Source organism: Oncorhynchus keta, chromosome 27, assembly GCF_023373465.1.
Source record: "Oncorhynchus keta strain PuntledgeMale-10-30-2019 chromosome 27, Oket_V2, whole genome shotgun sequence".
NCBI lineage: Eukaryota > Metazoa > Chordata > Actinopteri > Salmoniformes > Salmonidae > Oncorhynchus > Oncorhynchus keta.
The window spans coordinates 24,137,045-24,206,972 of record NC_068447.1 but is presented as its reverse complement, the minus strand read 5'-3'; the positions used below and the strand labels follow the sequence as shown (position 1 = coordinate 24,206,972).

The following is a 69,928-nucleotide window of genomic DNA, read 5'->3' as shown; positions in this document are numbered from 1 at the left end:
GTGCTCATTTCTCCTGTCAGGAACTGTTTCTGCTCTTCTCTCTACCTCTCACAGGCTCTCTACTTGCACCGTTGAAGTCTTTGGTTGCCTTCAAAATGGCACCCCATTCCCAACATAGTGCACTACATTTGACCAGAGCCCTAGAGCCCTATGTGGGCCTTGGTCAAAAGCAATGCACTATATAGGGATTTGGAATATTGTGCCTTTTCAGATGCAGCCTCAGTCTGGGAGTGTTAGGAAAAGAGAGAGTCCCTTGACTTTGCAAGGTTCTGCAGTCACATCCATCTGTGTCAAAATGCAGCAGGTCCCTCTTTAATGATATAGTGCAGCAGAGGAAGCACTGTCACCTCCCACTTCGTTGCCAAAACCCTCCAACACTCATCCATTCAACTCTCCAGGATTCATCACAAACTCCAGCTCCATCGAGCAATGATATTTCTTCTTGTTTTCTTTGTTAAAATTAGCCTTTTAACTTTCCTATAACCGCACAAGTAGTACACTGAATATGTGCTCTCGCCAGATCCCATGCTGCTTTGTAGTTTCCCTCTTCAAATTAATCACAAATACTCTTCTGGACTCTCATTCATAAATGCAGTTGCTGTGATTGCATAATTTGTTGGCCAAATTGAATTATGATGGTGTGTTTATCTTTTTATAAATCCCCTGGCGTTGCCTGCTAATATTGTGATGATGGGCAGGCAGTAAAGCCTGGCTGGCTGTTGCTGCTGACAGTAATGATAATCAGTAATGGAGCAGAATCTCAGGGGGATTTTACTAAGACTCACTGATTAGATAAGGAACGCGATTATGAAACATGGACAAAAAACCCACAGCCAACAACTGAGAGAAAGCGTATATTCTACGAGGGAAAGAGCATAGGCTATCCGACACATGACCCTTTTTCACGTGTTGAGATACAACAGATCATGCCCAACTCTGGAGATAGGATACATACTGTTGGAGATGTTATTTTGTCGGGAATGCAAAACCTAAAGAGACCTGAGGAGACCAAGATGCACCTTGAACCTATTCTGTTGTTGACAGTTGCTCATACTCCAGATAACAACAGTGGACTAAGTGACTGCAGGTTACATCATCTGTAGGGTTGAGGGAGCACCTGAACATTAGCTCAGTGGACAGCTGTTTGACAGAGACAAGACACTGGAATGTGACATTCTGGGATTCCTCAACTGGACCAGTAACTCAATTGCAACACACTGTAAAGATGGACTACCAATTCTACAACTTGTATCTACACTGGATGGCTTTTCTTGTGCAGTGTGTGTGCTGGAGCCCTTTAAAAGTGTTTCTACAGGACAAAGACCCAACATCCCCATGTGCAGATGAAAAAGCATGGTTGGTTCAATAGAAAATACATCTAACTTTCATTCTCCTGCTATGTGAAAATCCCAGTTGTCTTTTAAGGCCTATAATTAGGAGGGCGATAAGTCTTAAGGACCCAGTGTAACTTACTTTAAAGTCCTTAGATATTGCCTAAACATGGAACAGGGAACCTAAACAATGTCACTTGGTCTGTAAATCAATATTACTAACGTTAACAGTTAAATAATTTGCCATAACTACAGTTTCACTCATGTTATTACATATTGGTGTATATGTAATAAGATATGAGCATATTGTTACATACACATTTAAGGCATGGCGCTTATCTGTTTTAAAGATCTCTTGAAATTAGATATCTGCCGTGCAAAACCTCGGACGGTTATTAAGATGGAAAATCGAATATTGCATGGGCACATCATAATACGCACAAATGGCAAGGGGTGACGTACCTAAATTGACAAAGCTCATAACCATGTCTGCGTCGTTTAGCAAGTTGTTGTCCTGTAGAGTTGCTATCGGCGGCCCCTGGGTGGTGAAGACGGGTTTGTATGGATAGGAGTACGCGTCCTCTTCCCCCTCCGTGGACATGGCATTGTACAGGTCCATCATGAACATTGGGGCCGCGTTGTGCTTCCCGTGGAGATGCGGTCGCGGCCGGTGTGGGAGCCCGAGTATCGATAGGATTTCCCGCTGCATCTCCCTGCGCTCCTGGCTTTTCAGCCGCCGGTGGATGAAACTCGAGTGGACCTCATTGTCCAGGGTAAAGTTAGAAAATACTGTGTCCGCCAGGACGCAGTAGCCCCATACGAGGAACAAAGCAGGGGCACGTCTATCCACAAATGAAACCATTTTGATGCCGTGCGTAATTGCGCTGAGTGCTCTAACCCAATACTTAAAATAAGGATATTGAACTTCGCAACATGTTTGTTCAATGCCTGAATCATTGACGGTCCCTCATGTTGAGGGAAGAGTTCCCGATTGGAACATAAATTTCACTTCAACGTCCACTCTTATTGGATTGCCTTAAAATCCACTGATCTGTACAATTTTGAATTACGATTATTTTGCCTTTACATCCAGCCACTCCGACCTCTTTCACTAGCCTGTCACTGTCTCACTGGGCCACGCGTAAACTGCAAGGTTGACTAGACGTGTTGCAGCGAGTGTGACGAGCCTAGCTCAGCGATCAGACTTTGAGGAGGTGCTTTGTGCGCTGGGAGGAGCAGAGAGAGAACGCTACAATTGCTGTAGCCCAGTATAGCACTGTGTGTGTGTGTCTGCGCGCTCGCCTGTGTGTGTGCGTGTCCGTGCTTGCATGATTACCCTCCCAAAAGAAGTACAATGTGACAAAAGGCCAACATACCATACCTATGTCTATATTGCTTTGAAAAAGACCTGTCATCAGTATCATGTTCTCTTGCATGTGTTCCATGGAAACGGTTAACACACCGTTTACCTATGACAGGCGCCTGAACTATTTCTCTGTTTTATGGAGGCATTATTTGCTCCTAGGGAAACTGTGTGGGCAATGTTGGCAAATGTGTTCTCTGTGTTGCCTAATTCAGAAGGAGAGATCGTAACATACCATACAATGTGTTCATATTGCAGGTGCACTACTCTACTAGAAAAAGAACAATGATGACTAGATTATTACAACTTTACCATCACAACATTCAGTCAGACAACGTTAACATCCTAACATTTAGTCAGCCAACTTTATGATCACAACATTCAGTCAGCCAACTTTATCATCACAACATTTATTCAGCCAACTTTATCATCACAACATTTAGTCAGCCAACTTTACTATCACAACATTCAATCGGGCAACTTTATCATCACAAAATTTAGTCAGCCGACTTTATCATCACAACATTTAGTCAGCCAACTTTACTATCACAACATTTAGTCAGCCAACTTTACTATCAAAACATTTAGTCAGCCAACTTTACTATCACAACATTTAGTCAGACAACTTTATCATCACAAAATTTAGTCAGCCGACTTTATCATCACAACATTTAGTCAGCCAACTTTACTATCACAACATTTAGTCAGCCAACTTTACTATCACAACATTTAGTCAGCCAACTTTACTATCACAACATTTAGTCAGACAACTTTATCATCACAACATTTAGTCAGCCGACTTTATCATCACAACATTTAGTCAGACAACTTTATCATCACAACATTTAGTCAGACAACTTTATCATCACAACATTCAATCGGGCAACTTTACTATCACAACATTTAGTCAGACAACTTTATCATCACAACATTTAGTCAGACAACTTTATCATCACAACATTTAGTCAGCCAACTTTACTATCACAACATTTAGTCAGACAACTTTATCATCACAACATTTAGTCAGCCAACTTTACTATCACAACATTTAGTCAGACAACTTTATCATCACAACATTTAGTCAGACAACTTTATCATCACAACATTTAGTCAGACAACTTTATCATCACAACACTCAATCGGGCAACTTTACTATCACAACATTTAGTCAGACAACTTTATCATCACAACATTCAATCGGGCAACTTTACTATCACAACATTTAGTCAGACAACTTTATCATCACAACATTTAGTCAGACAACTTTATCATCACAACATTTAGTCAGACAACTTTATCATCACAACATTTAGTCAGACAACTTTATCATCACAACATTTAGTCAGACAACTTTATCATCACAACATTCAATCGGGCAACTTTACTATCACAACATTTAGTCAGACAACTTTATCATCACAACATTCAATCGGGCAACTTTACTATCACAACATTTAGTCAGACAACTTTATCATCACAACATTTAGTCAGACAACTTTATCATCACAACATTTAGTCAGACAACTTTATCATCACAACATTTAGTCAGACAACTTTATCATCACAACATTTAGTCAGCCAACTTTACTATCACAACATTTAGTCAGCCAACTTTACTATCACAACATTTAGTCAGCCAACTTTACTATCACAACATTTAGTCAGACAACTTTATCATCACAACATTTAGTCAGCCAACTTTACTATCACAACATTTAGTCAGCCGACTTTATCATCACAACATTTAGTCAGCCAACTTTATCATCACAACATTTAGTCAGCCAACTTTACTATCACAACATTTAGTCAGCCAACTTTACTATCACAACATTTAGTCAGCCAACTTTACTATCACAACATTTAGTCAGCCAACTTTACTATCACAACATTTAGTCAGACAACTTTATCATCACAACATTTAGTCAGCCAACTTTACTATCACAACATTTAGTCAGCCAACTTTACTATCACAACATTTAGTCAGCCAACTTTACTATCACAACATTTAGTCAGCCAACTTTACTATCACAACATTTAGTCAGACAACTTTATCATCACAACATTTAGTCAGCCGACTTTACTATCACAACATTTAGTCAGACAACTTTACCATCAAAACATTCAGTCAAATTTGATTTGTCACATACACTCGGTTAGCAGATGTTAATGCGAGAGTAGCGAAATGCTTGTGATTCTAGTTCCGACAATGCAGTAATATCCAACGAGTAATCTAACCTAACAATTTCACAACAACTACCTTATACACACAAGTGTAAAGGAACGAATAAGAATATGTACATTAAAAGATATATGAATGAGTGATGCTATAGAACGGCATAGGCAAGATGCTGTGGATGGTATAGAGTACAGTATATACATATGAGATGAGTAATGTAGGGTATGTAAACATATAAAAGTGGCATTGTTTAAGTGGTTAACAGTCTGATGGCCTTGAGATAGAAGCTGTTTTTCAGTCTCTCGGTCCCTGCTTTGATGCACCTGTACTGACCTCGCATTCTGGGTGATAGCAGGGTGAACAGGCAGTGGCTCGGATGGTTGTTGTCCTTGATGATCTTTATGTCCTTCCTGTGACATCTGGTGGTGTAGGTTGCCTGGAGGGCAGGTAGTTTGCCCCCGGTGATGCGTTGTGCAGACCTCACTACCCTCTGGAGAGCCTTACGGTTGTGGGCGGAGCAGTTGCGTTACCAGACGGTGATACAGCCCGACAGGATGCTCTCGATAGTGCATTTGTAGAAGTTTGTGAGTGTTTTTGGTGACAAGCCAAATTTCTTCAGCCTCCTGAGGTTGAAGAGGCGCTCCTGCGCCTTCTTCACAACGCTGTCTGTGTGGGTGGACCAATTCAGTTTGTCTGTGATGTGTACGCCGAGGAACTTAAAACTTTCTACCCCCTCCACTACTGTCCCGTCGATGTGGATAGGGGGGTGCTCCCTCTGCTGTTTCCTGAAGTCCACAATCATCTCCTTAGTTTTGTTGACGTTGAGTGTGAGGTTAGGCAACTATACCATCACAACATTTAGTCAGACAACTGTACCATCACAAGATTCAGTCAGACAACGTTACCATCACAACATTCCGTCAGACAACAGTACCATCACAATATTCAATCAGACAACTTTACCATCACAACACTCAGTCAGACAACATTACCATCACAACACTCAGTCAGACAACATTACCATCACAACACTCAGTCAGACAACATTACCATCACAATATTCAATCAGAAAACTTTACCATCACAATATTCAATCAGACAACATTACCATCACAACACTCAGTCAGACAACATTACCATCACAATATTCAGTCAGACAACATTGCCATCACAATATTCAATCAGAAAACTTTACCATCACAACATTCCGTCAGACAACATTACCATCACAACACTCAGTCAGACAACATTACATTCACAATATTCCATCAGACAACTTTACCATCACAACATATCCCGTCAGCCAACAGTATCATCACAATACTCAGTCAGACAACTTTACCATCACAATATTCCGTCAGACAACTTTACCATCACAACATATCCCGTCAGCCAACAGTATCATCACAATACTCAGTCAGACAACTTTACCATCACAATATTCCGTCAGACAACTTTACCATCACAACATATCCCGTCAGCCAACAGTATCATCATAATACTCAGTCAGACAACTTTACCATCACAACATATCCCGTCAGCCAACAGTATCATCACAATACTCAGTCAGACAACTTTACCATCACAATATTCCGTCAGACAACTTTACCATCACAACATATCCCGTCAGCCAACAGTATCATCATAATACTCAGTCAGACAACTTTACCATCACAACATATCCCGTCAGCCAACAGTATCATCACAATACTCAGTCAGACAACTTTACCATCACAATATTCCGTCAGACAACTTTACCATCACAACATATCCCGTCAGCCAACAGTATCATCACAATACTCAGTCAGACAACTTTACCATCACAATATTCCGTCAGACAACTTTACCATCACAACATATCCCGTCAGCCAACAGTATCATCACAATACTCAGTCAGACAACTTTACCATCACAATATTCCGTCAGACAACTTTACCATCACAACATATCCCGTCAGCCAACAGTATCATCACAATACTCAGTCAGACAACTTTACCATCACAACATATCCCGTCAGCCAACAGTATCATCACAATACTCAGTCAGACAACTTTACCATCACAATATTCCGTCAGACAACTTTACCATCACAACATATCCCGTCAGCCAACAGTATCATCACAATACTCAGTCAGACAACTTTACCATCACAATATTCCGTCAGACAACTTTACCATCACAACATATCCCGTCAGCCAACAGTATCATCACAATACTCAGTCAGACAAATTTACCATCACAACAATCAGTCATACAACTTTACCATCACAACCTTCAGTAAGACAACATTACCGTCACATTATTCAGTCAGAAAACTTTACCATCAAAACATGTCGTCGGACAGATTTGCCGTCACATTATTAAGTCAGGCAACATTACCATCACAACCTTCAGTAAGACAACTTTACCATCACAACCTTCAGTAAGACAACTTTACCATCACAACCTTCAGTAAGACAACTTTACCGTCACATTATTAAGTCAGACAACTTTACCATCACAACCTTCAGTAAGACAACTTTACCATCACAACCTTCAGTAAGACAACTTTACCATCACAACCTTCAGTAAGACAACTTTACCATCACAACCTTCAGTAAGACAACTTTACCATCACAACATTAAATCAGGCAACATTACCATCACAATATTCAGTGAGACTTCTTTACCATCACAACCTTCAGTAATACAACTATACCATCACAACATTACATCAGACAACAGTACCATCACAATATTCAGTCAGACTACGTTATCATCACAACATTCAGTCATACAACTTTACCATCACATTATTCAGTCAGAAAACTTCACCATCACAACATTCAGTCAGACAACATTACCATCACAACATTCAGTCAGACGACATTACCATCACAACATTCTGTCAGACGTCATTACCATCACAACATTTAGTCAGAGAAGTTTACCATCACTTTATTCAGTCAGACAACTTTACTATCACAAGATTCATTCAGTCAGACAGCTTTAATATTACAATATTCAGACAACTTTACAGTCACAACATTCAGGTAGACAATTTTTCCATCACAACCTTCATTCAGTCAGACAACATTACCATCACAATATTCAGTCAGACAACTTACCATCACAATATTCAGTCAGACAACATTACCATCACAACATTCAGTCAGACAACATTACCATCGCAACATTCAGGTAGACAACTTTACCATCACAACATTCATTCAGTCAGACAGATTTACCATCACAATAATCAGTCAGACAATTTTACCATCAAAACATTGAGGTAGACAACCTTACCATCACAACATTCAGTCAGACAACATTACCATCACAACATTCAGTCAGACAACCTTACCATCACAACATTCAGTCAGACAACATTACCATCACAACATTCAGTCAGACAACATTACCATCGCAACATTCAGGTAGATAACTTTACCATCACAACATTCAGTCAGACAACATTACCATTGCAATACTCAGTCAGACAAGTTTACCATCACAATATTCAATCAGACAATTTTACCATTACAACATTCAGTCAGACAAGCTCTGTGAGGTAGGATGAGACAAGTAGAGCAGGGGAAACAAATTACACACACACACACACACACACACACACACACACACACACACACACACACACACACACACACACACACACACACACACACACACACACACACACACACACACACACAAATGCCCATGCCCTCTGAGTGATTGTTTAATTATGAGGCAATATGAGCTCCAGACAAAGAGCAGGCCAGGGTTGGAGGGGACGGGGTGCAGATGTTTGGTAGCTGTTTCACCCCTTCCATATGCCACCCTGGACCCAGCACCTCTTAAACACCACATATTAATGGAACATCCCTGACCCTCTTATGCGCTCCGTTCTGGCCTTGGCAGGGAGAGGGGCTTTCAGATGGCCCCTTCCACCGTTAATGACCACTTCATGTTCAACGGGCTCCTCCTCTGAGTGTAACGGTAAACTTTTAGCTTCACAGAGAGACTCGTTTTAGTGGCTCTGTAAGGTTGAGATGTTTTCGAGTCACAGCTTGCCAGGTAATTTTTTGACAGTCAAATTAGACTTCAATGGCACAGCGAGGTAGAACAGGACATACAGTCTCTGATTCTGAGCTTTAATTGACAGTAAGAAGGAGAAGGACAGGAGAGCGAGAGCATGGCTAGAGGTAGTTACAGGCTGAGCCCACCTCCCTGCCCACTTAATATGCTTTGTCTCCATTTCATTACAGCCCCACTCCCCTTTTTTCGATGACAATGCAGTGCGGTTTGTCTGAGAGCTTGCCCTGTGCTCTGTGCCTGCCACCATTCCTCCATATGTGTATCCACAAGTCAATCTCTTGCGATTTAAATTGTCTTTCAACAGTAGTTTGTACCATATAAACACTGCTAACCGGTCCCTCAGATTCAGCTTATGGCCGCAGGTGTTTACAGTACGGCGGTTTCAGACAGAGGACATGAAAGGGACTTGGTTTCAGTTAGAACCATGCTCTCTGGCTTTATACTGCAAGCTGGGGCCCCCTTGGCCCCCAGGTCCACAGCCCTCCAGCCCCCCTTGTTCCACAGCCGCTCTCGCTTCCCAGCCCTCCAGCTCCCTAGCCTTCCAGACCCTCCTCCTCCTAGCCCTCCAGCTCCCCCTCAGTTCTCTAGCCTCCCAGCCCTGGCCTCAGTCATTGCCCAGAGAGGCGCTGCCACTCTGGGGCAGGACAATCGGAACAGACCCCCCTTTGTTTGGGCCTCTATGGCCCTGGTGACGGTCACAGTAAACAGTGGTCTCAGGCTGAGCCCAGGCTGTGTGAGCTGCACTGAGGGGCTAAAAAATACAAAGAGGGTTTGAGCTTTCTGCCTCTTCACTATCACACACACACACATTATGTATATGTAATATACACACTAAACAATTATCACACACAATCAAACACTGCGTTATCAGACAAGGCACACAATTATGTACACAGACGCGCACACACACACACACAGACACACACACACAGACATTTCAGGCAACACCTGAAATCTTACACAATGCTCTAGTCAATATGACAAGAGGACAGCCTCTTAGTTGTCCTCCTCCCTCTATCCTACCATACAGTCAGTGTGTAGCTGTGTGAAAGCCACTACTGGGAGCAGATACACACACACACACACACACACACACACACACACACACACACACACACACACACACACACACACACACACACACACACACACACACACACACACACACACACACACATACACACACACACTGGGGGCCCTGGTGTAGTAGACCAATCAGTGGCGGAAATGGAGGACGATGTGTCTATCATTAGCACTCTGAACAACTGAGCTGTACTTGAGAAAGAGAAAAAAAACTAAAAACTATGTTCTTATTGCATAGCCATTAAAACCAGTAGATAGTGTTGACGTCATCCACCTATTCTTATGGAAACCCATGAGGCCGGAAATATTTTAATTTGAAGCGTGCCATATTCCTGAATGGGGCTGAATTGCACCAAAAAATTGTCTACGGATCATGGTGAAAGTGTCCGTAACTAGCAAAGGATCCTGGCCGTTGTAGTCGTTTTCATCGTGCCTGAGAGAGTCAACTCAACGCTGCTACATGACATTAGTCAGCCCCTCCATCTCTACTTGACAGGCTTGTTGACTCTATGCTTTATATGTATGTATTTCAGTCCTTGACTAATAATGTTCTGTATTATGTCAAGTTTCATGTGCACCCCAGAAAGAGTAGCTGACGCTTTTGCTGGGGCTAATGGGGATCCTAATAAATACCAAGTAGCACACCACACCCCCTTTAGGTGCATGTGCAAAGAGGGAGCCTCCTCGTAGCCTGCCGGTCTGTGATTGGTCTATGTCAGCACGTGGTCCTGTGTGACGACACAAATTTGTCAGAATGGATCAAATAAATATCTCAATTTGTATCGAACATTAAAATAATTTACTGTGGGGATCGAAGTTAATCATAATAAACACATTTTAAAGCCCAAAACAGCCATCTAAATGTTTGTGTTGATCGGAATTCACTCAGGCTTTCTAGGACAGGCCAGGGCTTTTGGCACCGCTAGGTTGCTACGCACTAGCGACTTCACGCTCCAGACTGGACACTGGGGGCCTTTTTTAATGTACCATACCTACAAGTCCTTTATAGGTTCTGATGCAATTACAGTGAGGAAGTCTGACTTTCAATTTGATTTTGTTTGTCCCACTGTCCCCCACTATATGTTTGTAAACTATATTTCAAACCAGGCTTTTTCTTTTCAATCCGTAATAGGCTAAGATATGTCTCACTCAAAACCTTACCCTCAAGCACAGATCATTTACCAAACAACACAAACACGCACAGGCTCACACAAATATCCAGACATTGAAAAAAAACATCTCCCACTCTGATCTATGCCTGCCTGCACAAACACACAACTCCTGTGTCATGCAGGTTGAAGCCTGACAGCAGCCTCTGGGAGACACTCACACACACACTCATGTTTCTCAAACACACACACACTCTCTCGCACACACACACAGAGATGCTTTCTCTCACATACAAACAAACACACTATGTCTCTCACAAACACACACTCACACCCTCACCCTCACAGCCTCACCCCTCATCTGATCACTCTTCTTTTTTTCGGTGCTGAGAGTCGGTGCTCTCTCCACCCCCCCCCCCCTCACCCCTCTCTCTTTAACAGCGCAGAGGAGAGGTCAAAGGTCAGATTAATATTTATTTTGCGTGTTGCCTCGGAGAGCGCCAGGCGGCACACCTTTGAAGGGGTGGGGTCCAGCCAAGTGGCCCTGTAGAGGGTACAGTAAAACCTGCTTTTGGGGTAAACTGAAAATGTTCTCTTCCGTTTTGGTCCGTCTACATTCTCGGCACAGCCCCACTCTGTGCGCTGCACGGTGCACCAGTCTGTTAAAACACAGCGACCAGGTGGGGCTGTGGGAATGAAATGTGTGTTTTCCATTCCCTTTGTGGTTTCGCTCAGTGTTACCATAACAAAAAAGAGAGTCGAGACAAACATCTCTCCAAATGGCACATGCTCATTTCCTGGTGATGATGATCAGCTCATTTGAAATCCTGCACCTGTGAGTTCTCTTTCCTGTCATTCAGTACCTGCTTTCCCCTGTATCCTGTGTCTCTTCTCACCCCATCTGTGTTTCAGTCTGCAGACAGAGACGCAGGAGACTGGCTCTGATTCATAGCACTCAGCAGCTCTGCATAATCAGTTATGTTTGCTGCTGTTGACAGGCACAGATAGCATTTACTTAAGCTGTGCCCCTAATGCACCCACCACACAGAGTTAAGGCTTATTCACCACAGGATACTATCACCCACCTTCTCTGTCACTCTGTTGTCATCGGTGCATAGAATAGGCCTGCCGATACGCTGTTCTCTCCCCTCTTTACCCCACACTCACCAGTGTTTCCATATCAGGCTGCAAGGGGTTAATAATGGCCCGTTCGGCTCTATGGTGAGTGGGTCCTTGTTATCGTCACTCTGTAAGCCTGTGCTGGGCTGTCAATCAAAGCCCTGGGTGATCAGCGATCAGTCACCTCCTGTTAAGAGGTGCTGGTCTGAGGCCCCATTAGTGGAGCAGCAACTCAGCCAGACTGGTCTCACTGGCCCGGGCCAAAAGCTGATGAGAAACAGGGTTAGAGGAGCAGAGGAGGAGAGGTTAGAGAGAGAGGTGGACGGGGGGATTGAGTGGGGGTGTTGGCTGGTTGTTGGGTCCGTTGAGGCAACTCTGTTTTCTATTTGTGAGGATTAGGCTGACAGATCTGTATTTGGTTTCTTTGGACTAACTTCAGCTAATCCCCCTCACCTGCACTGAGTGCAGCCCCCTCCCTCCCTTGTCTCCCTTTCCTCTAACCTTACAACCCCCCCCCTAATGCTTCCCCCTTCGCCCAATACAAACACTCCTCCTGTGACGAGCACATGACTCACTGCACTCACGGTCTCCTCAGGTTAAGGCCTCACACTCAACACAAATTTCTCACCAAAGGAACCAGTGGGGGTCCCTGCTTCTCTGGACTTGGGGGAAGAAAGAGTACCCCCACATCTTGTAGGCTTTCACAGATTTAGTTTTTTTAGGGCGGGCGGGTGAAGGGTGGTTGCTTGTCACCTAGAGATAGCAATTACTTAGTGATTAAGAGCCAATATTGCGGAAGCAGGTTGTCACAGGCCCTCAGGAGTGAAAGGTAGACCTCTGCTAAAGCAGCACGTTGGGAGACATTCAGGGTCAGAGACCTCTTCCCTTCCTGGCTCCCACATCTAGAACAGATTACCTGCGGTAACAATACAGTGACATGGATTTCATGCCTCTAATTGGTTGCCAGATGAAGGGAATGGCCCTAGGCAAATATTAGCACATTTTAGCTGCAGACAGACCGAGACAGACAGACAGACAGACAGAGAGAGAGAGAGAGACAGACAGACAGACAGACAGACAGACAGACAGACAGACAGACAGACAGAGCGAGAGAGAGAGAGAGAGAGAGAGAGAGAGAGAGAGAGAGAGAGAGAGAGAGAGAAAGTTAGGGGTGTGAGGCTCTCTGTTTAGTGAGAGATTAAAGCTTCCCCCACTCAGCCCTATGGTGTTGTGAGGAAGGAAGGAAGGAATTTGAGGCTCAGGGGGGATTCGCTGTTGGGGTCACAGAGGTACCAAAAAATGTGTGGAGGGTCTTGGTGTGGAGTGCATGCAGTCTGCTGCTGGTGAAGCTATGGCACAGTATAGAGCGACACACACACACACACACACACACACACACACACACACACACACACACACACACACACACACACACACATCCCTTCTAACACACTCCCAATGGAAAGCAGTCACAGAAAATTACAGCCATTTCCTGATCTGTCAGGCACTGCTGTCACTTCGTGTTTCACAGAAAACACACATGTTCACTTACTCCAAGACAGCTGTTTAGAGTGTATGTGCTTCTGCTGCACAGCCTTAACACACACAAAGGCAAGCATAAATAAATTATGGATAACACATGCACAATTTAGAACAAGCATATGCCAAAATCAAAGTCCTCAATTTCTCAATTTCAGTCAGACTAGATTAGCCTATGATTTGCATCTGCCCACACACTGTAATAACACACACACACAGAGAAAGGAAGGATTATTGGTCAATTTGCAGCAGGCCTCATGTCAGGCCCCCATTAAACTCCCAGTTATCAGCTAAATGCAACTGGAGGTGCTAATGAGGTCTAGTGGGGCGCAATGAAGTGCTAAATGGTGCACACACTCACTGGGAAAATGACAAATTAAAATATCATAAATCAACGTACACCTAGGCTACTACAGCAGCTTATTATCGGGGTTGTTCAACATAATATATAATATCAACACCTTCCTAAAATTGAGCCTCAATTCTTCGGGGCATGTACTCTACAAGGTGTCAAAAGTGTTCCACAAGGATGCTGGCCCATGTTGACTCCAATGCTTCCCACAGTTGGCAGGATGTCCTTTGAGTGCTGGACCATTCTTGATACACATGGGAAACTGTTGAGCGTGAAAAACCCAGCAGTGTTGCAGTTCTTGACACACTCAAACCGGTGCACCTGGCATCTACTACCATAACCTGTTCAAAGGCACTAAAATATTTTGTCTTGCCCATTCACCCTGTGAATGGCACACATAAACAATTCATATCTCAATTTTCTCAAGGCCTAAAAATCATTCTCTAACTTGTCTTGTCCCCTTCATCTAAACTGATTGAAGTGGATTTAACAGGTGACATCAATAAAGGATCATAGCTTTCACCTGGATTGAAAACAAGGTGTTCCTAATGTTTGGTATACTCAGTGTACAGTGTATAGAATCATTGTACGATCTAAACAGCTGTGACGAAAAAAATGTAACTTAAGAATGGGAAGCATATAAATAGCGGACATAGAACATATGTAACGCTTCTTGCTTCAATGAGAATGACAGATCTATAACTCACATTTCTATGTGAATTTGGTGGGGTCACCCAAAATGTTACATATTGCAGCTTTAATTAACAAAGAAAGTGTCAACTGTAGCCACTTATTTCCCTTCATAGTTTGTTTCCCCAAGCATGACCATCATCCACATAGGCTACCAATTTTTTTTTACCAAACATAGCTGTTTTGTGTCAGCAATTGGACATTGTTCTGGACATTGTTCCACTTTACCCTACCATAAGAACAAAGGGGTGCATTTAGGTTACTCACTCCACGGAAGGGAAGACTGCTGCTACCTCGTTCGCTCTCCTTGGTCTCCAACCAAGTTGCATGAATAAATTGATGAGCAAAAAGAAGTGAATAGGACATTCAACTCTTGGAGGACAGTGGAAGTTAATGATCATATAAGTGATTCTTTATTTCGAAAAGTAAAACCAAAGCATTTTGGCCCTAGCTTTAGGGTTATACAGAGTAAAAAATGAATAGGAGGCTGGTTTTTAAAAAAAAATCTAAATGATCACTTGACTGCGGGCCATAGCCCGGTGCACCAGCTCCTGGTTCAGTATAATCTTACTCTTAACTGTTGAACATTGTAGGCATACTGAGTACTGACACATTTTACCACACATGCTACGAAAGGGGGTTAGTTATCATGATATTTAGCTACTCTCTGAACATGTCTTGTGTGTTGTCTTTGAGCAGCTCACAGACCCCGCCAATCTTGGGTGCGTTCGTAAATTCGCTCTGTCGAGTGAGGTGTTCTCTCGTTCGTGTCTGGAAGTATCAAGCAAGCTAGCCAACATTAGCCAGTTAGCTTGAGTGCATGACTGTCGTTGTGGTTCAGAACGCTCGGATCAACCCTACTCACTGGCCAGACCGTCCAGTGTGCGCTCGGAACGCCCCGAGAGCGAAACGCTCTGAATTTATGAATGGACAATCTGACAATGCTCTGAATTTACGAACGCCCAGAGCGCACTCCGATCTCACTCTGGCACTCTAGATTGAATTTACGAACACACCCCTTGTGTGTGGATTTGATTTCGCGCCAAACAACATTATTCCACGCGCGAGTTTGCTCTCGGTAAACATATACTTGTACGGACGTCCTATTCATATTAATTTAATTCCGTTGTAAGTCCCTCCACAAGAATGGAATCAAACATGTCTGAACAGTTCGTTGAAATTGACCATTTCGGCCTTGAGTTGTTGGAAAATGTTGATATGATGATGGAACCTCAACACAGCCATGAGGAAGTCAGCAGGTAGGCCTATTTTTCTTTCTACACGGTGTGATTCACAGACAGCCGTTGCGGATGTGTTATCCTTGTCTAGGCTAGGTATATCTACAGCACAGTTTGATAAGGCTGGTGTGGGCCAGAGCCCATAGCCTAGGCTATTAGGTTACATATAAATATCTTATTATAATCTAGACAATATCAAGCCTAGTGGTTAGAACGTTGAGCCAGTAATCAAAAGGTTGCTGGATCGAATCCCCGAGTTGACAAGGTAAAAATCTGTTCTTCTGAACAAGGCAATTAACCCACTGTGGCGTGTTTGTAAATAACAATTTGTTCCTAACTGACTTGCATAACGTTAGTGCTTGTCGTTTTTACTATGCCGTAGTCTTTATTTTCATAATTGAGTTGAAACTTTAAAGGATACATTTTATGCTTATGAAAAAATTGTTTGAATCAGTTTTGAATTTGTGGTCCACCGATTTTCCCATTAGTTACTGGCTACTACTAATTATACCTATCACCAAGGTTTATTTGGTAATTTCTTATGTTCAGCCAGGAAGTTTTAATCCTCATTGAAAAGGTGATTCTAGAGATAGTCACCAGTCTGTCCAAAGATGAAGCTCCAGTTTTGGTCCTACCCAACCGATCCAGCTGGGCCAATGTAAGGTAAGCCACTCACTTTGTTACTATAATGTCTAGCTTTTGGGCCATACTCACTCTGTTTGACCTTTAGCAAGATAAACATGTAAATCTGTACAACAGATGTCTTATTTATGTTATGTAAATACAGTATAACCCAGTAACATTACATTTGAAATAAGTGGTCATGTTGTGTAAACTGAACTTTGCACTCATTTTGATAAATCAGGTCCTGCAACTGGTCTAAATTGCTATTAAATGCATTTGGAGAAAATCCTTTAGTTCTTTGATCTCTCATTCTATCTGAATGTGTAAGAGAGCTAAGAAGTCCAAAGGGATTTGTGGGGTAGAAATTGTGTCAATAGAATCACCTAAAGTTTTGAACCGTAATCCTTGAAGCTGAAATAACTTCCTGACTGAATAGGTGTCAGTTTGATTACATATTTAAAAAGCACCAGCTACACACACAAACACACACACAAATCTGGCAGTTTGTGGAGGTCTTTAATGTGCACAGGCTGTGGAGATTTCATGCTTAGAACAAAGTGAACTGTCTGGTTGAGTCTACATCAAACCTCCTGACAGCTTAAAGCACATTCTGGCTCAGCCCTTTCAAATGTGAGAATCCCACAGATAGGGAGGCAAAGGTTTCACAGAGGAAATGCAGTCGAGGTATGGGGGAGGCCTATCACAGGTAGCCCCCAGGGTTTGGGATTCTTCTAGGAAGGATCATAAAGGTAGCGGGCTCCTTTACAAAGCTGATCAAAGATAGGAGAGCAAATGTTCAGATTTTGTAAATAATTAATCATTTTTTTGTCTTCATTCCCAACTTTGAGTTTTGACAATGCTGTTGGCCTTCAAATGACTTCAGGAAGTTCTGTTACCACAGTTCGGAGCAACTGTTCCTCATCTGTCACTAAATTTGGTGAGAAGAAAGACACACCACTGCCCCCCCTCTCTCTCTCACTTCCCCCTTCCCTCAGCTGAGCACAGAAAAAGTTACATTATTTAAATTCACAAACTTTAAACTACTCTAAGGAATTTAATCAGCCCTACTTCATGTGGCTTTCATTCTTATCCTATCTGGGCTTACATGAACTAATTGCAAAAACTGCAACGACATGGTATGTCTTATGCCGCTGACAGACAGAAATATTATGGTCAGAGAAGCTTTCCTGGATCAGTGTTATTCACTATGGATTTCATTATCCATCCTAAAGAAAATCCTGAATTAACTACTTTGATGATGAAATTACCTATCATCAGATATCATAGGGGATTGATTGAAAGGTTTCCTAGACTGTACTGGTTGGTATATTACAATATACTGGTAGCCTATAATACAGATGTTTAACTGGGTTTTCTATGCAGGGCACATTCTCAAGGTTCTATCCACCATCTACAAACTTGTGCAGAGCAACGTATATGCCACAAAAAGGTAATGTCTTGTCAGATAGCCAACGCATAAAAAAATACTTTCTTGCCTTAACACCAGTACTTTGAGAAGTAGTTCTCTTGTTTCCACAGGGACATCTATTACAACGACACACAGCTTTTTGGTTCACAGAGGACTGTCGATTCCATTGTGGATGACATCTCCTGCATGCTCAAGGTTCCACGCAGAAGACTACATGTGGTGTGTATATAGTATGTGAGTGTGTGTGTGCGTTTGTGAGAGTACAATTTCAGTTCAAGAGGCAACAATGGCCTGATATTGAATAGAATCATACTAAAACTTTTGGAAATACCTTTTGATACGACATGTTATGATTAGTTCAGGGCTAACACATGAAAGCACTCAGTTATTTTCATATTTTTTCTGCCTCGTACAGGAAGCAACTGTATATATTTTCCATGATTTCCATGATCAAAGAGAAATGAAATTCAACTTGACTCAAAAGCATTGTCGTTTGTGTGTGCACGTGTGTGTGAGTTTATTAACGGTCTCCAGCTAGCTACGTCCAAGGGCTTCATCTCTGGTGATCTGTGTTACCTGGAGGAGGACAACACCAAGGTGGACTGCCACTCCAACTCCACTGTAAATCCCACTAACACTAAATACATTCCCCCAACATCTCAGCATCGTCACAGTATGGTCATATGCCTGTTGAATATGCATATAATGTCAGGGAAAGGGGGTTACCTAGTCAGTTGTACAACTGAAATGTGTCTTCCGCATTTAACCTAACCCTTCTGAATCAGAGAGGTGTGGGGGGCTACTTTAATCGACATCCACGCCTTCGGCGCCCGGGGAACAGTGGGTTAACTGCCTTGTTCAGGGGTTAGATACCTATAATGTTACAATATACAGTATCATCATTCGCCATGAATGTTTAACAGTGCTAAACCTCTCCCATTTCAATTACATAACAGAGGTCTCTAGTCTCAGCCAAACTTAATAAATCCTGTGTTCACCTCTTTCTGCCCACAATTTCCAGGTTCAACCAATGAACTAATCACTCGGTTTATAGAATAATTGTTCAGAAAACCAAAAAAACTCACTGTTTACTTGTATTCTATCTACTGTTTGTGGGTTGCATAAATCAACTGACACCCAAACAGCTAGATGCATTTCTCATTATATGTTTTGTTGTTGTTTGAAAGCTAACAGTAATTTGCTATGTTGATAATTGTGTCTCTTAATTTTGTTCTCAGGCTACTCCAGTCTCTTCTAATGTTGGCGGAATCAGGAGTATCCTTTATAATCATGCCAGAACTCATATTTCAGCAATATTGTAAAGAGTTTGTAAGACTTCCTTCCTCTTTCAACTAACTCCTCCCACTCTCATCTATTGGTGAGGAAGAGTCCATCAGTCATGTTTGTGTTCACCTTGACCTGTTCTCCAGACATTGTGTCATCTGCTAAGTTTGTTTTGATAGTGGAGAAGGACGCTACCTTCCAGAAACTGCTCGATTCTGACTTTTGCACCAAGTTATGTCCTTGCATCATGATCACAGTATGTCCTACTTATGGTTTTATTTTGAGCTTTTGCTTTAAATGTAATATGTTACTCATGTGACTTATTGTAAATCTGTTATGTGTTTGTGTCAGGGTAAAGGTGTCCCAGATGTGAACAGCAGGCTGATGGTGAGAAAGCTTTGGGATACCCTGCACATCCCTATATTTGCTCTGGTGGATGCTGACCCTTACGGTAATACTCTCCACTCTTTTATCCTATCAAAAACACAACACACACACACACAGGGGTTGTGTGTCCTGCTTAGCCAACAGGCCTCTGATGTGTCAGGGTGGTTAGAATGGGGATTGTGTTGGCGTGCTCTAGCCCAGTGGAATCATCACACTGGGGCCCCTGGACTCACTGACACTGACTGTCCCTCTCCACACAGCACCTCTCTGCTCCCCTCCGCTCTCCTCACATCACATTGCGAGTCGCATGTGTAACACTTTACTTTGTTCTCTGTCCCCTTATATCTCAGAGGATAATTGCTTCTGGTATGGTGGTGATTGTATCGTGTCTCTTTCTCTCATTTTCCCAGGCATTGAGATCATGTGCATCTACAAGTACGGATCAGTGGTGAGTCCTGCCATGCCTGTGTATTTCTGTACATTATCCAACGTGGCTTGTGCAGTGTCTCGGTGCAAGAAATATGTAATTTTTCTGGTCTTTAAATTGAGAAGGGGGAGCAGTCAACCATATCTGAGCATTTGAAGTGACATGAAGGGTAAAAGTAAAGTGATTGCGTGGGATCTCATTTGTGTGAGGTTTTTGTGTGTGTGTGAGTGCATTTATGATCATGTGAGTTTCTGGTTTATATGATTATACCCCAGGTGGACTTGTGTGTCTGAATGTGTGTGTGATTTTATGTACGATATGCATGTCAGTGGCTTTCAAAAGTATTCACACCCCTTGGCATTTTTCCTATTTTATTGCCTTACAACCTGGAATTAACATGGATGTTTTGGGGTTTGTATCATTTGATTTACACAACATGCCTACCACTTTGAAGATGCAAAATATTTTTTCTTGTGAAACAAACAAGAAATAAGACAAAAAACGGAAAACTTGAGCGTGCATAACTATTCACCCCCCAAAGTCAATTACAGCTGCAAGTCTCTTGGTGTATTTCTCTATAAGCTTGGCACATCTAGCCACTGGGATTTTTGCCCATTCTTCAAGGCAAAACTGCTCCAGCTCCTTCAAGTTGGATGGGTTCCGCTGGTGTACAGCAATCTTTAAGTCATACCACAGACTCTCAATTGGATTAAGGCCTGGTCTTTGACTAGGCCATTCCAAGACATTTAAATGTTTCCTGTTAAACCACTTGAGTGTTGCTTTAGCAGTATGCTTAGCGGCATTGTCCTGCTGGAAGGTGAACCTCCGTCCCAGTCTCAAATCTCTGGAAGACTGAAACAGGTTTCCCTCAAGAATTTCCTTGTATTTAGCGTCATCCATCATTCCTTCAATTCTGACCAGTTCCCAGTCCCTGCTGATAAAAAACATCCCCACAGCATGATTCTGCCACTGTCACGTTCTGACCTTAGTTCCTTTGTTATGTCTTTGTTTTAGGTTGGTCAGGGCGTGAGTTGGGGTGGGTAGTCTATGTTGTATTTCTGTGTTTGGCCTGGTATGGTTCTCAATCAGAGGCAGCTGTCGATCGTTGTCTCTGATTGAGAATCATACTTAGGTAGCCTGTTTTCCCCATTTTGGTAGTGGGTGATTGTTTTCTGTTTAGGTTGTTTTCCCAGACAGGACTGTTTCGTTGTCGTTTCGTTCTTTCACTTTGTTGTTTTGTTATTCAGTGTTCAGTTGATTTATTAAATATTAACATGGACACATACCACGCTGCGCATTGGTCCGATCTTGACTACTCCTTATCAGAGGAGGCTGAATTACAGCCACCACCATGCTTCACTGTGGTGTTCTCGGGGTGATCAGAGGTGTTGGGTTTGCGCCAGACATAGCGTTTTCCTTGCCAAAAAGCTACATTTTAGTCTCATCTGACCAGAGTACCTTCTTCTATATGTTTGGGGAGTCTCCCACATGCCATTTGGCAAACACCAAACGTGTTTGCTAATTTTTTTCTTTAATCAATGGCTTTTTTCTGTCCACTCTTCTGTAAAGCCCAGCTCTGTGGATTGTAAGGCTTAAAGTGGTCCTGTGGACAGATACTCCAATCTCCGCTGTGGAGCTTTGCATCTCCTTCAGGATTATCTTTGGTGTCTTTGTTGCCTCTCTGATTAATGCCCCCTTTGCCTGGTCCGTGAGTTTTGGTGGGCGGCCCGCTCTTGGCAGGTTTGTTGTGGTGCCATATTCTTTCCATTTTTTTTAAATAATGGATTTAATGGTGCTCCGTGGGATGTTCAAAGTTTCTGATATTTTTTTATAACCCAACCCTGATCTGTAGTTCTCCACAACTTTGTTCCTGACCTGTTTGGGGAGCCCCTTGGTCTTCATGGTGCCGCTTGCTTGGTGGTGCCCCTTGCTTAGTGGTGTTGCAGACTCTGGGGCCTTTCAGAACAGGTGTGTCTATATATATATATATATATATATATATATATATATATAAGAGAGATCATGTGATACTTAGATTGCACACAGGTTGACTTTATTTAACTAATTATGTGACTTCTGAAGGTAATTGTTTGCACCAGATCTTATTTAGGGGCTTCATAGCAAAGGGGGTGAATACATATGCACGCACCACTTTCTGTTTTAGTTTTTAAAAATAATTTTTGAAACAAGTATTTTTTTTTATTTCACTTCCAGTTTGAATTATTATGTGTATGTCCATTACATGAAATCCAAATAAAAATCCATTTAAATTACAGGTTGTAATGCAACAAAATAGGAAGAACGACCAAGGGGCATGAATACTTTTGCAAGGCACTGTATATTGTTGTATGTATTCACATAAGTGTGTTTTATGCACAGTTTGTCAACCTGTCGATCTGTCTGGTTGTGTATTGACATGTTTCTGTGTGTATATCTTTCCCCTCAGGCCATGTCATTTGAGGCCCACAGTCTGACCGTCCCCAGCGTTATGTGGCTAGGCCTCCTCCCCTCTGACCTCCAGAGGTTTGGAGACAACCACTCGCTACTTCCTCCTTCCTCCTCCCTACCTCTAATTGGGATTATATTCTGGGGATTTGGAGTTTGTTTTGATTTCTGTTGCTGTTGCCTTTGCTTGTTTCTCTCTCCCTGAGGAGCTGTTTTGGAGTGTATATTGAGTTTTAAGTATATGCCAGCTAGAGCAGTCTTAGCCTGAAAAGGGGGTTTTGACATAAATCAAGTTTAATTGTAGTCTGCAAGCCTGCTCCTCCTAAGACTCTAACTGTACAGTACATAATCAAAAGCATCCACATTTTATACAGTTTGGACAGAAATGGAGAGAGTCGTAACTTTGTGTAAGGATATTTCCTTTTCTTCAGTTGTAGCAACATAATTATTATTTCTATCTTAATATGGTCATTCAGAAGACCATCTATTTACAGTTAAGATATTTTTATATATGTCTAATAATATGACTGTTCATCTCTTTAACTAACTGAATTGAAAACTTACTGATCATAACCCTTCTGTACTTTAGATTGAGAGTACCTGAGGATGCTCTGATCCCCCTCACACAGAGAGACCAGAATAAACTGACCAGCCTGCTGAAGAGACCCTACCTGGCCTGCCAACCTGCCTGGCAGAGAGAGGTCAGAAGGGGAGGGCTACCTTTTATGAGTGGTTTACATACAATACAAATATGGAAAGGGAAAATGTGTGCAGTCAGTCTGTTATTAGAGATAAGGGGGAAGAAAGTTAAAGAAGATAATGTGTGCAGGTAATCAAATTTATTTATAAAGCCCTTCTTACATCAGCTGATGTCACAAAGTGCTGTACCTAAACCCAGCCTAAAACCCCAAACAGCAAGCAATACAGGTGTAGAAGCATGATGGCTAGGCAAAACTCCCTAGAAAGGCTTGAACCTAGGAAGAAACCTAGAGAGGAACCAGGCTATGAGGGGTGGCCAGTCCTCTTCTGGCTGTACCAGGTGGAGATTATAACAGAACATGGCCAAAATGTTCAAATATTCATAGATGACCAGCAGGGTCAAATAATAATAATCACAGTGGTTGTAGAGGGTGAAACAAGTCAGCACCTCGGGAGTAAATTTCAGTTGGCTTTTCATAGCCGATCATTCAGAGTATCTCTACCGCTCCTGCAGTCTCTAGAGAGTTGAAAACAGCAGGTCTGGGACAAGGTAGCATGTTCAGTGAACAGGTCAGGGTTCCATAGCCGCAGGCAGAAGAGTTGAAACTGAAGCAGCAGCACGACTAGGTGGACTGGGGACAGCAAGGCCAGGTTTATTTAGTGCTTTGTCCGTGTACCCGGAAAGTAGAGCATTGCAGTAGCCTAACCTCGAAGTGACAAAAGCATGGATTAATTTTTCTGTAGCATTTTTGGACAAAGTTTCTGATCTTTGCAATGTTTCATAGATGGAAAAAAGCAGTCCTTGAAACAGTCTTGATATGTTCGTCAAAAGAGATCAGGGTCAGTAACGCCGAGGTCCTTCAGGGTTTTTTAGACTGTATAACCAACCATCAAGCTTAATTGTCAGATTCAACAGAAGATCTCTTTGTTTCTTGGGACCTAGAACTATCTTCTCTGTTTTGTCTGAGTTTAAAAGTAGAAAAATTGCCTCCATCCACTTCCTCATGTCTGAAACACAGGCTTCCAGGGAGGGCAATTATGGGGCTTCACCATGTTTCATCAAAATGTACAGCTGGGTGTCATCCGCATAGCAGTGAAAGTTAACATTATGTTTCCGAATGACATCACCAAGAGGTAAAATATATAGTCAAAACAATAGTGGTCTTAAAACGGAGACTTGAGGAACACCGGAATTTACAGTTGATTTGTCAGAGGACAATCCATCTACAGAGACAAACTTATATCTTTCAGACAGATAAGATCTAAACCAGGCCAGAACTTGTCTGTGTAGACCAATTTGGGTTTCCAATCTCTCCAAAAGAATGTGGTGATCGATGGTGTCAAAATCAGTACTAAGGTCTAGGAGCACGAGGACAGATGCAGAGACTGCAGTCAGTCTGTTTTTAGAGATAAGGGAGAAGAAAGTTTTAGAAGATATTTCAGCTTATGAAACATGGGACCAACATTTTACATGTTGTATTTATATTTTTGTTCTGTGGTAGATAAGATCACACCTGGTGGTCCAGGATGAACTCTGTTTGCACATCTTACTCTTGCACATCTCTTAAGACATGTTTTGTTCTTGTTGCAGATGGAAATGATGCAACGGAGCAAGGTGAAAGCTGAGATCCAGTCCCTGGCCTCCATAGCCCCTGATTTCCTCAGCCGTGTCTACCTGCCAAACAAGCTGCGCTACGGGGGCTGGATATGATCACACACTGCCCCTCTGTGGATGGTGGAATGTGGGATTTGATATGCCTGGATTCAAGCGTGTATGGATGTGGAACAGTTGCAGTGTGTCTGTCTGTGCATATGTCAGTTACTCAAGTCTGTCACATAGTGACCTGATACAACATTGTACATCACATGTTTATGTTATTGACTATTTTAGGCCATTATATTATATGACCTAAAAATTTTACTAAATTATTCCAGATTAGAGTATCAGTCCACCTTAAGTGGCCGATTGACTGTGTCCTTGATGGTAATGTATCTGTCGATACTAAAAATGTAAATTTTCTGCCACTTGTTAATCAAGTAAAATAAAATGTTATTTGTCACATGGTTCATAAATAACAGGTGTAGCAGTGAAATGGTTACTTGCATCAACAGTGAAGAGATGACTCGGGGATGCTGGCCATCTAGGCAGAGTTCCTCTGTCCAGTGTCATTCTTCTTCTTCCCCCATTAATCTTTTCTTTTTATTGGCCAGTCTGACATATGGATTTTTCTTTGCAACTCTGCCTAGAAGGCCAGCATCCCGGAGTCACCTTTCACTGTTCACATTGAGACTGGTGTTTTGCGGTTACTATTTAATGAAGCTGCCAGTTGAGGACTTGTGAGGCATCTGTTTCTCAAATTAGACCCTCTAATGTACTCTTGCTCAGTTGTGCACCGAGGCTTCCCAATCCTCTTTCTATTTGGGTTAGAGCCAGTTTGCTCTGTTCTGTGAAGGGAGTAGTACACAGCGTTGTAGATCTTGGCAATTTCTCACATGGAAAAAGCCTTAATTTCTCAGAACAAGAATAGACTGAGTTTCAGAAGAAAGTTATTTGTTTCTGGCCATTTTGAGCCTGTAATCGAACAAACGAATGCTGATGCTCCAGATACTCAACGAGTCTAAAGGCCAGTTAATGCCACTAATCAGAATAACAGTTTTCAGCTGTGCTAACATAATTGCAAAAGGGTTTTCTAATGATCAATTAGCCTTCTAAAATTATAAACTTGGATTAGCTAACACAACGTGCCATTGGAACACAGGAATGATGGTTGCTGATAATGATAATAATTTTTTTAAATCAGCTGTTTCCAGCTACAATAGTCATTTACAACATTAACAATGTCTACACTGTTTTTCTGATCAATTTGATGTTATTTTAATCGACAAAAAAGTGCTTTTCATTCAAAAACAAGGACATTTCTAAGTGACCCCGAACTTTTAAACGGTAGTTTACATATACAGTTGAAGTCGGAAGTTTCCATACACCTTAGCCAAATACATTTAAACTCAGTTTGTCACAATTCATGCCATTTAATCCTAGTAAAAGATCCGGCTTAGGTCAGTTAGGATCACCACTTTATTTTAAGAATGTAAAATGTGAGAATGATTCATTTCAGCTTTTATTTCTTTCATCACATTCCCAGTGGGTCAGAAGTTTACATACACTCAATTAGTATTTGGTAGCATTGCCTTTAAATTGTTTAATTTGGGTCAAACATTTTGGGTAGCCTTCCACAAGCTTCCCACAAGTTGGGTGAATTTTGGCCCATTCCTCCTGACAGAGCTGGTGTAACAGTCAGGTTTGTTGGCCTCCTTGCTCGCACACGCTTATTCAGTTCTGCACACAAATTTTCTATGGAATTGAGGACAAGGCTTTGTGATGGCCACACCAATACCTTAACTTTGTTGTTCTTAAGCCATTTTGCCACAACTTTGGAAGGGAGGCCATTGTCCATTTGGAAGACCCATTTGCGACCAAGCTTTAACTTCCTAACTGATGTCTTGAGATGTTGCTTCAATATATCCATATCATTTTCCAGCCTCATGATGCAATCTATTTTGTGACGTGCACCAGTTCCTCCTGCAGCAAAGCACCCCCACAACATGATGCTGCCACCCCCATGCTTCACTGTTGGGATGGTGTTCTTCGGCTTGCGAACCTCCCCCTTTTTCCTCCAAATATAACGATGGTCATTATAGCCAAACAGTTCTATTTTTGTTTCATCAGACCAGAGGACATTTCTCCAAAAAGTATTATCTTTGTCCCCATGTGCAGTTGCAAACCGTAGTCTGGCTTTTTTCTGGCAGTTTTGGAGCAGTGGCTTCTTCCTTGCTGAGCGGCCTTTCAGGTTATGTCGATATAGGACTCGTTTTACTGTGGAAATAGATACTTTTGTACCGGTTTCCTCCAGCATCTTCACAAGGTCATTTGCTGCTGTTCTGGGATTGATATGCACTTTTCGCACCAAAGTACGTTCATCTCTAGGAGACAGAACGCGTCTCCTTCCTGAGCGGTATAACGGCTGCGTGGTCCCATGGTGTTTATACTTGCGTACTATTGTTTGTACAGATGAACGTGGTACCTTCAGGCATTTGGAAATTGCTCCCAAGGATGAGACAGACTTGTGGAGGTCTACAATTTGTTTTCTGAGGCCTTGACTGATTTCCTTTGATTTTCACATGATGTCAAGCAGAGGCACTGAGTTTGAAGGTAGGCCTTGAAATAATTATACAGCTACACCTACAATTGACTCAAATTATGTCAATTAACTCAATTAGCCTATCAAAAGCTTCTAAAGCCATGACATAATTTTCTGGAATTTTCCAAGCTGAAGGCACAGTCAACTTAGTGTATGTTGACTTCTGACCCACTGGAATTGTGATACAGTCAGTTATAAGTGAAATCATCTGTAAACAATTGTTGGAAAAATACCATGTGTCATGCACAAAGTAGATGTCCTAACCGACTTGCAAAAACTATAGTTCAAGAAATTTGTGGAGTGGTTGAAGAATGAGTTTTAATGACTCCAACCTAAGTGTATGTAGACAGGTTGGGGTGAAGTATTGTCTAAAGTTGTTTTGGTCTCATGGAAGTATTGACTGGTCCAGTTCTAGGGAGGCGTTGCAGACTTTACTTTCCATAGAGGACAATGCTATGACATCATCAAACAAATCCTGTCGGTGTATTTAGGCACTGTGATATACAGACATTAGCTGCTAGTAATTGTGCACCCAGCTTCTTGTGGCCACTAGTCAAAGGTAATGCCTCCACCCGTTTCCTTCTGTGAGTACCATTTTTCTATACCATTTTTGCTATTGTCATGTGGTCATGAAAACGTTTTTAACCAATAATATGTAACACCATATAATGACTAATATGTGCCACCAGATGGAGACAGTGATCATTGGTGCTTATGAAACATCCATTTTCATTATGAAACACTCAACTACAAAGTCAGATTTGCCACAAAGTCAAAATTGCCACCCAAACAAAAAAACGTTTGCTTTTTGGTATTCATTTAAGGTTAGGTATACGGTTGGCAGTGTGGTTAGGGTTAGGTTTAAAATAAAATGTTAAAAAGATAAATTGAAATGTGCGGGGTTTGTGTCTTAATGGCTATAGCAGCTATTGACGACCCTTTGGCAGGCGTGGCTCCTTGCGTGTAAAACAGCGCCGACGTCATCGGACAGAGTGTTGTTGAAACCCAGGCAGAGTGTGAGAACGAGACCAGAGAAACTTCAATTGGTAAACAAACGATATTTGAAAACCAATAACTGCACGGAATGTGCACCGTTTAACTAGGTAGCTAGCTAGCCAGCTTGCTTATGCCAGGTAGTGGCTTCGCTGGACTGTTGTAGCATGCGCATCCTCCATCAGTTATCCACAACTAGCGTTAGCTGGTTAGCTAGCCACAGACAGTCTGGATAATAATCAGACAAGTTTGACCTTGATCTCTTTTCGCTGCTAATCAGAGAGAAAGTAGAGACGTTATCACGTTGTGGACGCTGCCAAATAGAAGGGTATTAGAAGTAGAGCATGGCTCCGATTTGTTTGTGTGTAAATGTTCTATCTGCTCTGAGTATGGTGACGATTGGTTCTAGCTACCTTCTAGTGTTCGATCAGAAAGTTGTCTAACCACAAAATTGCATTGCTTTTTGAAGGAAGCCTCCAAACTGTTGCAGTAAGTATTGTAGAAAGTAAGTAAGCTATAGTTTTGTCAATTAAATCATATCAATGTTGAAGCTCACAGATAATATTTTATCACCGAGTTTGTTTTGACCATTGGTAAATGTTGATTCATGTAGGTATGTCTAAGAGACCTCTATCAAATGTAGATAGGGTAACTAATCCAAAGTGATCATGCCATATAGCACCCAGCTAATTGGCTTATGACCTTTACAGTGACTGCTTATAGCAGTGACTAGGTCTATAGTATAGTTATGATTCCTGCGGGGGGGGGGTAGAGGTACCTCACCTGACTTGTTGCTCGATAGTCAGACCATAGTTACTATTTAACAAAGACTGACAGTGACTGTGCATACAGTGTCAGTGGGTCTTTGCATTACATGAGCTGTGATGCAACATGGACCCACCCTCAGCCCCTGGTTTGATAAAGAGGGAAAATATAGATGGGATGGTAGTCCTAGGTTATATTACAAAGATTCACTTGAACAGACAGATGGTTGTGCTGTCTTTTGTTTGGTAAGTATCCTCTCAGCTGTTGTAGTCTTATGTGTTGTTGTCCATGGTTTCAGGCAGGCTCTTGAGTGGCCCTCCTGTTTTTCCTCATGTCAAGGGCAGCTGACTACAAGCTGAACGATGCCCCGGGCTATGAGCATTTTACATCTACTCTTCTCTGTATGTTGGTTAGCTTAGTATCTGTTCAGTCATGTTTAGAAAGTTATTTTCCTTCTGTTCAGTCAAAGTGGAATGGGATGTTTTCAGGTAAGGAATGTTTGTTTGTTTTTAATGGCTGAGACTATTTGTACTTTTGTGAATTTCAACATCTTGGCATTGATCTTTATGCTCATGATAGGCTATATTTTGGTTGTTCATATTCATAATACAATATAGCCTTGTCTTGTCTAAATGTCTGGTCTCTTTAGATCTCTTGAGGACTAATTGTTTTTGGACAAAGTTTTTGTTTCATTAGAATATTAATTTTATTTTCCTGCTCTTCATTTTCATGTTTTGTTTGAAGTTGGCGCGCAACTAGAGATGAAAGCCCGGTGATTCTAATTTGACCTCATGTGGGGCGGCAGGTAGCCTAGTGGTTAGAACGTTGGACTAGTAACGGAAAGTTTGCAAGATTGAATCTCCGAGCTGACAAGGTAAAAATCTGTTGTTCTTCCCATGAACAAGGCAGTTAACCCACTGTTCCTAGGCCGTCATTGAAAATAAGAATTTGTTCTTAACTGACCTGCCTAATTAAATAAAGGTGAACAAATAAAAACTTTGATGATAGTCAAAAGTAGCCTACACAGACAGAGCTTAGTGTGGTAGCCCTCTCTGACCCCCAGCTTATATAAATAGATCTCCGCTGATCATATTTCACCGCCTAACCAAATGCACCAAGCTCTACCATCCATCCGATCCGCTGTCAATCTGGGACCAGAAAGGAAATATTTTTTGATTCCGGTGATAGGCTAGACCAACATCTCTTCCTTTCTCCTTCCCAGATTCAGAGGGTCTAAGATGGACACTGTTATCCGCCAATGCCCCTTCCTGACTATGGTGCCCCGGGTGTTCCTGCAGCTGGCAGGGAAGTCATCCCTGGTTGGCTATGCCCTGAAGTGCCCTGTGATGATGGACCTGGCCTCACGCCCTCTGGCCAGAGCTCTCTCCTCTTCAGTCTCAGTGTCCACACCAACAAACGATGGTGAGCACATTAGTTCCCCATAGTCACTTATTTTAAATGGTTTTAGATGGGCTACGTTATGGATTTATTGCATAGAGATGCAATGTTGTGCTATTTTACTAATCTTGCTTGAGGCTTGCTAATGGTAGGGCTCAATGCTTCTTTGTAAAAAATTGTTCTTAATCAAATTACTGTGCAAATGTGACTGGTAACTCACCCATACAAATAGTCATAAATGTAACCTATTAGGGCTGTGAAGAATCTTACACTCAACAGCATTTATGCTCAACAGCATTTATTTTCATATTTTCCTCAGTGCCCAAATAGGCCTAAATAATTAAATAAAAGATAAATTCATGTATTTAAGTTAATCAAATATAAATCCTCCTCTTGTTGTCACTGTAGAGTCAGAGAAGGGGGTCCAGCTGCCTCCGGGCCACCCCATGCCCCTTGCTGGCCAGCCTGTGGGCTCCAAATGCCCCTTCCTGGCGGCTGAGATGGTGCAGAAGAACACCAGCGTGGTGAGGGAGGCCTGCATCGAGCTGTCAGAGGATGTACAGGACAGGAGCACCGTCCACACAGGTAAACATGTGACCTGTCTTTGACCTTTTCCACTCAGTTGTGTAAGCAGAGGTCAGTGTGTTAATAAAGCTTGTTATGGATAGTCACCTTTCAAGGAATTTGTCATACTGAAAATGTGTCATAGACAGAGTCTAGTTGATCACTCTTTAACAGTGTTTATCTCCCCTTATTGATACAGAGAAGTCCCAATTGGATCCCACTGTGGTGGACCTGATCAACGCTGACAGGGCTGACCAAGGCACCCTGAAAAACATGCTGAAACAGCGCACCCCCAAGGTTTCTCACTTACTGCAAGACAACCTACCCAAAGGTAAGCACCTGCTCACATGTATCCTCTTACACTTGGGGCAAATGTTTCTTCTAAGCTGCGTGCGTAGAGAAGCACGAGATTCTACTTCCCTCAACTTTCTAGCATTTTCCCTGTTACTTAACACTGTCAACTTTCCCTTTACTGTGGGAATTGTGATGGAATCAACACAATATTAGCCACTTTCAATGCAACATACTGAAAGAAAATAAACTATATAAGACTTAGTATGCAAAACTAACTGCAAGATATTTTGTTGTAGGCAGAATGCAGCGGAGACTATGATTCTATTGCATTGACAGGCACTACTCAGGCCCATACTCTACACAAATCGCTGCGCCATAACCAATCAGAGCTGCAGTACGCCTATATGCAAATAGACCATTGCCAACAAATGTTGGCCATTCACTTTGAACTGGACTGTTTTACAGCATGAGCGGTTGCACTTGTTTTGAGATCAAAGCGAAAACTGCATATACAGTAGCCACAAGTGCACATTTGTTCATATTCTTTGCTAGTTAGTGAGTTATTAGCCCAATTAAAGCTAATTTGTAGTCCGCAATGTGGGAGTTACTGCTTCCTACAAGGGCACAAAACGTGTATATTTCTAGCTGTCTTTGAAAAGCGAGTCATGTAAAGATATTTTTTTATGTCTTAAAGGGGAAGTGTTGTATTTTGAGACAGATTTGAATAAGCTATGTAGCCAATAGGCAGAGGGTGGCATTTGTCTGATTCTTTGTAATAATGGCATGGGAATAATAATTCATTTTATTTTGTAAAGTCGTTTCTTGTATCAAACAACACAAAATGTTCAGTCACCTCCTTGTCTCAAGGACAAGTGGAGAAACCGGTTAATGTCAAGCCCTACATCTTTAAACACCACACATTGGCTGTTACTGTAGGCTGAATGATATAACTTCTATTTTCATGTTCAAATGTTATGTGACGCATTTTCGCCATAGTTGTTTTTGGTAGGCCACTCTGATAAGCCTACATTATGATCAAATAGCCACGGTAGCCTACTTGGTCACTGTTAAAACTAACTTAAAGCTGGCACACCCAGTGTTAACAGTAAACATGCGCCGGAAGTTGCACAGAATTTTCACAACGTTGAAGTTTGCACTCAGCAGAATTAGAGGGAACATTTCTTGGGGCTACATATTATATTTTTGTGTCACAATTGTTTGGGTACCCCTGATTTTAGAAAGAGGCTGCATCCAAACGACAGTCACAAAACCTTACACATCGTATTTATTTTGCAGCATCTGCCAACTTCCACTACGACAAGTTCTTTGAGAAGAAGATCGATGCCAGGAAGAAGGATCACAGCTACCGGGTGTTTAAGACAGTGAACCGGCGCGCCACATCCTTTCCCATGGCGGACGACTACTCTGAGTCGCTCCTCATCAAGAGAGAGGTTTCTGTGTGGTGCAGCAACGACTACCTGGGCATGAGCCGACACCCCCGCGTCAACCAAGCCATCATGTGTGTGGGTCATGCAGGTCACAGTAAATGTAGATGGTTGTTTAAGATGGATGGAGGTTGACTAGATGGGCGTCAGGTCCTAGCCATAGGCATGCAGTTATAACACTATCTTAGAAATGTGGAGTTCCACTCGTAGTTTTCCAAAGAAGACAATTTCTTATCAAAGGCTTCTTCTCTTTCTTTAGGGATACATTACAGAAGCACGGGGCAGGAGCTGGAGGAACACGGAACATCTCAGGGACCAGTAAGTTCCATGTGGACCTGGAGTACGAGCTGGCCGACCTGCATGGCAAAGACGCTGCGCTGCTCTTCACTTCCTGCTTCGTGGCCAATGACTCCACGCTATTCACTCTGGCTAAGATTCTCCCAGGTACTGATACGGATTCTGAAACAACAGACTCAAACCTAGTAGTTTTTCATACACTTCTTCATTCCATGTTCTATAGTAGCTAAAAAATGACTGATTCTTCACTTTACATTATATTACATGCTAATGGACAAAATGATCTGTATAAAAACAAGAACAAATGTTCCTGTTCCCAGGTTGTGAGATCTACTCCGATGCAGGGAACCATGCATCGATGATCCAGGGTATAAGGAACAGTGGGGCCAAGAAGTTCATCTTCCGTCACAACGATGTCAACCATTTACGAGAGCTGCTGCAGAAGTCTGACCCTGCCACCCCCAAGATTGTGGCCTTTGAGACTGTGCACTCCATGGATGGTGGGTTTACGATTTGTTGCATTTAAAAATATATATATTATTATTTTTAAATTTAAACAAATCATAGAGACAGTATTAGAACCAAAAATATGTAAAGAAAGCACTTTTCCTGATGTGTACTGCATATACAAAACTTGCCTGTTATCCAATCTGATTGTGGGAATCTAAAGGAGGTTGTATTGTGGTTGTTTATTAGGCGCTGTGTGTCCTCTGGATGAGATGTGTGACGTGTCCCATGAGTTTGGGGCCATTACGTTTGTGGACGAGGTACATGCTGTTGGCTTGTATGGGGCCAGGGGAGGCGGCATCGGCGACAGGGACGGCGTCATGCACAAAATGGACATAATCTCAGGAACTCTCGGTAAGATGACTTGGGGCTAGCTTATAAATGATAAGATGTCATTGCTATATTATAATTGTCTTACACTCCCCCCACCCCCTTCAAATTAATATTGTTATGATCAAATATTTAACTCACCCAGACCATCAGATCAATTTAAAACATCTTTACTTGGTTTATACCGTACCTCGTAAATTCATTCCCCCATCCAGGTAAGGCATTTGGCTGTGTGGGCGGCTACATCGCTGGTACCAACGCCCTGGTGGACACGGTGCGCTCCTACGCAGCAGGCTTCATTTTCACTACCTCCCTGCCACCCATGCTGCTGGCTGGGGCCCGGGAGTCCATCCACACCCTGAAGGGGGAGGAGGGCCGTGTGCTGCGCAGGAAACACCAGAGGAACGTCAAGCTGCTTCGCCAGATGCTGATGGACTCGGGCCTGCCCGTTGTCTACTGCCCCAGCCACATCATCCCTGTCCGTGTAAGACAGGCCTGTTAACCTCTCTGGGATATGTGGGACGGCAGCGTCCCACCTCGCCAACAGCCAGTGAAAGTGCAGGGCGCCAAATTCAAAACAAAAATCTCATAATTAAAATTCCTCAAGCATATAAGTATTTTACACCATTTTAAAGATAAAATTCTCGTTAATCCAGCGACAGTGTCTGATTTAAAAAATGCCTTCCAGTGAAAGCACGACAAATGATTGTTAGGTCACCACCAACTCACAGAAAAACACAGCCATTTTTCCAGCCAAAGATAGGAGTCACAAAAAGCAGAAATATAGATAAAATGAATCACTAACCTTTGATCTTCATCAGATGACACTCATAGGACATCATGTTACACAATACATGTATGTTTTGTTCGATAAAGTGCATATTTATATCCAAAAATCTCAGTTTACATTGGTGCATTACGTGCAGTAATGTTTTGATTCCAAAACATCCGGTGATTTTGCAAAAATACTCATATAAACATTGATAAAAGATACAATTGTTATTCACCGAATTAAAGATTTAATGCAACCGCTGTGTCAGATTTCAAAACAACTTTACGGAAAAAGCATAATCTGAGAACGGCGCTCAGAGCACGATCCAGCCAGAGAAATATCCGCCATTTTGGAGTCTGCCACACTCTGCCAGACACCTGGCTCATTCCTCTCATTCAGTGCCACGTCACAGTAGAAGCCTCAAACAAAGTTCTAAAGACTGTCGACATCTAGTGGAAGCCTAACCAATATCCCGCTGTATCTACAATAGGGGCTGAGTTAAAAAACTACAAGCCTCAGATTTCCCACTTCCTGGTTGGATTTTTGCCTGCCATATGAGTTCTGTTATACTCAGACATCATTCAAACAGTTTTAGAAACTTCAGTGTTTTCTTTCCAATACGACTAATAATATGCATATATTAGCATCTGGGACAGAGTTGCAGGCAGTTTACTCTGGGCACCTTATTCATCCAAGCTACTCAATACTGCCCCCCTGTCACCAAGAAGTTAATCAAGTTTTAAAGCATGGAAACAAGAGAAGGGACATTCTATCAGCAGTGGCTGTTATATTTCATGCTTAAAGAAAATGTTTTCTAATTTATCACCTGAGGATTCATCTTTGACCCCTTGTTGCAGGTGGCGGACGCAGCCAAGAACACAGAGGTGTGTGACATCATGATGTCTCGCTACTACATCTATGTGCAGGCCATCAACTACCCCACTGTGGCTCAGGGAGAGGAGGTCCTCCGCATCGCCCCCACCCCACACCACACTCCCCAGATGATGCAGTACTTTGTCGGTAAGCACACGCCCCAATGAGTTTTTGTGGTTTTAGCATGTAATAGTTTTGGATTTGTATGATTTTAACGTATTCAATGTTGCTAAAATGGCCTCCATTTGGTGGGATAAATCTGTCCATACTGACTGCATTCAGAACTCAAGTAAGAATCTGCTATAGTGTTTCTTGTATGTTATTTTTTTTAAAATAAAGTACAACTAAAATGTGATCCATTACATGTGAATGTGTTCCTGGCCACAGATCGTCTGGTGAAGGCCTGGAAGGAGGTGGGTCTGGAGCTAAAACCTCACTCGTCAGGGGAGTGTAACTTCTGCCAGCAGCCTCTCCACTTTGAGCTGATGACTGAGAGAGAGCGGTCTTTCTTCACTGGCATGAGTCACATGATATCAGCCAGAGCCTAAAAGTTAATTATATACCCCTTCCCCATATCAAATCTCTATTTAAGATATTTATTCTCTTATCAATGTACCATACATCACCATGTATGAAATATCATTAATTATAAATAAATGTTTGCGGAAAGTTATACTTTTGCTATTGTATTTCTTGAGCAACCGTTTTGTTACTACAATTTATTTTTTGAAAAGATAAGGTCAGGGTTGACAGGGGAAATGATCTTTATTATCACTTTGGCAACGTGGAAATGATGTAACATTGTCTCTCAACCAAATGTCAGCCTTGACAAATGTTAAACATGCCCTTTGCTCTAACACACATCACCAGAGTGATTGAGCAAATCTGAAACCACTGTCAGAACACACTTTTGACAACTATTTTCTCTATGCATTTTAGTCAGAAATGGATGACATCCAATGTTTTTCAGAAGTTGCTAGTTAGTCCTGGTCGATGTTAACCATGGGGTGTTCCTATTCCCCCAATAATTCCATTGAGCCATTACTCCAATTTGAGTATGATTGCCTTAACTGTGTTTTAACATGCTGAAAAATGTGGGATTGTGCCCCCTAATACACTCATTCTGCTTTGTGCCTTCAATATTTGCTCATTTAGCATAAGCTAAAGGCTCCCAGATGGAGCAGAACATTTACTATACACACTTTTACTATACATTTACTATGCTTGGATTTACTATACTCTGTTTGAACTGTTTTCATTCGAACTAATCTGAGTTTAGAGGGCTTCAAATGGAGAGTTAACACTCCAGAACATTACACATTTTTCACTGTTTAATGTCTTCTTTCAAAACCCCATAGGGTCTTTTTCAAACGGTAGACGTGACATTATGAAATATTGATTTGTTCCTTAGTACTTTTGCACATCATATTCATAAGGCAACTTGGTCATGAGTCCCTTTTATCACGAAGGCTGTGAGGCTGACACGTAAGCTAATTAAATATCAGTGATCCTACCAAGAGCAGTGATCCTACCAAGAGCAGTAATCCTACCAAGAGCAGTGTGCGGTTTCCTTTTTCCTTCATCTTGTTCAACTGTTGCCATGCACCTGCAAAGAGAGTGCTCAGATGTGAGTGCCTTTTGAATTTTGTACTACTTGGGTCCTATTTGACATGCTATCAATGTTTGAATACCATTGTGAAAGTAGTAGCATATTACTATTGCTTTGTAGGTCATTCATTGAGGTGTATAACTAACTGATCAGTACCTTCAACATGCCTTTCCACCAGAGGGAACAGCAGTGCATCTTATTTCTTAGAGTTGTGTTGTTTCTCATACTACAATCACTCCTCTCATCTACTGTGTGTGCAGTAACTGCAATCTGCCACTAGATGGGGTAATAGAACAGGATATTATGACTTTTCTTAACTTGGTTTTGAAGCTATGTCAATGTTTTGAAGGCACACCAAAACATATAGACTGTTTTCTTCTCAATAGTTCCAAATTGATCATGTCAATTTTTCAGGATATAAATGTTAAAGAAATAATCTCTCATCAGGTGACCACATTTTCTAGTGTATGGTGGAAGCTGTTTAACAATGTGATGGTTAACTGGTAGGCACCATGAGCCAAAGGCCTTCATAATTTCCAATATGTTACATTTATGAGGAGAAAAAAACACATCTCTGTTATTTACGGGGGTTGGCTACACACAACATCTGCACAAGAAAAGAGTTTGTGCACGAATGAGGTGCGTGAGATGGTTCAAAGCAGCGATCTCATACATGCAGTCAGTATCCAGACAAATCAAAGCTATATCCTGCTGTTCCTAAGAGAGCGACAGAGTTACCATGAGCTCACGTTCTGAGAGTATTATGTCATTGAAATGCTTCTCTGAGTGCACTAGTCCGGTGACCAGCACCACTCATGCAAAGCCAGGCCTAATTGATCATAGTGAGAGTCTCATGCCACTGCAGCATTGAGAGACTGTTTATACCCTCTTTTTAAGTTATTTTGAGTTCAGATTTGTTTGTATAATATATTATTGTTTCTTGTATGTAGTTGGATGCAAGAGAGCAGTCATCTGGCAAAGGTACACATAGCATTATTCAGAGTGCATTTAATTAGCACTTGCAGTTGACCCCCGATGGCTACATTATTGAGGAAAACTACTTTCTATGCCTGTGATATGTGGTTTTCCCACCTAGCCATCATAGGATGAATGTACTAACTGTAAATCGCTCTGGATAAGAGTGTCTGCTAAATGACAAATGTAAATGTAATTATGATATGCATTTAAAATCAAAACGTATGCATGTGGCTGCTAATGTTGTGTGGTGGAACAATGTTTTTAAATGGGGTTACTTTGAAATATGCATGTATGGCATTTCCCTAGTAATTACCATGTTTTTTATGATATGGGCTCAAAAGCTGGTGAATCAAAGCTGCTGAATCAAAGCTGCTGAATCAAGTAAATGTCTCAATCCCAAAACGCAAACCCAATCCCAGGCTCTAATTTCGTCCTCCAGAATGTCATTCACAGAGAACTTTCTACCTTAGTGCACTTGGCAAAGCCTTCTGTACACTACGTTCTGTATTGTATTTGACCTCATTTTCTTACACTCACATCGTTCATCATAGTGTAAATGCACACCCTGCAGTTCCTTATCAGGGAATATCAGCGGCCCACTGCTCTGCACTGCACTCTGATGAGAGAACTCCGTGTCTCTCCCACTCACGTGCACACACACACGCTCGTTATCTCAAGCACAAGTACACACTCATCAGTGGTGGTCCTGGGGATTCGTTCCACTGCAATCATCGTCTTTGTAATCCTCTGTGATTATAACAAAACACATCATGTGCTTCCTTCTCAGAAAGAAAGAGAGCCAGAGATGTCTTCTGGCAGGACAAACATGTTGGCCAGAACAGTGTTTCTGAAAAGGTTAGTGGCTAAGATAATCAGGGCCTTAGCATTATATGAATGTAACATTCACTACACTGTGTCTCTGATCACAGATGATGAATGCCATAATGACGGGGTCAAATCAGTGGGTAGGGGACGGGTGGGTGCAGGCTATGTTCGAGGGAGAGCGAGAGGAAGGAACATCCGCAGACAGCATACTGCACACAGATAATTGGGTGGAATGCTATTAAAAATGATCAAAGGAAAGCAGCCAATTTAGGGGATTTTTCCACCACCAACAACCCCTTTTCAGAACCCGCATGGGTCACACTTTATTTGGATATTCCCATATAGATGATCTACAGATGGTTATACTATCAACAAACTATATGTTGATAAGCAACTGCTTACTAAGTTAGGTTTAGAATAAGCGTAGGGGTTATGGTTAGGATCAGGTCTAAGGTTAGGGGGTTTAGTTTTTGTGGATAGTTGAAATGTTGTTGACAGTTATCGAACATTTACAGAACATCTACTTGGGACTATCCAATTAGTGTTACCCCAGCATGCCATGCCATGAGACTGGAGAGGATGAGGTTCAATGGTGTTACAGGATGATAGCATCTCAAATATTTTGTTTTGGCCAGCATCCATGTAAAAAGGTCGTAGTGTACAGAAGGCTAACCTGTGGTCCTCAGTGTTTATTATCATATGCAAATATTTACAATGATATGACCACACATGACCAACAAAAAAAACATCACTGCATACAAATAAGAAAAGAGCAGGTTTATGTTGCATAACCTACATATTAAACATAATTAACGAGTGAAAAAAATATATTTTGATCATTCAAAGATTGATAGAATAATGCATTTTCTGTATACCTAATTTAATAATAAAATAACATTAAAACAATAATGAAATTATAATACACTATCAAATAGGTTATTTATTACACAGTAATAGCCTAGAGGAGGGATTACAAACCAAATTTTGCAATCTCCATCTATGTCTTTAAATCCTGAAGCAAGCACCTCCCTCTCTTGAGTTGCTCCACTGTCAATTACATTTCCTCTGCATCGGAATGGCAAAGGGAGAACGTGCTCCAAGTAGTGCGACTGTCAGTGTCGAATAGTTCGTGTTAATGTCTGGTGTTATTATTGCGTAGGAACAAATGCAGGAGTTGCTTACCTGGGCGTGTATATGTGGTTAGAGAGAAATCAACGCTCCCGCTCAAACCGGTCATTTGATACATGTTTTAAAAACATTTGAGCTTTGATGTTTGAGTTTACATGTCCCAGTGTTTCTCCTCGAAATAGTCATTCGTCTCTTGGTGGACAATGTAGCGTCATTTGTGTATTAGCCTACCTGCATGAATGTAACATGATATTTAGTTCGATATGACTAATGTGACTGAAAGTAAAAGCGTAGAATGGCTTCAACTCGAGTTGGAATCCGGGGGAAGTTCGCTGCTTTTGTTGGACTGCCGATCGCACGAGCTTTACGAATCATCCCACATAGAAACGGCGATCAATTTGGCAATTCCAGCATTGATGCTGCGAAGGTTTAAGAAGGGCAACATACCCATCCGAACTATCATACCGAACCACGAAGACAAGGAGAAATTCGTTAGACGTTGCAATACAGATACAGTGATTCTGTACGATGAGTGCACTGTGGACTGGCAGGATGGGGCCACTGGCTCGGTTCTGGGACTACTTCTTCAGAAACTATGGGACGACGGATGTAAAGCATATTACCTGGAAGGCAAGTTACATTTTTCCTTTATATTGTTTTTTAATAGGATATGTAGATTATTCCTTGTCTAACTTTCCGTGCGCTGTATATAAAGTAGGGTTGAAATATACTTTAAACAAACAACTCAAATCAATCCATTTAATTATATTGACAGTATATACAATACAGCATAGTTTTGAAGGTAGCCCACATCTATTGTGTCTCAAACTTTGAGAAGCAGTGTGACTGAGAATCTCAATTAAAATTCCAAAATGGCTACGCCATGTTTTGCTACTGTTGGAAAAGGGAATGCATTTCATGAATGTTCTGCTGTGTAGGAAATAACTATTGCCCATACAGTTTTCAGTAATGGTATAGATAGCATACAATTGTTATTGAGTCAGTCCTATTCACATGTTATTAACATGTTATTCATAGTAAACAAAACGTAGTACACAGCCTATTACTTAATTTGACCACTTGTCAGTCATTATATTTAAACTCTAACGAATAATATTTGACTCCAATCTCTGTTCTGTTGTTACAGTTTTAATAATAATAATTATATGAATATAAGGATTGGCTGTGATACACAGGACAACACATACACAATTTTATAACTCCTTGGTTATTTTGATCTCAGGGGGATTTGGGAAGTTTCAGACCGAGTACCCAGAGCACTGTGAAACCCTCCTGGACAGCTCCTGTCCCAGCTCCTCTCCCCCTCTCTCTGTCCTAGGCTTCGGAAGTCTCCGGATCAGTTCCGACCTCTCAGATGGTGAATCGGACCGTGAGCCGAGCAGCGCCACAGAGTCTGAGGAGAGCCCCCTTCCCAACATCCAACCTGCCTTCCCAGTCCAGATCCTCCCCTTCCTTTACCTGGGCTGTGCCAAAGACTCCACCAACCTGGATGTGCTGGGCCAGTACAACATCAAGTACATCCTGAACGTCACGCCCAATCTCCCCAACATGTTTGAACATGACGGCCTCTTCACGTACAAGCAGATCCCCATCTCGGACCACTGGAGTCAGAACTTGTCCCAGTTCTTTCCAGAGGCCATATCCTTCATCGGTGAGTAGCTGACTTACTGTGCGGGGGAGAACATGATAGATCACATTGTGTTCCAAAAGTGACTATCTGTGGAGAATGAAGCCTGTAGAAAAAGACACACGGGCATACCTAGTATATGATACACTTCTGTGAATTACAGTGAGAAAGAGCAAGTGGTTTGCTGTCCACCTAATGTTATTGGTGTATTTTAGTCATATTTGTATTATGATTTGAATCATTGTTACCACTAAGTTCCTGGTCTACCCAGTGGTATTGCTCATCACTGAAACCCCCTTGTGTGATGAAGCTATGGCTTTTACTTTTATTTTCACATCTGGTTACAGATGTCACAAGTCAACATAACTGCCTATTGGTGTCTTATTTTTTATTGTTTTTCTCTCTATAACAAAAAAAATCGATATATTGGTCCATCCACCACCTCTTTTCGGGTATGTATTGGTCAAAAAGAGAGCTGGACTGAAGTCTCAGTTGCTCGGCACAAGGGACAATACCTGTGCTGCTGATGAACTTTCTGGATCGTTGTTAGTGTCATACAGAATGTCTGTTATTTAAGGATGGAAAACAAATCTTTAAAAAATAATTTACAGCAGGGATCATCAGCTACATTCAGCTGGGGGTGATTTGTTTCTTGAGCATATGGACAGGGGGCCAGAACATAATTGCAAATAATTTGTAGTCTACAAATAGACTGCAATTAGCCCGAACCTTGCTTACGTTTGTACAAGGTCACATACAATGCCTTCAGAAAGTATTCACACCCCTTGACTTTTTCCTCATTTTGTTGTGTTACAGCCTGCATTTAAGATTAATTGAATTGAGATGTTTTGTCGCAGGCCTACAGACAATACCCCATATTGTCAAAGTGGAATTATGTTTTTTTTTTTTTTTTTTTCTAATTAATTAAAAATGAAAAGCTGAAATGCCCTGAGTCAATATGTATTCAACCCCTATGTTATAGCAAGCCTAAATAAGTTCAGGAGTAAAACTGTTCTTCACAAGTTGCATGGGCTCACTCTGGGCTCACTCTGTGTGCAATGATAGTGTTTAACATGACTTTTGAATGACTACCTCATCTCTACCCCACACACAAACGTATCTGTAAGGTCCCTCAGCCGTGCTGAGTGACTTTACAGATTTTAATGGCTGTGATAGGAGAAGACTGTGGATGGATCAACAACATTGTAGTTACTCCACATTACTAATGAAAAGAAGGAAGTCTGTACAGAATAAAGATATTCCAAAACATGCATCTTGTTTGCAACAAGGCTCTAAAGTAATTGTAAAAAAATGTGGCAAAGCAATTACATTTTATTTTCCTGAATATAAAGTGTTATGTTGGGGCAAATCCAAACAACACATTACCGAGTACCACACTCCATATTTTCAAGCATAGCGGGGGCTGCATCATGTTATGGGTATGCTTGCTTGTAATTGTTATTGGTATGCTTGCTTGTAATCATTAAGAACGGGGGAGTTTTCAGGATAAAAAAGAAACCAAATGTAACTAAGCACAGGCAAAATCCTAGAGGAAAACCTTGTTGAGTCTGCTTTCCACCAGACACTGGGAAATGAATTCACCTTTCAGCAGGACAATAACCTAAAACACAAGGCCAAATCTGCACTGGAGTTGCTTACTAAGACGACAGTGAATGTTTCTGAGTGACCGAGTTACAGTTTTAACTTAAATCTATTTGAAAATCTATGGCAAGACCTGAAAATGGTTGTCTAGCAATCATCAACAACCAATTTGACAGAGCTTGAAAAATAGTGGAAAAGCTCTTACCAAAAAAGATTCCCATCTGTAATCGATGCCGATTGACTCAGGGGTGTGAATACATTTGCAACATTATGGGGTATTATGTGTAGATGGGTGAGGTAAAAAATCTTATTTTATCCAACACACAACAAAATGTGGAATAAGTCAAGGGGTATGAATACTTGCTGAAGGTATAACGTAAACTCACTCACTTTTGTACATCGCCTTGGTCCGTACAATTGACCTTATTTTAGCGCCCCAAAAACGTAATACTTCCAGATCAACTGTAATGTCAATACCATTGTAAAGCACAATTTCCCCCCTTTCCAACAAAATCAAGTACATGACCCCCACGCTGCCCGTTTCTGCATAATTCAAGCAGGCAATGAGCCCGTTGGGTCTTTTTAAAAATGGCGGGTGGGGAAGCTAAACTAATGCGTGATAGTAAGAAGGAGAGATGTCGTGTGGGAAAATTGCATTTTTTCACTCGATCTGTCCAACTTATCACCTTATCGCCACTAAAATGTAAATAAAACACTATAAAGAGTTTATATAATGTGTCATTACATACCTATTTGAAGGTTTGTGTCGAATTTGAATCGGGTTTTTAGGGCGGTGCTAAAGTGATCTTCAGAAGTAAACAGCAGCTTTGAGAGTCATGATCGCTTGCAGTGACAACGCAAAAAATGCTTACCCCTTACCCTGTCCCTTTCTTGTTTTTAATGATAGAAGTGCTACACCTGGTGGAGAGAGATTGTAAGACAGAAATAGTTGCTTTACGCGTGCTGTACGTTTACGGCATGACACGTCATGATTTAATGGAGGGTCAGTTTTTTCAACTTTCTCCAATACTATAGAACCATGTCGATCAACCATGTCGATCAATGCTTAAATAGAAACGTAGTTCACACCCAAGATTTTGAAGTCCACACAGTCGCTACAGTCCCGCTAGTTTTCTTTGCAGCCTCGTTTGAATGTCGCGGTTGTGCACATTTGTACAGAATGGGGTGAGTTTACGTTATCTCTTTATTATGCATGGAAATACTTTTGAGCAGATTTCCAACATTAAACCTGGAGCTGATTTACTGGTGTTTTTAGTCTTTTAATGATTCATTTTTTTTGCTCAGATAACTTGGGAGGGCCAAGTTGGGGAACCCTGACTTACAGAAACCCACAACAGCACCGGAAACCTTCTAGGTTATGTATGTTTGTACAAGTGGTGATTCCAGGCTTGTTGTGCACCAGTTTGTCGATGGGGTTAGTGGTAGAGGAAGGAAACATGGCTTCTACTCTCTATGGCTGCCTGTGTTTGGTTATCAGGTCATGAGTCTTAACTCTAATGTATCCTGGTTGTGGTGGAGTCCAGGGTGTTTCACCCTGCTGGGATTAACTCACTATAAATTATATTTCCTTTGACAAATGGAGATGTCATTCAACAAAGATAAAGGTCTACTTACTGTCTCCCTTGATCCTCATGAGAAAACAATAAGAAGGAGGCCTAAATGTTAACTATTGCGTGTTGAACCTCATGAACACACTATCAAGCCCTGTGAGTCTGAAGTCTATGTGGGATCTGATCATAAAACCAGTCTTATTTGACTCATGTTGACCTTCTTCCTCACTTATACATGTAGATGAGGCTCGGTCCAAGCAGTGTGGCGTCCTGGTACACTGTCTGGCTGGTATCAGCCGCTCTGTGACCGTGACCGTGGCCTACTTGATGCAGAGGCTCAACCTATCCCTCAATGACGCCTATGACTTTGTCAAGAGGAAAAAGTCCAACATCTCCCCCAACTTCAACTTCATGGGCCAACTGCTGGACTTCGAGAGGACACTGGGGCTGCACAGCCTGTGTGACAACCGCTCCTCCTCCAGTGAGCAGCTCTACTTCACCACGCCGACCAATCACAACGTGTTCCAGTTGGACACTCTGGAGTCGACTTGAGGAGACGGAGAAGGCAGGGTTTAGCGGCCATGTTGCTTCATCAGTGTCTACATGGTCTTTTGTAGCCTGACAGGAAAAGGAAAAGAGTCCTGGAACTGCAGCTGGTAGAGAGAGACTGAGGAGGCTCACCTGTCGTGCAAGTGATTTAAGTATAGATTTTTATAGCCCACGGTGCTCCCCAGTATGCTTTAAAAAAGTACATACTTTGTTTGGTCCACGCTCTGATGCCTTATCGTCTATAATAGTGAATAATGTTATGGTTATTGCAGGAAATGTCATTATTTATTATGAGCTAACTCTGAGATGGTTTAACTGTTATTTCATATTCTCCAGCTGTAATGTGGATGTGTCAGTTGTTTTCCTAACAAATGTGGCTAATACGTTGGTCTGAAGGAAGAGGTTGGCCATGGAGAATGTGAATCAATGTTTTCTGGGACCAAACAGAGATTCTTTTGAATGAGGAGATGGGGCTGCTTTAAGTTGGCCTTGAATGACTGTAACGTTCCTGTTGATTACTAACATTCCTGTTGATGACTGTAATGTTCCTGTTGATGACTGTAACGTTCACGTTGATGACTGTAACATTCCTTTTGATGACTAACATTCCTGTTGATGACTGTAACGTTCCTGTTGATGACTGAAACGTTCCTGTTGATGACTGTAACGGTCCCGTTGATGACTGTAACGTTCCCGTTGATGAATGTAACGTTCCTGTTGATGACTGTAACGTTCCTGTTGATGACTGTAACGTTCCTGTTGATGGCTGTAACGTTCCTGTTGATGACTGTAACGTTCCTGTTGATGACTGTAACGTTCCCATTGATGACTGTAACGTTCCCGTTGATGACTGTAACGTTCACGTTGATGACTGTAACGTTCCCGTTGATGACTGTAACGTTCCCGTTGATGACTGTAACGTTCCCGTTGATGACTGTAACGCGTTTCTGTTGATGACTGTAACGTTCCCGTTGATGACTGTAACGTTCCCCGTTGATGACTGTAACGTTCCCGTTGATGACTGTAACGTTCCGTTGATGACCGTAACGTTCCGTTGATGACCGTAACGTTCCGTTGATGACCGTAACGTTCCGTTGATGACTGTAACGTTCCCGTTGATGACTGTAACGTTTCTGTTGATGACTGTAACGTTCCTGTTGATGACTGTAACGTTCCCGTTGATGACTGTAACGTTCCCGTTGATGACTGTAACGTTCCTGTTGATGACTGTAACGTTCCTGTTGATGACTAACATTCCTGTTGATGACTGTAACGTTCCCGTTGATGACTGTAACGTTCCCGTTGATGACTGTAACGTTCCTGTTGATGGCTGTAACGTTCCTGTTGATGACTAACATTCCTGTTGATGACTGTAACGTTCCCATTGATGACTGTAACGTTCCCGTTGATTACTGTAACGTTCCTGTTGATGGCTGTAACGTTCCTGTTGATGACTAATGTTCCTGTTGATGACTAATGTTCCTGTTGATGGCTGTAACGTTCCTGTTGATGACTAATGTTCCTGTTGATGACTAATGTTCCTGTTGATGGCTGTAACGTTCCTGTTGATGACTAATGCTCCTGTTGATGACTAATGTTCCTGTTGATGACTAATGTTCCTGTTGATGACTAATGCTCCTGTTGATGACTGTAAAGTTCCTGTTGATGACTGTAACGTTCCTGTTGATGACTAATGTTCCTTTAGATGACTGTAATGTTCCCGTTGATGACTGTAACGTTCCTGTTGATGACTGTAATGTTCCTGTTGATGACTGTAACGTTCCTGTTGATGACTAATGTTCCTTTAGATGACTGTAACGTTTCTGTTGATGACTGTAACGTTCCTGTTGATGACTGTAACGTTTCTGTTGATGACTGTAACGTTCCTGTTGATGACTGTAACGTTCCTGTTGATGACTGTAATGTTCCTGTTGATGACTGTAACGTTCCTGTTGATGACTAATGTTCCTTTAGATGACTGTAACGTTCCCGTTGATGACTGTAACGTTCCTGTTGATGACTGTAACGTTCCTGTTGATGACTGTAACGTTCCTGTTGATGACTGTAACGTTCCTGTTGATGACTAATGTTCCTGTTGATGACTGTAACGTTCCTGTTGATGACTGTAATGTTCCTGTTGATGACTGTAACGTTCACGTTGATGACTGTAACATTCCTTTTGATGACTAACATTCCTGTTGATGACTGTAACGTTCCTGTTGATGACTGTAACGTTCCTGTTGATGACTGAAACGTTCCTGTTGATGACTGTAACGGTCCCGTTGATGACTGTAACGTTCCCGTTGATGACTGTAATGTTCCCGTTGATGACTGTAACGTTCCCGTTGATGACTGTAACGTTCCTGTTGATGGCTGTAACGTTCCCGTTGATGACTGTAACGTTCCCGTTGATGACTGTAACGTTCCCGTTGATGACTGTAACGTTCCCGTTGATGACTGTAACGTTCCTGTTGATGACTGTAACGTTCCCATTGATGACTGTAACGTTCCCGTTGATGACCGTAACGCTCCCGTTGATGACCGTAACGTTCCCGTTGATGACCGTAACGCTTCCGTTGATGACCGTAACGTTCCGTTGATGACTGTAACGTTCCCGTTGATGACTGTAACGTTCCCGTTGATGACTGTAACGTTCCTGTTGATGACTGTAACGTTCCCGTTGATGACTGTAACGTTCCCGTTGATGACTGTAACGTTCCCGTTGATGACTGTAACGTTCCCGTTGATGACTGTAACGTTCCCGTTGATGACTGTAACGTTCCCGTTGATGACTGTAACGTTCCCGTTGATGACTGTAACGTTCCTGTTGATGACTGTAACGTTCCCGTTGATGACTGTAACGTTCCCGTTGATGACTGTAACGTTCCTGTTGATGACTGTAATGTTCCTGTTGATGACTAACATTCCTGTTGATGACTGTAACGTTCCCGTTGATGACTGTAACGTTCCCGTTGATGACTGTAACGTTCCTGTTGATGGCTGTAACGTTCCTGTTGATGACTAACATTCCTGTTGCTGACTGTAACCATTCCCGTTGATGACTGTAACGTTCCCATTGATGACTGTAACGTTCCCGTTGATTACTGTAACGTTCCTGTTGATGGCTGTAACGTTCCTGTTGATGACTAATGTTCCTGTTGATGACTAATGTTCCTGTTGATGGCTGTAACGTTCCTGTTGATGACTAATGTTCCTGTTGATGACTAATGTTCCTGTTGATGGCTGTAACGTTCCTGTTGATGACTAATGCTCCTGTTGATGACTAATGTTCCTGTTGATGACTAATGTTCCTGTTGATGACTAATGCTCCTGTTGATGACTGTAACGTTCCTGTTGATGACTGTAACGTTCCTGTTGATGACTAATGTTCCTTTAGATGACTGTAACGTTCCCGTTGATGACTGTAACGTTCCTGTTGATGACTGTAATGTTCCTGTTGATGACTGTAACGTTCCTGTTGATGACTAATGTTCCTTTAGATGACTGTAACGTTTCTGTTGATGACTGTAACGTTCCTGTTGATGACTGTAACGTTTCTGTTGATGACTGTAACGTTCCTGTTGATGACTGTAACGTTCCTGTTGATGACTGTAATGTTCCTGTTGATGACTGTAACGTTCCTGTTGATGACTGTAACGTTCCTGTTGATGACTAATGTTCCTTTAGATGACTGTAACGTTCCTGTTGATGACTGTAACGTTCCTGTTGATGACTGTAACGTTCCTGTTGATGACTGTAACGTTCCTGTTGATGACTAATGTTCCTGTTGATGACTGTAACGTTCCTGTTGATGACTGTAACGTTCCTGTTGATGACTGTAACGTTCACGTTGATGACTGTAACATTCCTTTTGATGACTAACATTCCTGTTGATGACTGTAACGTTCCTGTTGATGACTGTAACGTTCCTGTTGATGACTGAAACGTTCCTGTTGATGACTGTAACGTTCCTGTTGATGACTGTAACGTTCCTGTTGATGACTGTAACGTTTCTGTTGATGACTGTAACGTTCCTGTTGATGGCTGTAACGTTCCTGTTGATGACTGTAACGTTCCTGTTGATGACTGTAACGTTCCTGTTGATGACTGTAACGTTCCTGTTGATGACTGTAACGTTTCTGTTGATGACTGTAACGTTCCTGTTGATGACTGTAACGTTCCTGTTCATGACTGTAACATTCCTGTTGATGACTGTAACGTTCCTGTTGATGACTGTAACGTTTCTGTTCATGACTGTAACGTTCCTGTTGATGACTGTAACGTTTCTGTTCATGACTGTAACGTTCCTGTTGATGACTGTAACGTTTCTGTTGATGACTGTAACGTTTCTGTTGATGACTGTAACGTTCCTGTTGATGACTGTAACGTTCCTGTTGATGACTGTAACGTTCCTGTTCATGACTGTAACATTCCTGTTGATGACTGTAACGTTCCTGTTGATGACTGTAACGTTCCTGTTGATGACTGTAACGTTCCTGTTCATGACTGTAACATTCCTGTTGATGACTGTAATGTTCCTGTTGATGACTGTAACGTTTCTGTTCATGACTGTAACATTCCTGTTGATGACTGTAACGTTCCTGTTGATGACTGTAATGTTCCTATTGATGACTGTAACGTTCCTATTGATGACTGTTCTAAACATCTTCATTTGCAGCTCTCTCTCTTAAAATCAGAATGGAGTGATCTTGGAAAACAGTAGTTGACAAGTGCTATGCTATTTTCCCTACTTTTGTGTCATCTTCAGAGTAAACATTTAATCATGTAGGAATGCAATACAGTATGTCAGCGCTATACAGTATGTCAGCACATTACCATTTGACCTTTGTTGAACTGAGACAGGTCACCCTCTGCAAAATGTTAAAGATAAAACACCTAGAGTTTTGTAAAACTCTTGTAAATTGTAATAATTATAATAGCATTTCATTGTCTGCATGTAATCAAGTTGAATCTCTGTTCTGTACCTCTTCTGCCTGTTGTTCATGTGGCCTTTATCACACCTTCTAAGTTAACATAACACTTAACTGTCTTAACCTGGGTATAGTATAGGATTGTCATATGCCATGCTTGAAATTCACGACTTGTAGTTATGATCCATAATGGACATTTGAACCTTGTTTATTAAGTCATGGATAAGTCATGTATAGACACAATCTTCAGCCTGCAGCTACTCTTCCTTTAGCAGAACCATGTTAAGGGAAACATGCAGTGTGTTTTGATCCGTTTTGTTTTTGCCAGTAATGTCTCGGAACGAGTCGGCTCAAAGTTGAATGGTTTATTGAATGAGAGAGAGGGAATGAAATGAAACAAGTGAAGATGATGATACATGTGTTCTTACCTCATGGAGAGACATTTTCAGGGATTTTATATAACATATCTGTATTTTGTTACAGCCTCTGAAATACATCAAAGGGCTGTGTTTATTTGGCATGTGTTTGTAAAATATGTACATAAGGGGGACCTTTTCTCTGAATCATGAAGGATGTGAAGTTAAATTGACCCAATTACAGTATGTATAGTGTATGTAAAACTAAATGTACAATACATTTATGTACAAGTTTATACAACAAATATATTGTATATTTTTTACCTTTAAATGTGCTATGTATTCTTGTGTTATTATTACTGTCTTATTGTTGTTCAGGTCTACTGCCGTGCTAAAGCTTAGGCTACTTTCAGTCAACACTCAATGACTCAACATCCACAATGAAGAATATCAAGTCCAGTGCGGAGTCAGCCAGGTGCTTTATTTCAGTAGGCTGTGGGATAGCCTCTGTCTGTCTGTGTTGTGTAGCACAATGCCCAAGGCTGTAGGTGTGGTGAGATATTCACATTCTGTCCACGCTGATGTCTGCCTTCCTGTCTGTTGTGGCCATGCAGGACGTCAGATTCAGAGATGGACGGGTCTCTGAAACCACAACACAGTCACTTCCCCTCCCAGTCACTCACTCAGAGTCACCCTACTTGGAGAGAATAGGAAGATGAGACAGCATAGAGCTGGAATATGTGCATTTCGTGACAATTAAGGCCCGTTCTACTTGATGACTAATATCCTTGCTAAGAATAACTTTTTTTAATGGAGCTGGTGTCTCATTCTCAGACTGAACGTTTCAGTGTTTGTTGGGTAAATTCAGTAATTTCCTGTTTTTCTCATATCCAAAAGCTGCTTTGTCTCATTTGAAAAAAGGAAATGAAAGCTTGCCACTACATCCTCGGTTCCTGTTGGACATTTTGGGACGGTGATGTGGGGGTCTTGTAACCCACTAGCTAAAGCCCATTGAGAGTAGGGGTTAGGATATCCATGAAATATGTTGAGAATAGAATGTTCTCAGAGTATGAAATAATGGATATGTTGACATTAGGCCACACAGAAACTCACATCTCATAACAACATATTGAGTAGCATACTTAACCTGATGTTAATTATTGGCAAAAATGATGTCCCCTTATCATTGAAATATCCCTACCTCAGGGGTTTCATTCCCAATGACCTATGATTAGCCTGAGACTAGCCCTCTGCAAGCCTCACCTCAGCTCCTCCAAAGCCTGGCTTGATGCACTTGTTTTAGCAGATTTCTACATTCCTCCCACTGCTGACCTGTGCCAAAACAGACATGATTCTCAGGCAATCTAATCCCTCTATCTAAGAAGAACCGGTTATGAAATGAGGCTTCCAATAATCGTAGCCCGGAGCTAAGCTGAAGAAAATGAAGTGTGAAGAGTCGTGGAGAGGACTGCTGCAGGGCTTAGTTACATTACAGTATAGCCTACTCATGAACTAATGACAGCAGAGTATCAGAGCTTACTATGAATGTGGTTTTAAAACGGAGTAGGCTAGGCATGGGTTGTTTCTTGTCCAGTTCCATCTTTGTAAGTGGAGTACTAAAAAGTTCTTAAAAGAACTACATGAAAGAGCATTCGTTTCTTTTAAGTTTATTCCCCAATGTCAAGACAAAAATCTCCTTCTCCCCCACCACTGTCTTTATTTGAAAGAAGCACAACAGCGCAAGACCAGACTTGCCTAGCAACACCTTGCAGTTACGACAATAAAACTCCCGGTGTCTGGCAGGTTTCCCAGCATGACTGAACCTGGCTGGCTGCATACCTGCAGGGAACCACCTATGATTATGTCTCAGAGCCACCCACCCACGGCTAGGGCTAGGCCAGGCAGAGGTCATGGTTTCCTACCTGCAGTCCCGGCCTGCCAAGGCGGCCTTGCGTGCCAGATAAAAGTGCAGAGACGTCTGACGCTCTGGGCTGTTAATGGGAAAGACAATGTAGGCTCAATAGACTGGCCAATGAGGTTTAGGACTGAGGCACATCCGGGGTGATATAATGATGATTGAGAATAGCTCCCACGGCAACTTAACACTGCAAGGGAATAAGGGGAAGTACCCTGCCCTGATCAAGAAGAATAGTGGGGCAAAAAATTAGAGGTGATAGAATCTCCCTACAGCAAAACATTCAGTGTTAATTAGTAGATACTATAACACTTCCTATGTGTAAATTCCCAGACCGTTGATGTGTAAAAGATATGCCTCCATTATAGAATCACATACCACCTTATCTTTAGAGGCAGACTTCATCTGTGGTATAGCATGTTTCCCCTTCAACCCATTACCTTCTGCTCTTACAGTTGCTATGGAATTCTCCAGAGCATTATGTTCAACCATATGTTTTCAAGGAATTCCTGTTGTATCATTCACGTTCGACTATTATTTGTACAATTGGATTAAACGTGAGAGAACAAAGAGTATGGGAGTGTAATCTGCTAGGGTACTAGCCTTTGTGTGAGAGCATTTAAAGTGAACCTTAGAAAACAGAAACGTTATTTACTTCTGGGTAACATGACATCATTGATTTATTCATGATCCATCATGGCACATTTAATAATAAGAAGGCATATAGCCTCTTTCCAGCCCTATGTTTCAGTCAATGTACTCTGAAAGAGATTAGTGGAGTATTTTTGTCCTGTTGTTGTAATCACTAGCGAGGGGAAGCAGAGGTTAAGTCACTGCTTGCTCAGCAGTGGTGGCAAGGGAAGCAGATGTTCCCTGAGACTGACAGGGTTTTAGGGAGAGAGTGGGAGGGAGCGAGGGAGGGAGGGTAGGAGAGGCAATGTTTTTGTGTGTTTGTTTGAAAGAAAAAGAGACAGAGAGAAGAAACTGCTCCACACCTGCTGTGGTTAAGCACATCCACAGGCCTCACATTCAGTACATTGCATGACAGTAAGATAATCTCACAGCTACCACTGACTCAATGGCACAAATATGTCTGGAATAATTTACTTATTTATTTATCCTTCATTGAACCTGGAGAGTTTCTGAGAGATTAATCACATTTTAAAGAGAGGTCTGACTAATGGTATAATAGTATGTGTTAACTTACTGTATAACTTTCAATCAGTTCCTCCAAGGCTGACATTATAAAGTACTCCTAAAGCCCATTCATTTTAGAAATAACAACTCTACACTAGTACAACAATGATCCGATATTCACTTCAATCATGAAAATAAATGAGATTACAATATTGAATGAAGTACTATCTACAGTTGCCGGCTCTGTTCTTTCCTAGTGCTTTGTCAGACCATTGAGCTTTTCCAGTGTGAAAGAGAATCTCTTCTGAATCAATATTATCATCGCTGGGAGGATTTTTCCCTGGTCACGCTTTGTCTGTGGAAGGGAGATGTTCTCAGGGATGGCCGTGTAGAATAATCCTAATCTCACAATTTGGCAAAACGTGCAGGAATGACATCATGTTGTGTTTCCCTGCCTCATGTTGATTTGTCCTACCTTAGTTAGCCAGCATATAGAGATAGAGGCTGAATTAGGCCTCATAGCTGGATGTGATCTGGATGTAATCTTATTTACATACGATACGTGATGAACTGGGTCAATCCGCATGTACTAGATACCAGGGAATTTGTTGTAATCTGTTTTACGCTAGTGAGGTAGTGGTAGTGTCAGACAATACAAATAATGCTCATCAATTGCCTCTGCACTGCCAGTGAGGACATGGTAGTGTCAGACAATACAAATAATGCTCATCAATTGCCTCTGCACTGCCAGTGAGGACATGGTAGTGTCAGACAATACAAATAATGCTCATCAATTGCCTCTGCACTGCCAGTGAGGACATGGTAGTGTCAGACAATACAAATAATGCTCATCAATTGCCTCTGCACTGCCAGTGAGGACATGGTAGTGTCAGACAATACAAATAATGCCCATCAATTGCCTCTGCACTGCCAGTGAGGACATGGTAGTGTCAGACAATACAAATAATGCTCATCAATTGCCTCTGCACTGCCAGTGAGGACATGGTAGTGTCAGACAATACAAATAATGCTCATCAATTGCCTCTGCACTGCTAGTGAGGACATGGTAGTGTCAGACAATACAAATAATGCTCATCAATTGCCTCTGCACTGCCAGTGAGGACATGGTAGTGTCAGACAATACAAATAATGCTCATCAATTGCCTCTGCACTGCCAGTGAGGACATGGTAGTGTCAGACAATACAAATAATGCTCATCAATTGCCTCTGCACTGCCAGTGAGGACATGGTAGTGTCAGACAATACAAATAATGCTCATCAATTGCCTCTGCACTGCCAGTGAGGACATGGTAGTGTCAGACAATACAAATAATGCTCATCAATTGCCTCTGCACTGCTAGTGAGGACATGGTAGTGTCAGACAATACAAATAATGCTCATCAATTGCCTCTGCACTGCCAGTGAGGACATGGTAGTGTCAGACAATACAAATAATGCTCATCAATTGCCTCTGCACTGCTAGTGAGGACATGGTAGTGTCAGACAATACAAATAATGCTCATCAATTGCCTCTGCACTGCCAGTGAGGACATGGTAGTGTCAGACCATACAAATAATGCTCATCAATTGCCTCTGCACTGCCAGTGAGGACATGGTAGTGTCAGACAATACAAATAATGCTCATCAATTGCCTCTGCACTGCCAGTGAGGACATGGTAGTGTCAGACCATACAAATAATGCTCATCAATTGCCTCTGCACTGCCAGTGAGGACATGGTAGTGTCAGACAATACAAATAATGCTCATCAATTGCCTCTGCACTGCTAGTGAGGACATGGTAGTGTCAGACAATACAAATAATGCTCATCAATTGCCTCTGCACTGCTAGTGAGGACATGGTAGTGTCAGACAATACAAATAATGCTCATCAATTGCCTCTGCACTGCCAGTGAGGACATGGTAGTGTCAGACAATACAAATAATGCTCATCAATTGCCTCTGCACTGCTAGTGAGGACATGGTAGTGTCAGACAATACAAATAATGCTCATCAATTGCCTCTGCACTGCCAGTGAGGACATGGTAGTGTCAGACAATACAAATAATGCTCATCAATTGCCTCTGCACTGCCAGTGAGGACATGGTAGTGTCAGACAATACAAATAATGCTCATCAATTGCCTCTGCACTGCTAGTGAGGACATGGTAGTGTCAGACAATACAAATAATGCTCATCAATTGCCTCTGCACTGCTAGTGAGGACATGGTAGTGTCAGACAATACAAATAATGCTCATCAATTGCCTCTGCACTGCCAGTGAGGACATGGTAGTGTCAGACAATACAAATAATAATGCTCATCAATTGCCTCTGCACTGCCAGTGAGGACATGGTAGTGTCAGACAATACAAATAATGCTCATCAATTGCCTCTGCACTGCCAGTGAGGACATGGTAGTGTCAGACAATACAAATAATGCTCATCAATTGCCTCTGCACTGCTAGTGAGGACATGGTAGTGTCAGACAATACAAATAATGCTCATCAATTGCCTCTGCACTGCCAGTGAGGACATGGTAGTGTCAGACAATACAAATAATGCTCATCAATTGCCTCTGCACTGCTAGTGAGGACATGGTAGTGTCAGACAATACAAATAATGCTCATCAATTGCCTCTGCACTGCCAGTGAGGACATGGTAGTGTCAGACAATACAAATAATGCTCATCAATTGCCTCTGCACTGCCAGTGAGGACATGGTAGTGTCAGACAATACAAATAATGCTCATCAATTGCCTCTGCACTGCCAGTGAGGACATGGTAGTGTCAGACAATACAAATAATGCTCATCAATTGCCTCTGCACTGCTAGTGAGGACATGGTAGTGTCAGACAATACAAATAATGCTCATCAATTGCCTCTGCACTGCCAGTGAGGACATGGTAGTGTCAGACAATACAAATAATGCTCATCAATTGCCTCTGCACTGCTAGTGAGGACATGGTAGTGTCAGACAATACAAATAATGCTCATCAATTGCCTCTGCACTGCCAGTGAGGACATGGTAGTGTCAGACCATACAAATAATGCTCATCAATTGCCTCTGCACTGCCAGTGAGGACATGGTAGTGTCAGACAATACAAATAATGCTCATCAATTGCCTCTGCACTGCCAGTGAGGACATGGTAGTGTCAGACCATACAAATAATGCTCATCAATTGCCTCTGCACTGCCAGTGAGGACATGGTAGTGTCAGACAATACAAATAATGCTCATCAATTGCCTCTGCACTGCTAGTGAGGACATGGTAGTGTCAGACAATACAAATAATGCTCATCAATTGCCTCTGCACTGCCAGTGAGGACATGGTAGTGTCAGACAATACAAATAATGCTCATCAATTGCCTCTGCACTGCCAGTGAGGACATGGTAGTGTCAGACAATACAAATAATGCTCATCAATTGCCTCTGCACTGCTAGTGAGGACATGGTAGTGTCAGACAATACAAATAATGCTCATCAATTGCCTCTGCACTGCCAGTGAGGACATGGTAGTGTCAGACAATACAAATAATGCTCATCAATTGCCTCTGCACTGCCAGTGAGGACATGGTAGTGTCAGACAATACAAATAATGCTCATCAATTGCCTCTGCACTGCCAGTGAGGACATGGTAGTGTCAGACAATACAAATAATGCTCATCAATTGCCTCTGCACTGCCAGTGAGGACATGGTAGTGTCAGACAATACAAATAATGCTCATCAATTGCCTCTGCACTGCCAGTGCCTCTGCACTGCCAGTGAGGACATGGTAGTGTCAGACAATACAAATAATGCTCATCAATTGCCTCTGCACTGCTAGTGAGGACATGGTAGTGTCAGACAATACAAATAATGCTCATCAATTGCCTCTGCACTGCCAGTGAGGACATGGTAGTGTCAGACAATACAAATAATGCTCATCAATTGCCTCTGCACTGCTAGTGAGGACATGGTAGTGTCAGACAATACAAATAATGCTCATCAATTGCCTCTGCACTGCCAGTGAGGACATGGTAGTGTCAGACAATACAAATAATGCTCATCAATTGCCTCTGCACTGCCAGTGAGGACATGGTAGTGTCAGACAATACAAATAATGCTCATCAATTGCCTCTGCACTGCCAGTGAGGACATGGTAGTGTCAGACAATACAAATAATGCTCATCAATTGCCTCTGCACTGCCAGTGAGGACATGGTAGTGTCAGACAATACAAATAATGCTCATCAATTGCCTCTGCACTGCCAGTGAGGACATGGTAGTGTCAGACAATACAAATAATGCTCATCAATTGCCTCTGCACTGCTAGTGAGGACATGGTAGTGTCAGACAATACAAATAATGCTCATCAATTGCCTCTGCACTGCCAGTGAGGACATGGTAGTGTCAGACAATACAAATAATGCTCATCAATTGCCTCTGCACTGCCAGTGAGGACATGGTAGTGTCAGACAATACAAATAATGCTCATCAATTGCCTCTGCACTGCCAGTGAGGACATGGTAGTGTCAGACAATACAAATAATGCTCATCAATTGCCTCTGCACTGCCAGTGAGGACATGGTAGTGTCAGACAATACAAATAATGCTCATCAATTGCCTCTGCACTGCTAGTGAGGACATGGTAGTGTCAGACAATACAAATAATGCTCATCAATTGCCTCTGCACTGCCAGTGAGGACATGGTAGTGTCAGACAATACAAATAATGCTCATCAATTGCCTCTGCACTGCCAGTGAGGACATGGTAGTGTCAGACAATACAAATAATGCTCATCAATTGCCTCTGCACTGCCAGTGAGGACATGGTAGTGTCAGACAATACAAATAATGCTCATCAATTGCCTCTGCACTGCTAGTGAGGACATGGTAGTGTCAGACAATACAAATAATGCTCATCAATTGCCTCTGCACTGCCAGTGAGGACATGGTAGTGTCAGACAATACAAATAATGCTCATCAATTGCCTCTGCACTGCTAGTGAGGACATGGTAGTGTCAGACAATACAAATAATGCTCATCAATTGCCTCTGCACTGCCAGTGAGGACATGGTAGTGTCAGACAATACAAATAATGCTCATCAATTGCCTCTGCACTGCCAGTGAGGACATGGTAGTGTCAGACAATACAAATAATGCTCATCAATTGCCTCTGCACTGCCAGTGAGGACATGGTAGTGTCAGACAATACAAATAATGCTCATCAATTGCCTCTGCACTGCCAGTGAGGACATGGTAGTGTCAGACAATACAAATAATGCTCATCAATTGCCTCTGCACTGCCAGTGAGGACATGGTAGTGTCAGACAATACAAATAATGCTCATCAATTGCCTCTGCACTGCCAGTGAGGACATGGTAGTGTCAGACAATACAAATAATGCTCATCAATTGCCTCTGCACTGCCAGTGAGGACATGGTAGTGTCAGACAATACAAATAATGCTCATCAATTGCCTCTGCACTGCCAGTGAGGACATGGTAGTGTCAGACAATACAAATAATGCTCATCAATTGCCTCTGCACTGCCAGTGAGGACATGGTAGTGTCAGACAATACAAATAATGCTCATCAATTGCCTCTGCACTGCCAGTGAGGACATGGTAGTGTCAGACAATACAAATAATGCTCATCAATTGCCTCTGCACTGCCAGTGAGGACATGGTAGTGTCAGACAATACAAATAATGCTCATCAATTGCCTCTGCACTGCCAGTGAGGACATGGTAGTGTCAGACAATACAAATAATGCTCATCAATTGCCTCTGCACTGCCAGTGAGGACATGGTAGTGTCAGACAATACAAATAATGCTCATCAATTGCCTCTGCACTGCCAGTGAGGACATGGTAGTGTCAGACAATACAAATAATGCTCATCAATTGCCTCTGCACTGCTAGTGAGGACATGGTAGTGTCAGACAATACAAATAATGCTCATCAATTGCCTCTGCACTGCCAGTGAGGACATGGTAGTGTCAGACAATACAAATAATGCTCATCAATTGCCTCTGCACTGCCAGTGAGGACATGGTAGTGTCAGACAATACAAATAATGCTCATCAATTGCCTCTGCACTGCCAGTGAGGACATGGTAGTGTCAGACAATACAAATAATGCTCATCAATTGCCTCTGCACTGCCAGTGAGGACATGGTAGTGTCAGACAATACAAATAATGCTCATCAATTGCCTCTGCACTGCCAGTGAGGACATGGTAGTGTCAGACAATACAAATAATGCTCATCAATTGCCTCTGCACTGCTAGTGAGGACATGGTAGTGTCAGACAATACAAATAATGCTCATCAATTGCCTCTGCACTGCTAGTGAGGACATGGTAGTGTCAGACAATACAAATAATGCTCATCAATTGCCTCTGCACTGCCAGTGAGGACATGGTAGTGTCAGACAATACAAATAATGCTCATCAATTGCCTCTGCACTGCCAGTGAGGACATGGTAGTGTCAGACAATACAAATAATGCTCATCAATTGCCTCTGCACTGCCAGTGAGGACATGGTAGTGTCAGACAATACAAATAATGCTCATCAATTGCCTCTGCACTGCCAGTGAGGACATGGTAGTGTCAGACAATACAAATAATGCTCATCAATTGCCTCTGCACTGCCAGTGAGGACATGGTAGTGTCAGACAATACAAATAATGCTCATCAATTGCCTCTGCACTGCTAGTGAGGACATGGTAGTGTCAGACAATACAAATAATGCTCATCAATTGCCTCTGCACTGCCAGTGAGGACATGGTAGTGTCAGACAATACAAATAATGCTCATCAATTGCCTCTGCACTGCCAGTGAGGACATGGTAGTGTCAGACAATACAAATAATGCTCATCAATTGCCTCTGCACTGCCAGTGAGGACATGGTAGTGTCAGACAATACAAATAATGCTCATCAATTGCCTCTGCACTGCTAGTGAGGACATGGTAGTGTCAGACAATACAAATAATGCTCATCAATTGCCTCTGCACTGCCAGTGAGGACATGGTAGTGTCAGACAATACAAATAATGCTCATCAATTGCCTCTGCACTGCTAGTGAGGACATGGTAGTGTCAGACAATACAAATAATGCTCATCAATTGCCTCTGCACTGCCAGTGAGGACATGGTAGTGTCAGACCATACAAATAATGCTCATCAATTGCCTCTGCACTGCCAGTGAGGACATGGTAGTGTCAGACAATACAAATAATGCTCATCAATTGCCTCTGCACTGCCAGTGAGGACATGGTAGTGTCAGACCATACAAATAATGCTCATCAATTGCCTCTGCACTGCCAGTGAGGACATGGTAGTGTCAGACAATACAAATAATGCTCATCAATTGCCTCTGCACTGCTAGTGAGGACATGGTAGTGTCAGACAATACAAATAATGCTCATCAATTGCCTCTGCACTGCTAGTGAGGACATGGTAGTGTCAGACAATACAAATAATGCTCATCAATTGCCTCTGCACTGCCAGTGAGGACATGGTAGTGTCAGACAATACAAATAATGCTCATCAATTGCCTCTGCACTGCTAGTGAGGACATGGTAGTGTCAGACAATACAAATAATGCTCATCAATTGCCTCTGCACTGCCAGTGAGGACATGGTAGTGTCAGACAATACAAATAATGCTCATCAATTGCCTCTGCACTGCTAGTGAGGACATGGTAGTGTCAGACAATACAAATAATGCTCATCAATTGCCTCTGCACTGCTAGTGAGGACATGGTAGTGTCAGACAATACAAATAATGCTCATCAATTGCCTCTGCACTGCTAGTGAGGACATGGTAGTGTCAGACAATACAAATAATGCTCATCAATTGCCTCTGCACTGCCAGTGAGGACATGGTAGTGTCAGACAATACAAATAATGCCCATCAATTGCCTCTGCACTGCCAGTGAGGACATGGTAGTGTCAGACAATACAAATAATGCTCATCAATTGCCTCTGCACTGCCAGTGAGGACATGGTAGTGTCAGACAATACAAATAATGCTCATCAATTGCCTCTGCACTGCTAGTGAGGACATGGTAGTGTCAGACAATACAAATAATGCTCATCAATTGCCTCTGCACTGCCAGTGAGGACATGGTAGTGTCAGACAATACAAATAATGCTCATCAATTGCCTCTGCACTGCTAGTGAGGACATGGTAGTGTCAGACAATACAAATAATGCTCATCAATTGCCTCTGCACTGCTAGTGAGGACATGGTAGTGTCAGACAATACAAATAATGCTCATCAATTGCCTCTGCACTGCCAGTGAGGACATGGTAGTGTCAGACAATACAAATAATGCCCATCAATTGCCTCTGCACTGCCAGTGAGGACATGGTAGTGTCAGACAATACAAATAATGCTCATCAATTGCCTCTGCACTGCCAGTGAGGACATGGTAGTGTCAGACAATACAAATAATGCTCATCAATTGCCTCTGCACTGCTAGTGAGGACATGGTAGTGTCAGACAATACAAATAATGCTCATCAATTGCCTCTGCACTGCCAGTGAGGACATGGTAGTGTCAGACAATACAAATAATGCTCATCAATTGCCTCTGCACTGCTAGTGAGGACATGGTAGTGTCAGACAATACAAATAATGCTCATCAATTGCCTCTGCACTGCCAGTGAGGACATGGTAGTGTCAGACAATACAAATAATGCTCATCAATTGCCTCTGCACTGCCAGTGAGGACATGGTAGTGTCAGACAATACAAATAATGCTCATCAATTGCCTCTGCACTGCCAGTGAGGACATGGTAGTGTCAGACAATACAAATAATGCTCATCAATTGCCTCTGCACTGCTAGTGAGGACATGGTAGTGTCAGACAATACAAATAATGCTCATCAATTGCCTCTGCACTGCCAGTGAGGACATGGTAGTGTCAGACAATACAAATAATGCTCATCAATTGCCTCTGCACTGCTAGTGAGGACATGGTAGTGTCAGACAATACAAATAATGCTCATCAATTGCCTCTGCACTGCCAGTGAGGACATGGTAGTGTCAGACAATACAAATAATGCTCATCAATTGCCTCTGCACTGCTAGTGAGGACATGGTAGTGTCAGACAATACAAATAATGCTCATCAATTGCCTCTGCACTGCCAGTGAGGACATGGTAGTGTCAGACCATACAAATAATGCTCATCAATTGCCTCTGCACTGCCAGTGAGGACATGGTAGTGTCAGACAATACAAATAATGCTCATCAATTGCCTCTGCACTGCCAGTGAGGACATGGTAGTGTCAGACAATACAAATAATGCTCATCAATTGCCTCTGCACTGCTAGTGAGGACATGGTAGTGTCAGACAATACAAATAATGCTCATCAATTGCCTCTGCACTGCTAGTGAGGACATGGTAGTGTCAGACAATACAAATAATGCTCATCAATTGCCTCTGCACTGCCAGTGAGGACATGGTAGTGTCAGACAATACAAATAATGCTCATCAATTGCCTCTGCACTGCTAGTGAGGACATGGTAGTGTCAGACAATACAAATAATGCTCATCAATTGCCTCTGCACTGCCAGTGAGGACATGGTAGTGTCAGACAATACAAATAATGCTCATCAATTGCCTCTGCACTGCTAGTGAGGACATGGTAGTGTCAGACAATACAAATAATGCTCATCAATTGCCTCTGCACTGCCAGTGAGGACATGGTAGTGTCAGACAATACAAATAATGCTCATCAATTGCCTCTGCACTGCCAGTGAGGACATGGTAGTGTCAGACAATACAAATAATGCTCATCAATTGCCTCTGCACTGCCAGTGAGGACATGGTAGTGTCAGACAATACAAATAATGCTCATCAATTGCCTCTGCACTGCCAGTGAGGACATGGTAGTGTCAGACAATACAAATAATGCTCATCAATTGCCTCTGCACTGCCAGTGAGGACATGGTAGTGTCAGACAATACAAATAATGCTCATCAATTGCCTCTGCACTGCCAGTGAGGACATGGTAGTGTCAGACAATACAAATAATGCTCATCAATTGCCTCTGCACTGCCAGTGAGGACATGGTAGTGTCAGACAATACAAATAATGCTCATCAATTGCCTCTGCACTGCCAGTGAGGACATGGTAGTGTCAGACAATACAAATAATGCTCATCAATTGCCTCTGCACTGCCAGTGAGGACATGGTAGTGTCAGACAATACAAATAATGCTCATCAATTGCCTCTGCACTGCCAGTGAGGACATGGTAGTGTCAGACAATACAAATAATGCTCATCAATTGCCTCTGCACTGCCAGTGAGGACATGGTAGTGTCAGACAATACAAATAATGCTCATCAATTGCCTCTGCACTGCCAGTGAGGACATGGTAGTGTCAGACAATACAAATAATGCTCATCAATTGCCTCTGCACTGCCAGTGAGGACATGGTAGTGTCAGACAATACAAATAATGCTCATCAATTGCCTCTGCACTGCCAGTGAGGACATGGTAGTGTCAGACAATACAAATAATGCTCATCAATTGCCTCTGCACTGCCAGTGAGGACATGGTAGTGTCAGACAATACAAATAATGCTCATCAATTGCCTCTGCACTGCCAGTGAGGACATGGTAGTGTCAGACAATACAAATAATGCTCATCAATTGCCTCTGCACTGCCAGTGAGGACATGGTAGTGTCAGACAATACAAATAATGCTCATCAATTGCCTCTGCACTGCCAGTGAGGACATGGTAGTGTCAGACAATACAAATAATGCTCATCAATTGCCTCTGCACTGCCAGTGAGGACATGGTAGTGTCAGACAATACAAATAATGCTCATCAATTGCCTCTGCACTGCCAGTGAGGACATGGTAGTGTCAGACAATACAAATAATGCTCATCAATTGCCTCTGCACTGCCAGTGAGGACATGGTAGTGTCAGACAATACAAATAATGCTCATCAATTGCCTCTGCACTGCCAGTGAGGACATGGTAGTGTCAGACAATACAAATAATGCTCATCAATTGCCTCTGCACTGCCAGTGAGGACATGGTAGTGTCAGACAATACAAATAATGCTCATCAATTGCCTCTGCACTGCCAGTGAGGACATGGTAGTGTCAGACAATACAAATAATGCTCATCAATTGCCTCTGCACTGCCAGTGAGGACATGGTAGTGTCAGACAATACAAATAATGCTCATCAATTGCCTCTGCACTGCCAGTGAGGACATGGTAGTGTCAGACAATACAAATAATGCTCATCAATTGCCTCTGCACTGCCAGTGAGGACATGGTAGTGTCAGACAATACAAATAATGCTCATCAATTGCCTCTGCACTGCCAGTGAGGACATGGTAGTGTCAGACAATACAAATAATGCTCATCAATTGCCTCTGCACTGCCAGTGAGGACATGGTAGTGTCAGACAATACAAATAATGCTCATCAATTGCCTCTGCACTGCCAGTGAGGACATGGTAGTGTCAGACAATACAAATAATGCTCATCAATTGCCTCTGCACTGCCAGTGAGGACATGGTAGTGTCAGACAATACAAATAATGCTCATCAATTGCCTCTGCACTGCCAGTGAGGACATGGTAGTGTCAGACAATACAAATAATGCTCATCAATTGCCTCTGCACTGCCAGTGAGGACATGGTAGTGTCAGACAATACAAATAATGCTCATCAATTGCCTCTGCACTGCCAGTGAGGACATGGTAGTGTCAGACAATACAAATAATGCTCATCAATTGCCTCTGCACTGCCAGTGAGGACATGGTAGTGTCAGACAATACAAATAATGCTCATCAATTGCCTCTGCACTGCCAGTGAGGACATGGTAGTGTCAGACAATACAAATAATGCTCATCAATTGCCTCTGCACTGCCAGTGAGGACATGGTAGTGTCAGACAATACAAATAATGCTCATCAATTGCCTCTGCACTGCCAGTGAGGACATGGTAGTGTCAGACAATACAAATAATGCTCATCAATTGCCTCTGCACTGCCAGTGAGGACATGGTAGTGTCAGACAATACAAATAATGCTCATCAATTGCCTCTGCACTGCCAGTGAGGACATGGTAGTGTCAGACAATACAAATAATGCTCATCAATTGCCTCTGCACTGCCAGTGAGGACATGGTAGTGTCAGACAATACAAATAATGCTCATCAATTGCCTCTGCACTGCCAGTGAGGACATGGTAGTGTCAGACAATACAAATAATGCTCATCAATTGCCTCTGCACTGCCAGTGTGTCAGACAATGAGGACATGGTAGTGTCAGACAATACAAATAATGCTCATCAATTGCCTCTGCACTGCCAGTGAGGACATGGTAGTGTCAGACAATACAAATAATGCTCATCAATTGCCTCTGCACTGCCAGTGAGGACATGGTAGTGTCAGACAATACAAATAATGCTCATCAATTGCCTCTGCACTGCCAGTGAGGACATGGTAGTGTCAGACAATACAAATAATGCTCATCAATTGCCTCTGCACTGCCAGTGAGGACATGGTAGTGTCAGACAATACAAATAATGCTCATCAATTGCCTCTGCACTGCCAGTGAGGACATGGTAGTGTCAGACAATACAAATAATGCTCATCAATTGCCTCTGCACTGCCAGTGAGGACATGGTAGTGTCAGACAATACAAATAATGCTCATCAATTGCCTCTGCACTGCCTCTGCAGTGAGGACATGGTAGTGTCAGACAATACAAATAATGCTCATCAATTGCCTCTGCACTGCCAGTGAGGACATGGTAGTGTCAGACAATACAAATAATGCTCATCAATTGCCTCTGCACTGCCAGTGAGGACATGGTAGTGTCAGACAATACAAATAATGCTCATCAATTGCCTCTGCACTGCCAGTGAGGACATGGTAGTGTCAGACAATACAAATAATGCTCATCAATTGCCTCTGCACTGCCAGTGAGGACATGGTAGTGTCAGACAATACAAATAATGCTCATCAATTGCCTCTGCACTGCCAGTGAGGACATGGTAGTGTCAGACAATACAAATAATGCTCATCAATTGCCTCTGCACTGCCAGTGAGGACATGGTAGTGTCAGACAATACAAATAATGCTCATCAATTGCCTCTGCACTGCCAGTGAGGACATGGTAGTGTCAGACAATACAAATAATGCTCATCAATTGCCTCTGCACTGCCAGTGAGGACATGGTAGTGTCAGACAATACAAATAATGCTCATCAATTGCCTCTGCACTGCCAGTGAGGACATGGTAGTGTCAGACAATACAAATAATGCTCATCAATTGCCTCTGCACTGCCAGTGAGGACATGGTAGTGTCAGACAATACAAATAATGCTCATCAATTGCCTCTGCACTGCCAGTGAGGAAATAATAATAGTGGTCAAACAAGATAAAAGCAACAAGGAGTTGAAGTCACCTTTCTGCTGCCACTGAGGTCACATCGTTTATATGGACATCATGTTTACATTCTTTAGCGATCATTTCACAGAATTATACACCACATTGGAATGGAATGCACTGTCGTCACTATGTTATTTCCTGTTCTTGGGGTGATTACAGAAAGATTTTTAAAAGCCGGCAATTATTTCAGGCCCAGGACCATCGCTGGCCCGCGCCTGTGAAAGATTCAGCAGACTACGGGCATTATACACCTGGCTAAAAGACTACTGTAGCTCTGTTGGTGTAACTTTTATAGAGAACTATGACACCTTTGGGAAACAGAAGATGCTCTACAGAAATGAGGGATTCCTTCCAAATCGTCTTGGCTCCTAGACCATGTCTGAGCATTTGCATTGAGACAATGATCTATCAGTGACCCAAACCCTGCTTAGATCATCCCTACCATTGTGTCGCTGAGTTGTTGTAGTGCTGTTGCAAATGTACATTATCCCAGGAGCTTTGACAATCATAATGTAAGTAATATATAATGAATGTCCCTCTAACTTCCCTGAACGCCTCTGTCAATCCTACAGCTATTGTATGCAGTATTTATGCGCCAATGAACCTGAGTTATACTGTTAGCACTTATGCGGTTTGCCCTAGTAGAAAGTCTACTGTGTGCAGCTCACCTTGCAACTATCACTGTCATGCTTACCTCTGATAAGCCTCCCAGTAAAGCAATAAAAACAATCAAGAATCTCAGAAAAGTGCTTAAAAATGGCCCACTTTTACATATGTAGCCTAAGAAACATGAAATTGTTCATTATTACTTTCTAGTAACAGAGAACATTCATTAACTGACCATCTCTGAAGCCCCGCTAAAACCTTCAATTATACAGTGGTAGCAATACTTAGTTTCAAAAACAGACAGGAATGCCAAAGGTGGATGTGTTGACATTTATGTTCGGAGTCATATTCCTGTAAAGTTTAGAGAGGATCTCATGTCAAATTCTGTTTACGTATTATGGCTACAGTTTCACCAGCCTCACCTAAAGCCCATTCTTGTGGGAAGCTGCTATAGACCACCAAGTGATACGTCATTATTTGAATAAAACACTACATGATCAAAAGTAAGTGGACTGCTTGTCAAACATATCATTCCAATATGGAGTTGTTCCCCCCTTTGCTGCTGTACCAGCCTCCTTTTCTGGGAAGGCTTTCCACTAGATGTTGGAACATTGTTGCGGGGACTTGCTTCCATTCAGCCACAAGAGAATTAGTGAGGTCGGGCACTGATGTTGGATGAATAGGCCTGGCTTGCAGGCGATGTTTCAATTAGTCCCAAAGGTGTTCAATGGGGTTGACTTTAGGGCTTTGTGCAGGCCAGTCAAGTTCTTCCACACCGATCTCGACAAACCATTTCTGTTCACTTTGTGCATAGAATGTCATTGCATCCTATATAGTTGAGATTTCCCTTCCCTGGAACTAAGGGATCTAGCCCGAACAATGAAAAACAGCTCCAGACCATTATTCCTCCTCCACCAAACTTTACAGTTGGCACTATGCATTGGGGCAGGTAGCGTTATCCTGGCATCCACCAAACCCAGATTTGTCCGTCGGACTGCCAGACGGTGAAGCGTGATTCATCACTCCAGAAAACACATTTCAACTGCTCCAATTGCTTCAACTGAGTCCAATGGCCACTCCAGCCGACACTTGGCATTGCGCATGGGATCTTAGGCTTGTGTGCGGCTGCTCGACCAAAACTCATTTCATGAAGCTCATGACGGTGCCACGTTGAAAGTCACTGAGCTCTTTAGTAAGGTCATTCTACTGTCAATGTTTGTCTATGGAGATTGCATAGCTGTGTGCTTTGATATACCTGTCAGCAGTGGCAGTGGCTGAAATAGCCGAATCCATACATTTGAAGGGATGTCCACACACTTTTGTATATATAGTGAATGGCTGTAATGCTTGATAATGTGCGGTACCAGTCAAATGTTTGGACACACCTACTCATTAAAGAGTGTGCAAAGCTTTCATCAAGGCAAAGGGTGGCTACTTTGAAAAATATAAAATAGATTTGTATTTGTTTAACACTTTTTTGGTTACTACATGATTCCATATGTGTTATTTCATAGTTTTGATGTCTTCACTATTATTCTACAATGTATAAAATAGTACAAATAAAGAATATCTGTTGAATGAGTAGGTGTGTCCAAACTGGTACTGACTTGTACTCTATGTGAAATGAACAAAGGTGACCTAAATATTGACCGACTTTTATCAAGATGCCCACTCAAGAAAAAGCATAGAACTGTAACCAGCGCCTGCAACCTGGTTCAGGTTATCAGTCAACCTACCAGCATAGTTACAAACAGCACAGGAATGAAATCTTCCACACGTATTGATCACATCTTTACTAATGCTGCTGAAATCTGCTCTAAAGCCGTTTCTAAATCCATCGGATATGTTGATCATAATATAGTAGCCATAT

General features: G+C 42.2%; 4 protein-coding genes across 13 annotated transcripts in view; 3 read left to right on the top strand and 1 right to left on the bottom strand.

The window, feature by feature from the left end:
* The window catches only part of LOC118359637 (bone morphogenetic protein 7), a 53,160-nt gene extending 50,664 nt beyond the window's left edge, over nucleotides 1-2,496 (bottom strand). The window contains exon 1 of the mRNA XM_035738213.2: nucleotides 1,794-2,496. Within this exon, the coding sequence (XP_035594106.2) occupies nucleotides 1,794-2,193 (400 nt within the window). The 5' untranslated portion in view covers nucleotides 2,194-2,496. The remainder of the gene's footprint in view (nucleotides 1-1,793) is intronic.
* Nucleotides 2,497-15,740: 13,244 nt separating this feature from the next.
* On the top strand, nucleotides 15,741-25,448 carry spo11 (SPO11 initiator of meiotic double stranded breaks). 2 transcript variants are annotated; one of them, XM_035738212.2, is made up of 13 exons: nucleotides 15,741-16,098; nucleotides 16,627-16,740; nucleotides 17,550-17,638; nucleotides 18,085-18,151; nucleotides 18,241-18,349; nucleotides 18,665-18,751; nucleotides 19,369-19,405; nucleotides 19,561-19,670; nucleotides 19,766-19,865; nucleotides 20,212-20,249; nucleotides 22,675-22,751; nucleotides 23,263-23,374; nucleotides 24,964-25,448. In XM_035738212.2, exons 1-13 carry the CDS (start codon nucleotides 15,986-15,988, stop codon nucleotides 25,081-25,083), a joined length of 1,173 nt encoding a protein of 390 aa, XP_035594105.1. In that variant the 5' UTR covers nucleotides 15,741-15,985; the 3' UTR covers nucleotides 25,084-25,448. The 2 variants fall into 2 exon arrangements, with proteins under 2 accessions (XP_035594105.1, XP_035594104.1); XM_035738211.2 differs by having other exon boundaries at nucleotides 18,647-18,751.
* A 2,430-nt stretch (nucleotides 25,449-27,878) lies between these two features.
* On the top strand, nucleotides 27,879-36,482 carry LOC118359635 (5-aminolevulinate synthase, non-specific, mitochondrial-like). Of its 9 annotated transcripts, none has more exons than XM_035738207.2 (12): nucleotides 28,599-28,617; nucleotides 30,074-30,203; nucleotides 30,552-30,751; nucleotides 31,136-31,312; nucleotides 31,491-31,622; nucleotides 32,882-33,104; nucleotides 33,290-33,474; nucleotides 33,648-33,827; nucleotides 34,024-34,188; nucleotides 34,380-34,648; nucleotides 35,794-35,956; nucleotides 36,197-36,482. In XM_035738207.2, exons 3-12 carry the CDS (start codon nucleotides 30,568-30,570, stop codon nucleotides 36,355-36,357), a joined length of 1,839 nt encoding a protein of 612 aa, XP_035594100.1. In that variant the 5' UTR covers nucleotides 28,599-28,617; nucleotides 30,074-30,203; nucleotides 30,552-30,567; the 3' UTR covers nucleotides 36,358-36,482. The 9 variants fall into 9 exon arrangements, with proteins under 9 accessions (XP_035594101.1, XP_035594096.1, XP_035594100.1 ...); XM_035738205.2 differs by lacking the exon at nucleotides 28,599-28,617 and adding an exon at nucleotides 29,684-29,817; XM_035738208.2 differs by lacking the exons at nucleotides 28,599-28,617; nucleotides 30,074-30,203 and adding an exon at nucleotides 27,879-28,155.
* Nucleotides 36,483-40,268: 3,786 nt separating this feature from the next.
* On the top strand, nucleotides 40,269-46,686 carry LOC118359634 (dual specificity protein phosphatase 7-like). The gene is made up of 3 exons (XM_035738200.2): nucleotides 40,269-40,979; nucleotides 41,593-42,021; nucleotides 45,412-46,686. The coding sequence occupies exons 1-3, from the start codon at nucleotides 40,613-40,615 to the stop codon at nucleotides 45,720-45,722; spliced, it is 1,107 nt and encodes a 368-aa protein (XP_035594093.1). The 5' UTR covers nucleotides 40,269-40,612; the 3' UTR covers nucleotides 45,723-46,686.
* The last annotated feature ends 23,242 nt before the right edge of the window (nucleotides 46,687-69,928 follow it).

Bases quoted from the DNA above. Each gene is read 5' to 3' on its own strand.
- spo11 (XM_035738211.2), top strand. From the start codon at position 15,986: ATGGAATCAAACATGTCTGAACAGTTCGTTGAAATTGACCATTTCGGC. The intron at 16,741-17,549 runs GTAAGCCACTCA...CCCAACTTTGAG, and splicing joins TCCAGCTGGGCCAATGTAAG to TTTTGACAATGCTGTTGGCC. The intron at 22,752-23,262 runs GTTTGGAGACAA...TCTGTACTTTAG, and splicing joins CTCCCCTCTGACCTCCAGAG to ATTGAGAGTACCTGAGGATG.
- LOC118359635 (XM_035738201.2), top strand. From the start codon at position 29,762: ATGTTTAGAAAGTTATTTTCCTTCTGTTCAGTCAAAGTGGAATGGGAT. The intron at 33,828-34,023 runs GTGGGTTTACGA...GTTGTTTATTAG, and splicing joins GACTGTGCACTCCATGGATG to GCGCTGTGTGTCCTCTGGAT. The intron at 35,957-36,196 runs GTAAGCACACGC...TCCTGGCCACAG, and splicing joins GATGATGCAGTACTTTGTCG to ATCGTCTGGTGAAGGCCTGG.
- LOC118359634 (XM_035738200.2), top strand. From the start codon at position 40,613: ATGACTAATGTGACTGAAAGTAAAAGCGTAGAATGGCTTCAACTCGAG. The intron at 40,980-41,592 runs GCAAGTTACATT...TTTTGATCTCAG, and splicing joins TAAAGCATATTACCTGGAAG to GGGGATTTGGGAAGTTTCAG. The intron at 42,022-45,411 runs GTGAGTAGCTGA...TTATACATGTAG, and splicing joins AGAGGCCATATCCTTCATCG to ATGAGGCTCGGTCCAAGCAG.